Source organism: Capra hircus, chromosome 21 (assembly GCF_001704415.2).
Source record: "Capra hircus breed San Clemente chromosome 21, ASM170441v1, whole genome shotgun sequence".
Taxonomy (NCBI): Eukaryota; Metazoa; Chordata; class Mammalia; order Artiodactyla; family Bovidae; genus Capra; species Capra hircus.
Genome location: NC_030828.1, coordinates 27,350,229 through 27,422,317, shown reverse-complemented (window position 1 = coordinate 27,422,317; position 72,089 = coordinate 27,350,229). Strand labels below are relative to the sequence as shown.

The 72,089-nt window shown below is 44.8% G+C and overlaps 1 long non-coding RNA gene and 1 pseudogene across 4 annotated transcripts; both read right to left on the bottom strand.

The window, feature by feature from the left end:
- Positions 16,191-16,704, bottom strand: LOC106503357 (annotated as a pseudogene).
- On the bottom strand, positions 31,168-65,010 carry LOC102178490. 4 transcript variants are annotated; one of them, XR_001919926.1, is made up of 4 exons: positions 64,720-65,010; positions 34,695-34,894; positions 32,667-32,828; positions 31,168-32,088 (listed from the first exon to the last, which is right to left on the bottom strand). It is a non-coding gene; the product is annotated as an uncharacterized LOC102178490 (long non-coding RNA). The 4 variants fall into 4 exon arrangements; XR_001919925.1 differs by lacking the exon at positions 64,720-65,010 and adding an exon at positions 64,469-64,617; XR_001919927.1 differs by lacking the exon at positions 64,720-65,010 and adding an exon at positions 39,425-39,465.

Below are 72,089 nucleotides of genomic sequence, written 5' to 3'. Positions count from 1 at the left end.
AAGAGGCATGAGAATCAAGAGCACAGTGAGGGATCATTTTGCACCAGTGTGAAAGGCCATCTTGAACATTTTGCAGAAAGGAAACGGTGAAAATGCACAGAGAATAGGGAATCCATTTATGCTGCTCATAGCATGTAAAAGATAAAAACAGTATAGAGATGCAAATGGAACTGCCTTAAAGAAATAAGGGAGCTTTTCTGGTGGCTCAGACAGTAAAGAATCTACCTGCAATGCAGGAGACCTGGGTTCGATCCCTGGGTCAGGAAGATCCCCTGGAGAAGAAAATGGCAATCCACTCCAGTATTCTTACTGGAGAATTCCATGGACAGAGGAGCCTGGCTGGCTACAATCCATAGGTAGGGTCACAAAGAGTCAAACACAACTGAGTGACTAACACACTTAAAGATATAAGATTTTTCAGAAGTACTCCAAGGAATATTTGAGAAGACAACGTTTTGAAACACATGTGCAACCAAACATTCACTGGATGACACTTTGCAATAGCCCCGAAATGGAAATAAACATATTGTTTATGGGGAGATAAACGAATAAAGAAAAAGAGATCCGTGAACACAATGGAACATGACTCTACCAGAAGAAAAAGAAATAATGTGATTTTCAGGAGCACTGATAAAACTAGGGATGATCAAACAATGTGAAGAAAACCAGAAAAAGATATATATCTTTAGATATCATATATGCTGGAATTGATAAACACACAACAATTTATTCACTGAGAAACATGAAGACTTGGCAACCTAGAAAACAATCTTCTGATTATTAAGGAGAAAGCAAGTGGAAAGGGATGAAATAAAAGGTTCAGTTCAGTTTAGTCGCTCAGTTGTGTCCGACTCTTTGCGACCCCATGAATCTCAGCATGCCAGGCCTCCCTGTCCATCACCAACTCCGGGAGTTCACCCAAACTCATATTAGACTAAACAAATATAATCATTCCATGTAAAAAAGGTAATCATCAAAGACCTAGGTATAACAAAGGATCTCTGTGAACACATTGTAATGAACTCCACATGAAAAAATGCAAATCTGAATACATGTGTATATATATACACACATATATGTATATGTAAAACTGAAAACACATTTGGTTCACCTGCCACACACAGCACATTGTGTATCAGTGTTACTACAATATGGAATAAAGATTAATTTAATTTAATTAATTTAAAGATTAATTTAATTAGAAAGCTAGGGAAGAACACACAAGCTTTTGGGTGTTTGCTCAGGTACATTCCACATTAAATTACAGTCCTGAATGAAAACTCTCTTAAAGCTTTCATTTCCAGGGTAACCACAATTGGGCATTAGAAAATCATGCAGCTTCATGGCCATTCCCAGCAACAGCAACCTTAAGTTTTCCTTATGAGCACCTTGTTGTTGTTCAGTTGCTAACCTGTATTCAACTCATTGCAACCCCATAGCCAGGCATCCCTGTCCTTCACTATCTCCCAGAGTTTGCTCAGACTCATGTCCACTGAGTTGGTGATGCTGTCTAACCATCTCTTCCACTGTTGCCCCCTTCTCCTTTTGCCTTCAATTTTTCCCAGCATCGGGGTCTTTTAAATGACTCAGCTCTTCACATCAGGTGACCAAAGTAATGAAGCTTCAGCTTCAGCAACAGTCCTGTCAGCGAATATTCAGGGTTGATTTCCTTCAGGATTAACTGGTTTGATCTCCTTGCTGTCCAGGGGACTCTCAAGAGTCTTCTCCAGCACCACAGTTCGAAAGCATCAATTCTTCAGTGCTCTGCCTTCTTTACTGTCCAGCTCTCACATCCATACATGACTACTGGAAAGTTGTCAGAGCTTTTCTTCCAAGGAGCAAGTGTCTTTTCATTTCATGCCTGCAGTCACCATGATCTTAGTATTTTTTAATATTGAGTTCAAAGCCGGCTGTTTCACTTTCCTCCTTCACCCTCATCAAGAGGCTCTTTAATTCCTCTTCGCTTTATGCCATTAGAATGGTATCATCTGCACGTCTGTGGCTGTTGATATTTCTCCTGGCAATCTTGATTCTAGCTTGTAACTCATCCAGCTGGGCATTGCTCATGATTTGCTCAGCATATAGGTTAAAATAAACAGGGTAACAGCAGACATCCCTGTGTACTCCTTTCTCAATCCTGAACCAATCAGTTGTTCCATACAGGGTTCTAACTGTTGCTTCTTGACCCGCATACGGTTTCTCAGGAGACAGGTAAGGTGCTCTGGTATTCTCATCTCTTTAAGAATTTTCCATAGTTTGTTACGATGTACACAGTCAAAGGCTTTAGCATAGTCAATGAAACAAAAGTAGGTGTTTTTTTCTGGAATTCCCTTGCTTTCTCTCTGATCCAGCGAAGGTTGGCAATTTGATATCTTGTTCCTCTGCCTTTCCTAATTCCAGCTTGATTGTCTGGAAGTTCTTGGTTCACATACTGCTGAAGCCTAGCGGAGGATTTTGAACATAACCTTACTAGCATGGAAGGTGACTGCAATTGTCCAGTGGGTTTGAACATTCCTTAATACTACCCTTCTTGGGGACTGGGATGAGGATTGACCTTTTCCAGTCCTGTGGCCACTGCTGGATTTTCCAAATTTCCTGAAATTTTGAGTGCAGTACTTTAACAGCATCATCTATCAGGATTTTAGATAACTCTGCTGGAATTCCATCCCCTCCACTAGCTTTATTGGCAGCAGTGCTTCCTAAGGCCCACTTGACTTCACACTCCAGGATGTCTGGCTCTGAATGAGAGACTACACCATCCCATCATGGTTATCCAGGTCACTGAGATCTTTTTTGTACAGTTCTTCAGTGTATTCTATCTATCTCTTCTTGATCTCTTCTGCTTTTATTAGGTCATTATCAATTCTGTCCTTTATTGTGCCCATCTTTGGATGAAATGTTCCTTTGACATTTCTAATTTTCTATGTCTACCAACTTAAAAAAAATCACTTATCTGTGTACCCACTAGATTAGGCACCAACTTTGCCATGAAACTTCCTATTCATACTCCAGCACTAGCCCCCAACATAAGGAAATCATGAACATGCACCGCTGCAGAAGAACAGAAATTCTGAGGTCAAGACTCCTTATCCTTAAACAGTTTGCTCTAAAAAAAACTCTCCGTAACATCCTTAGGAAGCCCTTGGTCCCAGATACGTGGCCCTGAGGCTGTCAGCTGTCCTCTATGCCTTCATCCTGCCCCCACTTCCACATAGCAGACACACTGTACTCAACCACCCCATTTCAGAACAGGAGTAATTTATTTCTATGGATATGATTTTAATAATATTCAATAAGTATTCAGTAATCAAAGCTTTCTCTAAATCAGGAAAAAAGAATCCAAAGTAATCAGCAAATATTTTGTGTGTATATATATGTATATACACACATATAATTTTAAAAATCTCTTTCCATAATTTAGTTCTGACTTCTAAGTGATGCAAGCAGTGAAGGACTCGATGTTGAAGCACCCTGTGGTAAGGTTTTTTCAGGGCAATGAGATTCTTGTAGATTATTCATCATGCTTATTCCAATTCCACAAGGACTCCACCACAGTCACTGGGATGGAGAAAGATCAGTAGTTTTCTATGTGCTATTTTGGCCTCTTCACTTAGAATACGAATCTTCTTTTCTTTCAAATCCATCATAGCTTCATTTATATTATCTGCCTTCAGAAAAGGAAATAAACAAGAACACTTCTGAGATCACAAAATAACACCAAATTATGGTATCATAAGACTTAGAAAAAACTTTGCAAACTCATGTGTCTAACTCCTCTGCTTTTGGGCAGAACGAGTCTTTAACCATCACAAAAATCAGCTTAATACTTCTAGAGACCACATAAGAGGTTGCTAAATTTTCCTAGGTGAGAAACCACAATGCTGAAGAATTTTCTCCATTAGTAAACATTTCTCCTTAGGACCTAAATGATGTCTGCTCCACTCCATAGCATGTTCCTGTGGCAGCACTATTGATGATTCTTCACAAATTATTCTTTCTAAGAGCCCTGGGTTCCTCATTTACAAGAGGGAGATGAGGCCCGCCATATAAATGGCCAAGAGATCAAAATGAGATAACAGATAAGAAGTTCTTAGCACAATTTACAGAAGGTACTCAACAAATATGAGTGCGTCCCTAATCTCCAAACCTCCCTTCTGCTCAACTGTCTGATTATTACTTTTATTTTGGCTGTGCAGTGCAGCATGTGGGATCCTAGTTCCCTGACTAGGGAACTGTGAGAATTTCTAGGGAGTTACTGGACTGCAAGGAGATCCAACCAGTCCATTCTGAAGGAGATCAACCCTGGGATTTCTTTGGAAGGAATGATGCTAAAGCTAAAACTCCAGTACTTTGGCCACCTCATGCGAAGAGTTGACTCATTGGAAAAGACTCTGATGCTGGGAGGGATTGGGGGCAAGAGGAGAAGGGGACAACAGAGGATGAGATGGCTGGATGGCATCACTGACTCGATGGATGTGAGTCTGAGTGAACTGCGGGAGTTGGTGATGGACAGGGAGGCCTGGTGTGCTGCGATTCATGGGGTCACAAAGAGTCGGACATGACTGAGCGACTGAACTGAACTGAACTGAGCATGAGGGTGGGTTTGGAAAACCCTAAATTTGCAGATGGTATCGCAGGAGGATGGTCTTCTGGAGGACTGTGTGTCTTCTAAACCTGAATTTTGTTCTTGTTGTTCAACCACTCAGTCATGTCCAACTGTTTGCAACCCCATGAACTGGAGCATGCCAGACTTCTCTGTCCTTCACTATCTCCCAGTACTTGCTCTAACTCATGTCCTTTGAGTCAGTGATGCCATCCAGCCATCTCATCCTCTGTTGCCCCCTTCTCCTCCTGTCCTCAATCTTTCCCAGCATCAGGGTATTTTCCAATGAGCCAACTCTTCGCATGAGGTGGCCAAAGTACTGGAGCTTCAGCTTCAGCATGAGTCCTTCCAATGAATATTCAGGGTTGATTTCCTTTAAGATTGACTGGGATTGATCTCCTTTCAGTCCAATGGACTCTCCAGAGTCTTCTCCAGCACCATAATTTGAAAGCATCAATTCTTTATTGATGGCTGACTTTGCAGCCAGCCATCTGACTACAGTCTAACAGGCATCATATTAATTAAAGTTTACATATATATGCATGCATACTAAGTCACTTCAGTCACGTCTGACTCTTTTTGACCCTGTGGACTATAGCCTTCCAGGCTCCTCAGTCCATGGGATTCTCCAGACAAGAGTACTGGAGTAGGTTGCCACGTACACCTGTACATATATGTGTGTGTGTACACATATATACACACACATACATTGTGTGTATGTACAGGTGCACATGATGTCTACTGTATGCATTATTTGTGTTTCCTTTTATATTTAAGACATCTTAGCAATTTTTCCATGTCAGTATATACAGGTAAACAACTTTTAACCTACCACATAGTATCCTAAACAATTATTTTATAGAAATACAAAAGGTGACCTAGTCATTCCCATACTAATAATCCTTTGGGTTATAAGAAGGGAAATGGGCTCTTATCAATGATTAGGTGATAAACTATGCTTCCCTGGTATTGCCTGTTGAACAAGAGTTTGGTGCAAGTTTGTGGACAACATTCCACTGGCATCTGAGGCCACATGCACACAGCAGGGACTGGCGGAGACAGAAAAAATATACTAGAGTGAAATTAAGAGATCTGGTGTACAGCTTCAGATATTCTAACAAACCTGAGTTAAAGAAAAAGGGACCAGATGGAATAACAGTGGAAATATTTGAAGAGATACTCAATAATTCTATATAATCAAAGAGAGATATGAATTCTCAAAGTAAAAAATGCACTTTAGAATGAAGCAGAATAAAGACAAATCAATACCAATACACATAGTAGAGAAAGAGTAACATTAGTAATACAAAGAATATCTTAAGAGCTCTGCAAGGCAGGAACAGAGGCACAGACATAGAGAATGGGTTTGCGGACACAGGTGGGGGAGGGGAGGATGAGAAGAATTCAGAAAGTAGCATTGACATATACACACTACAATAGCCAGTGGGAAGCTGCTGTATAACACAACGAGCTCAGCTCTGTGCTCTGTGATGACCTAGAGGGGTGGGACAGGTGTGGAGGGTCACAGGGAGGCTCAAGAGGGAAGGGATATATATATGCCTACAACTGATTCACACTGTTGTACAGCAGAGATTAACACAGCACTGTAAAAGCAATTACATTCCAATAAAAAAGAGAAAAAACCTATATTTAAAGCAAACATTTTCCCAATTGCTGATGAAAAAATACAGCTTGAGCTTGTTGTTGTTCAGTCACTCAGTCATGTCCAATGTTTGCGACCCCATGGACTGCAGCACGCCCATCTTCCCCGTTCTTCACTATCTCCTGGAGTTTACTCACACTCATGTCCTTTGAGTCAGGGATGCCATCCAACCAACTCATCCTCTGTCACCCCCTTCTCCTCCTGCCTTCAATCTTTCCCAGCATCAGGGTCCTTTCCAATGAGTCAGTTCTTCACATCAGGTGGTCAAAGTATTGCAGCTTCAGCTTCAACATCAGTACTTCCAATGAATATTCAGGGTTGATTTCCTTTAGGACTGACTGGTTTGATCTCCTTGCAGTCCAAGGGACTCTCAAGAGTCTTCTCCAGCACCACAGTTTCAATTCTTCAGTGCTCAGCCTTCTTTATGGCCCAACACTCTCATCCGTATATGACTGAGGGATAGCTTGAGCAGGCCGAATCAAATCTTTGTGTATCCCTTCATGTTGTTCATATGTGTACCTGATCTCAAGACCATCTTCAATAAGCTTACTTGTATGTGCTGCATAACAGTTGTTGTTCATTCACTCAGTAGTGTTCGATTCTTTGCGACCCCATGGACTGGAGCACACCAGACTTCCCTGTCCTCACCATCTCCTGGAGTTTGCTCAAACTCATGCCTATTGAGTTGGTGATGCCGTCCAACCAACTCGTCCTCTGTCGTCCCCTTCTCCTCCTGCCTTCAATCTTTCCCAGCATCAGGGTCTTTTCCAATGAGTTCGATCTTCGCATTAGGTGGCCAAAGTATTGGAGATTTGGCTTCAGCTTCAGCATCAGTCTTTCCAAGGAATATTCAAGGTTGATTTCCTTTAGGATTGACTGGTTTGATATCCTTGATGTCCAAAGGACTCTCAAGAGCCTTCTCCAGGACCACAATTCAAAAGCATCAATTCTTCAGGGCTCAAACTTCTTTATGGTCCAACTCACATCCATGCATGACCACTGGTAAAACCATAGCTTTGACTATATGAGCCTTTGTAGGCAAAGTGATGTCTCTGCTTTTTAATATGCTGTCTAGGTTTATCACTGCTTTTCTTCCAAGGAGCTAGAAATTTCATGGCTGTGGTCACTGTTCTCAGTGATTTTGGAGCCCAAGAAAATAAAGTCTCTCACTGTTTCCATTATTTTCCCATCTATTTTCCATGAAGTGATGGAACCAGATGCCAAGATCTTCGTTTTCTGAATGTTGAGTTTTAAGCCAGCTTTTTCACTCTCCTCTTTCACTTTCATCAAGAGGCTCTTTAATTCCTCTTCACTTTCTGCCAGAAGGGTGGTGTCATCTGCATATGTGATGTTATTGATATTTCTCCTGGCAATCTTGATTCCAGCTTCTGCTTCATCCAGTCTGGCATTTCGCATGATGTACTCTGCATATAAGTTAAATAAGCAGGGTGACAATATATATCCTCAATGTACTCCTTCCCAATTTGGAACCAGTCCATTGTTACATGTCCGGTTCTAACTGTTGCCTCTTGACCTTCATACAGGTTTTTTAAGAGGCAGGTAAGGTGTTCCCATCTCTTTAAGAATTGTCCAGCTTGCTGTGATCCACACAGTCAAAGGCTTTAGTGTAGTCAATGGAGCAGAAGTAGATGTTTTTCTGGAATTCTTTTGCTTTTTCTATGATTCAACCAATGTTGGCAATTTGATATCTGGTTCCTCTGATTTTTCTGAATCCAGTGTGTACATCTGGAAGTTCTTGGTTGACATACTGTTGAAGCCTAGCTTGAAGGATTTTGAGCATTACCTTGCTAGTATGTGAAATGAGTACAATTGTATGGTAGTTTGAACATTCTTTGGCATTGCCCTCCTTTGGGATTGGAATGAAAACAGACCTTTTCCAGTCCTGTGGCCACTGCTGAGTTTTCCATATTTTCTAGCATATTGAGTGTAGCACTTTAATAGTATCATCTTTAGGATTTGAAATGGCTCAGCTGGAATTCTATCACCTCCACTAACTTTGTTTGTAGTGATGCTTTCTAAGGCCCACTTGACTTCACACTCTAGGATGTGTGGATCTAGGTGAGTGATCACATCATTGTGGTTAGCTGGGTTATGAAGATCTTTCGTGTATAATTCATCTATGTATTCTTGCCACTTCTCCTTAATATCTTCTACCATTTCTGTCCTTCTTTGTCCCTATCTTTGCACGAAGTGCTCCCTTGGTATCTCTAATTTTCTTGAAGAGATCTCTAGTCTTTCCCATTCTATTGTTTTCCTCTATTTCTTTGCATTGTTCACTTAAAAAGTTTTTCTTATCTCTCCTTGCTATTCTCTGGAACTCTAAATTCAGATAGATATATCTTTCCTTTTCTCCTTTGCCTTTTGCTTCTCTTCTTTTCTCAGCTATTTTTAAGACCTCCTCAGACAACCATTTTGTCTTTTTGCATTTCTTTTTCTTGGGGATGGTTTTGATACCTGCCTCCTGTACAACGTTATGAACCTCTGTCCATAGTTCTTCTGGCACTCTATCAGATCTAATCCCTTGATTCTATTTGTCACTTCCATTGTATAATCATAGGGGATTTGATTTTGGTCATACCTGAATGGCCCAGTGGTTTTCCTTACATTCGTCAATTTAAGCCTGAATTTTGCAATAAGAAGTTCATGATCTGAGCCACAGTCAGCTCCCAGTCTTATTTTTGCTGTCTGTTTTGAGTTTCTCCATCTTTGGCTACAAAGAATATAATCAATCTGATTTTGGGATTGACCATCTAGTGATGTCGACGTGTAGAGTCATCTCTTGTGTTGTTGGAAGAGGGTGTTTGTTACATACATATACATTATACTTACACTTACTTATAAATAAATAACATTATTTTTAAGATTTTTTTTTTAAGGAAGATGGCTGTTAAGGAAAGAGGTTCTCACCAGACACCTAATCTGCTTGCACCTTGACCTTGGACTTAACAGCCTCCAGACCTGAGAGAAATAAATGCATGCTGTTTCCAAGTCCCCTGGTTTATGATACTCTGGTTTAGCAGCCTGAAAGGACTAAGAACTCCTTTCACGAATGTTACTGCTCGGGCTGGAACCTAATTTTTCTGGCAGGAAGAGGACCATCACGTGCGGTAACTCTCATCAAGGTGCCAGATACACAGTGGAGAAACAGTACCTCCAGGACTGCCGCCTGCCTTGTGTTGGGTGCCTCTGAGAAATGGAAGAGATCCCCCTTCTGGGGGACGCAGTTTGGGCTTGGTCGGGGGAACCCAGGCTGGCTGGACATCAGTGCCTCACACTATCCCATCCCCACCCCAACACCTAAGCATGGGGCTGCAGCACGCAGTGACCACGGGCGACACAAGGCCTCAGGTCCATGTAAAAGGGCAGCTTCTCCCCAAAGCTTCCGCAGCCTCTGGAGCAACATTTCCTCTAAATCCCTTGGACCTCTCATCACCATGCAACCACATCTCATGATAAATAGCCAGGGTTGTTTCCAGAGACGCAGGGTGCGGCTTCTGCTGATTTTCCTTGGGAGAACCCATCTGGTGCTCACATTTTCATCTCACAGCTGGGGTGGGGGGGCTTGACAGCAGGTGACACAGTGTCCAAAATGGGCATGGTTGGAGGCCCACATGGATGTGGGGTCCTGGCATCTTAGAGGAAGATGCTATTCAACCCTTTGCGCCCTCTCCACGGCACAGCAGCCAGGCACACCTCAAAATAAAATGCCGGCAGGGTTACCTCTGACTTTCACAGCCAACACAGAGAGCCGGGACACATCTCTCATTAAGTAACTCCAGTGAGGGGGTTTTGGCGCCACCCACTGGAAATCCTGCCGGCCACCACTGGGTGGGGAGAAGCGAGTGAAATGTGTGAACTGAAATATGCTAATGTGGCAGGGACCCCCGAACCTGTCCTTCATGGAGCCCTGAGAGCAGAACCCTATCTGGTAGCCCAGGCTGGACACAAAACACCAGGAGCAGGGACCGCTGTTGAGGGCAAAGGCAACTTACCTGTGAGAAAAATACACTCATTTGAATAAATTTGTTAGGCCTTCCCAGGTGGTGCTAGAGGTAAAGAACCCACCTGCCAAAGCAAGAGACATAAGAGATGAGAGTTCAGTCCTTGGGTGGGGAAGATCCCCTGGAGGAGGACATGACAACTCACTCCTGTATTCTTGCTTAGAGAATCCCATGGACAAAGGAGCCTGGGGGCTACAGTCCCTGGGGTCCATGGTGTCCCAAAGTTGGACACAACTGAGCTGACAGACACACACAGGAGGAAGAAGTAGCTGCGGTGGCCAGAGAACCCCAGAAGCACTAGAGACCTGGCTCTGGTGGGAGTGGTCTGGGTCTGAGCCCTTCTGAGGAAGACACTGGGATGGGTGAGTCTTCAGCAGAGCATAACCATTCACAGTCAGAGATCCAGAGGCTCTTGGAGTCAAGGTCAGGGACATGGGTCTCCTAGCCGGCACCTGGGGCTGCTTTGAGGGGAAGCTTGAGACCCAAAGACTAAGAGGGAGGGGTCGGGGTGGGGCAGGGCTGCACCAGCGGTCAAAATGGGCAACGGAGGCAGAATCTGAGGTCATCTGCAAGTGTTCGGGCTGATGAAGAAGAGGACTGACCAAGGAGGGTAAACAGGCAACGCCCCCATCAGCAACCTCCCTACAAGCTGATGTGGTGCCGCCCCGCCCAGCACTGTCCTGAGCCACAGACCCTCGTCCAAACTCTAGCTCAGGCTCTCTGACCTATCCAGCCTGGCTGCACCCAGCACAGGGCAAGTGGCCAGCAGAGGGGCAGACCCGACATTTGCATCAGTACCAAGGACAGCGCATGGCCAGCTCAGTCACCATTCCTGAAGAGGACCGTCTGTTTGCTGCTGGAACCAACCAGAGGGACCCAACAAGCCCAGATCCAGGCATCCGTGCACTCCAGCAGTCTGGGCCTGGGCTTGGTCTCAAGTGGAGAGACCAGCTTCTCTGCTGTGAAGGCTGACGGTGGTCCTGGCAGGGTCTGGAGTCCACTCTCGGTCCTGGGGCACCCTCCTGTGCCACACCCCTTTCTCAGCCTTTCTGAGCTGTGCTGAGTTCTCCTGAGTTGTCCATGGCATGCGCTAATGCAGGGCTGGGAGCTATTCTTGGTTAGCTTCCTATCACCACAGGGCTGTGTCTTTTTCAGTCACTGATTAGCACTGACCACGATCTGAGTGCTTTGGTGTACAAACCCCGTGACTGCCTCTGCCATGCTGTTCCATTTCTAAATCTCATGCTCGGCAATGTGGTCTTTCTCCCTGAACAGAAGCTGTTGCAATATATTCTCCTATGGAGCCCTGCACTTCCTGGGGAATGTCATGAGAATAACGGATCCTCTGGGATGTGTCTCAAGTTCCTGGAATATGTAGGGGATGGTGATGGTGTTCAGGGATGCAAGATGCAGGGGGGCCAGCACCGTGCCCCAGTCCCCCACCCACCTCTCTGTTCCCTGAAATCTGCCCTGGACACACACTGCTGACACATCCGTGCTGTTTGAGCCAAAGCAGTGCAATTCCAGCTCCACACACGGCAGGCACCCTCTTCCTTGGCACCTGTTCTTATAGACGCTGCCCACTCACCCCCTGGTGCTCCCACTCAGGAGCCTCTGCCCTGGCCATCCACCTGAGATGCTCAGGGCCTTCCCGATGTCCTGCCCTTCAGCCCCCTCTAGGCTCCGAGCCCCCTGATGGCCCAGCTCTGTCCTTCTCTCGTCACTATCCTCAAGTCAGGTCCTTCACTTCTACCTGTTCTCCTGGCCCTGTCACAACCACAGACCCTGCTGCACACTGAGGACACCCACAACCTCTATGTTCAGCCTGCCTGATTGGTGGATTCCCCAAAGCCCCCCTCCAAGTCCCAGGCCTCCCCGTTTATCACTCACAAGGTGCCGGGGTCCAGCCCCAGTGGATCCAGGGAATTCGAAGCAGGGACGGCATTGGCAAGGAGAGACTTATATATTTATTAATATAGAAATATAAGAGTAGATTAGGAAGAAATAGTATAGTAGGAAATTTAGGTGGAGAAAAAGAGGCTGAATAACTTGGTTTACGGGGAAAACCAATAAAGTTCCAGACAAGGAGCTTGCACCATCTACGTTAGGCCACAGTGCCCACTTGAATATCGAAGTGTGCCCCACCTTAGGCTCCCTTTCGCATGGGTCTTAGCAGCCAGGGCAAGTAAGTAGACATGGTGAGCCTCCCCGCTCCAGATGGGAATTCAGCCGAAAAAGGGGAGAAAAGAATGACATGGGGAAGCCCAGCATCAGTGCAAGACTCCAAAAACTTTATTTTTCAAAATCAGCTTTGTTATGCCCAAGGTCCCAATCCCCAGAACTGAGAGAACAAGACATCCACAGCAATGCAAACGCAAAAAGGGAATTTATTGCTAGCTCAAGCCAGGGCCCAAGTTGCCCCGAGCCCTGAATTGCAGCAGTATTTATAGGGTTAAGACAAAGACAGGGAGTTGGCAGGGGCGGATTGGTTGCAAGGCTTCCTTAGCATCTGCTAATTGGCTAGATTTTCGCGCGCGCCGGCTTTCTGGGCGGGAGGGGAGGGGGGTGTTTCGTCCTTGTCCTGATAAGCTTGAACCAGGCTACAGGGAGTATACTGATTGGTCGAGTCCTGGCGCCAGCGGAGGATGATCTCATCTCCTCCTTGGCAATAACTCAGCCCCTCTGTAAAGGAGACTTAGGCCTACTTTGGCCCCCTGAAGCCTGTCATGGCGCCTGTTTGGTCCTAACAAGCTTATATACCCCAAGTTGTACAAAAAGAAATAGTGGAATATGCAGAGTTATGCAGGGGCAGCAGTCCTGACCCTCATTGAGACAAACAAGGCTTTCTTTTTGCATACCCTCCCGTATACAAAAGGTCTCAGGTGGTTTACATTATCTTCTGGCCAAGAGGCCTATTAACATTTTTATGGCTCTCTTCCTGGATAATTGTCCAGAAAACTCCTTTTCCCTAGAAGTGTTTTTTCTTTACTCTGCATCACCCTCAAAGTACAAAATAAAGTTACATTCCTGTAGAACAAAGGTGCAGTGTGTTATAACAAAGAAAGTACTTAACTCAAAGATCTATTGCTGCTAATACCAGGTCTACTACCTGTTTTTCTATATACCAACTATATCTAAAAATAAAAGATATGAAAATTTGGCAGCAAGTATTAGCTCAACAAATGAAACCTTTAATCAGTCCTATTCTAATGATTTTGACTCCTCGGAAGCCCCTACATTCCTAGGATGTTTTAAGCTTCCTGTGCCTCCCGCAGTCGGGAGGCCTCAAACAATCACATGCGCAGCTGTACAAGTCCTGCAGGCAGGCTAGAAAGCCATCAGAGGGGTTTTTGGATTGAAACACTTGTATTATGCCCAGGAGACTTATAATCTAAAAGCTCTAATTTTTTCCAGAAAAAGGTGGGGGAGGGGAGACAGCCCCCTGTTAATGTCAGAAGAGTAGGTGGAAAGCATAACACAGTAAAGCAGGCAGATTCTGGTCTTGGAGGGTGGACGCTCAGGAAATTCCAGGGGGAACCCCTGAAGCCGATCACGTCCTTGCGTTTTGTCAGGCTTCCTTCCACATGACCTTGTCATGGGCGGGATTCCTCACTCCGGCCCCCGGCAACAAGGGAACCTGTCCCCAGGAAGCCTGCCTGGGACTCATGGGCTGGGCAGGGGCCTCCACTAAGCACCCAGCCCTACCCAGATGGACGGGGAGTTTCTCCCTCTAGAATGAGGTTCTCCATGCAAGCTCAAGTCACTTTCATCTCTGCACCCCAGGGCTTAGCATGTGACAAGGCCAACTTTCTTGGGCCACATGGAGGGCTTGCAGATGCAGCCAGGCCAGGAGATTGGGGTGGTGTTAGTGGGAGAGTGAGCTCTGAAGGAAGGCAAGTTACATTTGGAAACTCCGGAGCCACCATCCTCGTAAGGAGCGGGGTTCCCCCACACCTGCTAATGCAACAGCAGTTTTTTACAGCCCGAAGCCCCTAGTGCACACATAACTGCCTTGAATCACAGGAACACCCCGAAAGTGAAGTCAACTTATGCTTAACAATCTTTTGAAAAACCAAAAGACATCAAAGGGAACTTCCAGAAATCTAACAGTGAGTCAATAGGACTTACTGCCCAAACACAAGCCTCTCACAAACTAAACTTCTCAAATTTATGAACTCTTCTGGGGAAAAAAATAATATTCATGAAGGCTTTAAAAAATACGAAAGCACATATATGAAATGGAATATTACTCAGCCATAAAAAGTGATGGAATTGGGTCATTTGTAGAGATGTGGATGGACTTACAGTCTTTCATACAGAGTGAAGTCAGAAAGAGAAAAATAAATATTGTATATTAATGCATATGTATGGAACCTAGAAAAATGGTACAGATGAACCTATTTGCAGGGCAGGAGTAGAGACACAGATGTAGAGAACAGACATGTGGGCACAGTGGGAAGGGGAAGGTGGGACAAATTGAGAGAGTAGCATTGAGGCACGTATGCTACCCTGGGAAGGTGCTGTATAGCACGGGGAGCTCAGCTCCATGGTCTGTGAAGACCTAGAGGGGTGGGATGGTGGGATGGGAGGTTCAAGACTGAGGGGGATACATGTATACATACAGCAGATTCACTTTATTGTTCAGCAGAAACTAAGACAACATTGTAAAGCAACTATACCCCAATAAAAAAAATATGAAAGCAGTTCATTCTCATTTGTCCACAGAATTAGTCAAATAGAAGTTCCTTCAGACACATACAATAATCATATCTTCTTTTTATACACATGTAAGTTTTATTTTGAAAAGCAGCTTTTCAAAAGTGGTTTATTACAATACACACTTACTTTGCTATAATTAAGAAAAAGTACACTTACACTTAAATCTACTGGCCTCATTAGCATGCATTTCCTCTCTAAGACTGTCAAACTTCCAAATAATTATTTGCAAACTGGTTTACAGCGAACTGCCAATCACACCAAGGCCCCCAGGCTTTCAGAGAAGTGTTATCAGATTCAACCGCCCCTGTGTGTTATGCCCAGAGTCCGAGTCCCCAAAACTGAGAGAATAAGACGTCCACAGCAATGCAAAAGCATAAAGGGGTTTATTACTAGCTCGAGCCAGAGCCCAGGTTTCATCCAGCACAGTGGAATCCGACAAAGGCCCCGAGCTCTGAATCACATATACTTTTATACAGACGGTTCTTCGTTTCTGTAACAGCATACCTGATTGGTTAAACCTTACGCGCACGGGACTTTTAAACCCAGCATCCCTATCTGGATTGGCTCAGGTCTGGCGTGGGCGGGGGGGCTACGGGGATTTTTTTGATTGGTCTAGCTACACTGCCTGCGGGCCTGCCCCTTAGAGCCTGTCATGGCTTCAGTTTGGTCCTAACACTGTGAAATGCACTCAGTCGCTGCCCCTTGCTGCTGGGCTGCCCCAACCACTGGCTGCAGCTGTCTGCACTTGCCAGCAGTACCAGATCCCTGTGACTCACTGAAACCACCTGGGGAGGGACAACAGTCTCAGGTACCACCCCTACCCGAGCAAATCCAGAGCAAGCAGGGAAAGGACCCAAGCTCTGCTGGGGAGCTGGGTGTCTGCTGGGAGCCCTGGCTGCCAATCAGCCTCAACAAGATTGCCTCAGCATTTACTACAAGCATCCAATGGGTGAACAGGAGTGGCCAGGAAGTCCGTGCATAATTGAACACGTGGAGCGCTGGCTCGAGTTCTGATCTGTGAGCTGCAGAGACACCTTTGCTCTCGTCCCCTCCCTCCGCTTCCCCAGGGCCAACCAGAATCTTACCTCCTCTTGGGGCCACTTAGGCCTCTCCTCCAGGGTCCTGCTCTTGGTCTTGAAGCTCCTCTGGGCATTGGCAGGGTGCTTGGCCTCAGGAGGGAGGTTCAGCAACTTGGGACTGCCTTTGTGTCTGCTGGGGCTGTGGCCAAACTTGGCAAGTAGGCAGACCTCTGGGGAGTCACTGGCCCTGGCTCCGTCCACTCCTCTACCACCTCCTGGCACTCATCCATCTCCAGGTGGCGTGTGTCGTGAGCCAGGTAGCCCTGCCTATTGCAGTCCGTCCCCTGCAGGTAGCCGTTGTCCTTGGGGCAGTAGCGGATGTAACAGGTGATGCCCTCCTCCTCTTCGGGCAGCCCCTCGTCATAGTCCTCCTCCTCCGAGGTGTTGTTTACTCTAGTTGGCACTGAAGTACCCATCAGGGCCGCTCTTCTGGGCAGGCAACGGCCTCTCAGGCCACAGGGCCGCTAGCTCCAGTCCAGTGGGCGCGTACTCTCCCAGGGCTAGATCCTCTGCGTCCTTGCTCTTGGGCTCTGGGCCTGGCCTCGCCCTGTGGTCCAGCAGGCTGCTCACTGTGCTCTGACGCTTCCGGTGGGGCCATGGTGGGGCTCATACGGCCATCGTCACCAGGCGGCAGCCACTGCAGGGAGGAAGGACGACAGGAGAGTCAGAACCTGGCCCAAGGAGCATGCCCAGGAGATGTGACTCGTGTTCACTCAGATGACAGGACACCCCACCTCAGCTGACTCTGGTGTCAGGACCATTGCAAGCCCTGCCAAAGAGACATGAGGGCACCAGGGCTGGAGGAGGAAAAGGGGATCCTGGCGACTCCCCAGGACACCTGCTGCTTCCCCTCAATTCCCTGCTCATTCATGACTTCTCTTTTATTTAATTGGCATACAGTTAATTAATCATGCTGTGTTAGTTTCTGGTATATAGCAGAGTGATTCAGTTATATACGTATATGTGTGTATATATATTCTTTTTCAGACCCTTTTCCATCATATATTACTACAAGATATTTAATATGTTTCCCCATCTTGTACCACAGGCCTTTGTTGATTGTCTAGTTTATATATGGTAGTGTGTATCTGTTAATTCCAAGCTCCCTATTTATTTCTCTCCCCACCCTTTCCTCTTTGGTAATCATAGTTTATTTTCTATATCTGTGAACCTGTTTCTGGTTTGTAAATAAGTTCATTTATGTCATTTTTAGATAGGATGATATTATGTGATATTTGTCTTTATCTACTTCACTCAATATGATCATCTCTAGGTCCATCCATACTGGTGCAAGTGGCATTCTTTCATTTTTTATGGCGGAGTAATATTCCGCAGGATTTATGTACCACATCATCTTTATTCATTCATCTGCGGATAGACATTGAGGTTGTTTCTACATTTTGGCTACTGTAAAGAGTGCTGTACTAAACAACAGGGTACATGTGTTTTTTTTGGATATAAGCCCAGGAGTGGGGTTGCTGGATCATATAATAGCTCTATTTTTAGTATTTTAAGGAATCTCCATACTGTTCTCCATAGTGGCTGCACCAATTGACATTCCCAGCATCAGTGTAGGAAGGTTCCCTTTTCACCACACTCTCTCCAGCATTTATTATTTGTAGACTGTCTAACAATGGGCTCTCTGGCCAGTGTGAGATGGTACCCTACTGTAGTTCTGATTTTCATTTCCCTCATGATCAGTGATGCTGAGCATCTTTTCATGTGCTTGCTGGCCATCTCACTAATGGCTTCATGAAGATGGTTTCTAGGTGGAAGAGCCCAGGTGACCAAGGCAATGGTCATAAGATCAGGTTATTTACTCTCAAAGAGAAAAGGAGAAGCCTTCGTTCCAAAAACATGATGAAGCCAGGGAGGAGGTTTCCTGCCCTTACAAGTCTAATCTGCTGCCCCTGGAGCCCATCTCCAGTCTCCCTACCACTCCCCTCTGACTCACAGCACACACAAGCCTCTGCTTCCTCTTTGCTCCAAACAACACCACTGACGGGATTTGCCAGGAACCGTCCAGGCTGAGTGCCACACAGACACTGGATGTGAGCCCCAGCCTCACAGGCTTGATGTGGCCGGGGTCCAGGATTGGGGGACACCAGAGAGAGGACAGCACTGTGAGCCACCAGAAGAGGGAACCCAGGAGGGTGCAATGGATGCGGCTGCCACTTCAGGGGTACTGGTTATGGTACTGCAGGGCATTGCAAAGATCCCATGGGCCCAAACCAGGGAGGTCCTGAACCTCACCATCCAGAACCCTACATTTCATCCCACAAACCATAGAATCCCTGGGCAATTCTCAGCAGGCACAAGACTTACAGGATTTCTCTTTCAGCCCCTTGGGGAGACAGTAGAGGATGGGTGCCTGGGGGAAGGGAGGTCAGTGGAAACCCTCTTCCCGTCCTCTAGGGAATGTGAGCAGCTCATGTGTGGTCTTGTCTCTACAGCATCGCTAGATGCTGGCGGATCCACAGTGCTTCCCCAGAGCAGCTCACACACCAGATGTGGTCCCACAGCAGGAAAACTGTCACTGAGATGGACCCTGCAGGGTCTGAGCATCCTCCTCAATCACCCCATCCCCAAACCTGAAACTGATGGGAACATTTAAGAGACCTGCTCCCAGGGAGAGGCAAGGTGTCCAGTGTTTCCTAGAACACAGGTGACTGTGAGGATGCACCAAGAGTACAGAGCATCACTTTACAGCAGACTTCCCACGTTCACTTTGCTGCACAGCAGAAACTAACACAACATCGTAAAGCGATTACGGTTCAATAAAAAGATGACAGAGGAGAAAAATGAAAACGGTTATAATTTTTAAAAAGCGTAAACTTTCTGGAAAGTAATTTGCAAATGGAAATTAAAAGCCTTTCAAAAGATGTATGCCCTCTGGTCTGGCAATTCCAAATCTAGGAATGTACACTAGATAAACAATCATGTATATGCACAAAGATATAGCCTAAAAAGGATGTCCATCTCACCATTACACTGTTTAAAATACGGAGAAGCAAAATTATTTAATGTCCAATAACATGCAATTTGTACATTACAATAAAATAGTTTGATGAGTATTACAGTCATTAAAAATATTACAACTATTTCATGAAAAATACAATAAGTAAAATACACAGGTTGTAAAATACTATACTCATCTATGAAAATACATATCTATATTAAATAAATGCATTTATGTAAAAAACAAAACGAATCAAGGTTACAGATGGTGGCCAGACCTACCCACTCCAAGGGTACATGTCCAGTCCCTCTCATGGGGAGTTTGCATTCCTGGCAACTGGGGCGGTGGCACAGCTCACAGGCCAGGGAACTTCTGAGTGAACACTTCCAGCCTCCCAAGTGGCGTGCACGTTGTCCCCTGAAGCAAAGAGATGTGGCCTAGAATAGCCCACCTCTGTCCACATTTATAAAATAGAAGCTTCTTCCTTCTCCTGCCTCAACAAAGAAATCCAAGTGGCCAAGTCACTGCAGCCAGTCTGCTGAAAAATCATCTCGCACCCTACTTCATACTGCCCAACAGTGAGGGTATTTTCTACACACGACATCAGGTCTTTTCACCCAAGATATGTCTCCCTGTTTATTCAAGCCTTAAATGTCAACAGCACTGTGGATTTCTACATAGCTGTAGACACAGGAAGCTTATGCTAAGACATTTGTTTTTGTAGCCATGGGGAACAGATTTTTCTCTTATATACCTGTTGCTGGTACATTAAAAAAAAAAAAGAAAGAAAAACTCTGATCTTGTATCAGTCTTTTTATTTGTTTATTTTTGACCGTGCTGATCTTACTGCGAGGGCTTTTCTCTAGTTACGAGTAGGGGCTACTCTCCAGTTGCAGTGCACGGGCTTCTCACTGCATTGCAGTGGCTTCGTTTGTTGGGGAGCACGTGCTCGTTTGTTGGGGAGCACGTGCTTTAGGGTGCATGGGCTTCACTAGCTGAGGCATGTGGGCTCATTAGTTTTGATTTCCAGGCTCTAGAGCACAGGCTCAATAATTGAAGAACATGGGCCTAGTTCCTCCATAGCACATGGGATATTCCTCGATCAGGGAACAAACCCATGTCTCCTGCAATAGCAGGCAGATTCTTTACCACTGGATCACCAGGGAAGCCCTAAAAGCCCATTTTGAAATTCTAATACTTATAGTTGACCATTTCTCTTTTCCAGCATTCTGTCTGGCTGCCCTGACCTTTCAGTTATATGATGGAGGTACTGGGGCATCCCTGACTTTTTCCCAATTGTAATGAAAATGCCTTTACTTTTAAAAAATTTTCATTGTAGTTGCTTCACAGTGTTGTTAGTATCTGCTGTACAGCAAAATAAATCAGCTACACGTTTACATATACCCCCTCTTTTTGGATTTCCATTTAGGTCACCACAGAGCATGGGACTGTCATACAGGCTTCCCAGTTGGTCCTAGTGGTAAAGAACTCATCTCCCGGTGCAGGAGACATAAGAGATGGGGGTTCGATTCCTGGGTCAGGAAGATCCCTGCAGGAAGGCATAGCAACCCACTCCAGTATTCTTGCCTGGATAATCCCATGGACAAAAGAGCCTGGCTGGCTGCAGTTCACACAGTCAGAGAGTCAGATATGACTGAAATGACTGAGTACTCACACAGAGTGAAGTGAGTCAGAAGAAAAAAACAAATATCTATTAAGGAAAATGCCTTTATTTTTTTAACCAGGGCTGGTCCATGGTAAGGTAGGCATGACCCTCACCTTGGGTGCAAGATTTAACAGGGTGTCAAAAAACTCAGGAATCAAAACAGATACAATTTTAATGCAAAACTTAAAAAAAAACTAAAAATTAATTCAAAAACATCCACTATGAACAAGATATTAAAATGTTCAAGACAAGATTGATTATTACTGATTTGTTTCTTTGGGCTCCAGGCTCCAATAGGGTTTGGCTGGCCTCTGTGAATGAACCTTTTTTTTTTTTTTTTTTAAGTTTTCCCCATTACAGACTTCCCTGGTGGTTCAGTGGTAAAGAATCCAGCTGCACAATGCAGGAGACACAGGTTCGACCCCTGATCTGGGAAGATCCCACCTGCTGTGGAACAACTAAGCCCAGGAACTGCAGCTACTGAAGCGTAAGTGTCCTAGAGCCAGTGCTCCGCAACAGGAGAAGCACTTGCAATAAGAAGCCTCACACCATACTGGAGAGCAGCTCTTGCTCACTACAACTAGAGAAAAGTCTGTGCAGCAGTGAATACCCAATGTAGCCATAAATAAATAACTAAATAAATAAAATTATATACAAAAAAAAGAACCCACCTTCCAATGCAGGGGACGAGGGTTCAATGCCTGGTTTGGGAACTATTAATAAGATCCCATATGCCAAGGGGCAACTAAGCCCGTGCCCCACAACTAGAGAAAGCCCACAAGCTGCAATAAAGACCTGTCATGGCCAAAATTAAAAGAAAAGTTTTCCCCCATTAAATACAGTGCTGTTGTCAGCTTTTCCAGTGCTTGATGGTGCAAACCATTCTCTCGTCCATGGATACGAATGGAAGGACCCCGGCTGGCTGCCCAGGACGGAGGTCGTGTTGTTGAAGGTCTGCAGAATTAACCTATGGCACACTTGCGGTGTAAGAGAAAGTCTCCTATTAAAGATGAAGACAGGAGGTCTTCAACTGTTTCAATTCAGACTTCCATTTACTGTCAGACCCTGAGCATTATATTTAATGAACAGATGGATGGCCCTCCCATCCTGGGAAACTGGAAATGACGGTCCTGACTGCTGGGCTTGAACAGGAGTGAACAGGAGAGCAACCCACACAAGCTTCAATCCCATGAACGCTTTTTTTCCTACTGTATACAAGGAGCGGGGAAACATTTTTTTTTTAATCTCTCAGCCGCACCACACGGCATATGGGATCTTAGTTCCTTGACCAAGGATTGAACTCAAGCCCCCTGCATTGGCAGTGCTGTCTTAACTGCTGGACTGCCAGGGAAGTCCTGAGAAACATTTTAAGTGAAATACAAAGAAAGAGAATGCAGTAGAAATCCTCTATTATTTAATGGCTATATAATATTTCCTGTCCCAATAAACGTCGTCTGACTCTTCCCCTATGAAATACACAAACTGTGTCTTATTTTTGTATAATAAATAGTGTCTTGGTGTTTCCGTAAGGGTATGCTCCAGGCCTTTTGCTGCCCTCCAGGATTTTAACCAGGACCTTTAAAAAACTTTTTTTTTTTCAATGTGAGGTCCAGTCCTCAGAAAAGGCCTAGGAAGTGTGGGGCCAGAAAAGTGTTCACCACCTCTGAGGTGGGGTCTGTAGGCAAACATGTTGACGGTCTCTGCTTATATATATAATTGAAATATACTTGATTTACAATGTTGTATTAGTTTCTGCTGCACAGTAAAGTGATTTAAGGTCTCTATATATTTTTTTCATATTCTTTTCCATCATAGTTTATCACAGGATATTGAATACAGTTCCCTGGGCTATACTGTAGGACCTTGTTGTTTATCCATCCTAGATATCATAGTTTATATCTGCTAACCGCAATCTCCCAACCCTTCTTCCCCCACCCTCCTTGGCCACCACAACTCTGTTCTCCGGATCTGTGAGTCCATTTCTGTACTGTAGATAGGTTCTTTGTATCACATTTAAGATTTCACATATAAGTGATATCATATGGTATCTGTCTTTCTGTCTGACTTACTTCACTTAGTATGATAATCTCTAGGTCCATCCTTATTGCTATATGCCCATGGGCCCTGCGTGGGCACATTCAGGCAGCTCTGCCTTCCTTATTGTTGTTGTTCAGTCGCTCAGTCGTGTCCAACTCTTTGCAACCCTATGGACTGCAGCATGCCAGGCTTCCCTATCCTTCACTATCTCCCAGACTTTGCTCAGACTCGTGTCCATTGAGTCAGTGATGCCGTCCAGCCATCTCAGCCTCTGCCTTCCTTGGGTTGTAACTGACACCTCCTCCCTCCCCCTCCCTCCCTTCTGACACTCCCTCTCCCCAGTTTCCTTGCAGGGTGCTCCCTCAAAAATATCCACACATATTTATTCCTGTCTTGGATCTGCTTCTCAGAGGACCTGACCTAACACAGTTCCTTACAGGAAACAAAAAAGAATAAAAGTCACATACACAAAAAAACAAACTCCAATACCCTTTAGAAAGCACAGAACCAAAGACACAAGTATATTTGTGGGTAAATTTACAATAAAAATTCTAAGAAAATATGAGAGGCAGCGACTACTGTCGCAGGAAGGGGAGAAGCTTACACCCCTAGGATCAGCTGACTGCTCAACCTCAAGACTTTCTGAACCTCTTTTTTTTTTGTCAAAATAATCCTCAAGCCAAAAAAAAAAAAAAAAAAACAGCATAAGGAAAATAGTTTAGCCTACTATGCTACATCACTTCAGTTGTGTCCGACTCTTTTGCGACCCCATAGAATGTAGCCCACCAGGCTCCTCTGTCCAGGGGATGGAGTGGGTTGCCATGCCCTTCTCCAAGGTATCTTCCCAACCCAAGGATTGAACTCATGTCTCTTTATGTCTCCAGGCAGGTTCTTTACCAGTAGCACCACCTAGGAGTCCTGATACATCACTATTAAACACCTGGCAACCCCAGCCAGGTAAAGAGATAGACCTTGCCGGCCACCCGAGTCCTCCCCAATGCTGCTCAGACACCAAGACCCCACCGTGTGTGCCCTGACCACATTGACTGTGTGGTCATCACTGCCTCACTTCTCCTTAATCATTTTCCACTGAGCACCCAGCCCTCAACATTGATTACATCACCTTCAATCCATTGGCTTCTATTTACCCTTGCAATTTATTCACTGCAGACACTGAATCATTTGTCGGGAGGGCATTTCCCTTGATTGAGATTTTGATGACTGTCCCTACTGCTGAGAACACCATCCCCTGACCTCTGCACTCCAACAGACTGGTGGTAGGAAATGGAGGCTGAGTCGGGTTCAGATTAGAATCCAGAGGCAAACGACTTTCCTGGCAATGTGGTGCCCTTCCTCAAGAGGCAGGAGCTCCGGATACCACTCTCTGCTACATCCTCTGGCATCAGCACCACCACCCAGGGTGTCCGTTCATGCATCCACATGCTGGACCCCTTCTGAACACAGAAACTCTCTCACCTGCCACCGGGCTGCCGAGTGCTGCAGCTCATACAGGGAAGCAAGACAAACAATTCAATCTTTTCTGTTATTTACCAAAGTTCAAAAAAATCATTCTCCAAAGGTGACCAATTAGGTTGTTTTTTTTTCCTCAGGATCATTCAGAAGTTACAGAAAACTCTAATTTGAAGATACATGCACCCCAGTGCTCACTGTAGCACTAGTTACAAAAGCCACAACAAAGAAGCAACGTAAATGTCCACCAACAGAGAGATGGGTGAAAAAGATGCGGTACATATACACAACAGAATAGTACTCAGCCATAAAAAGGATGAACTAATGCCACCTGCAGCCACACGGGTGGACCTAGAGATGATCGTACTAACTGAAGTGAAGTGAGACAGACAGTAACAGAAAGACAAATACCGTATGATATCACTTATACAGGGCTTCCCAGGTAGCACTAGTGGTAAATGACCTGCCTGCCAATGTAGGAGACATAGGAGACAAGGGTTTGATCTGAGTCAGGAAGATTCTCTGGACGAGGAAATAGCAGCCCACTCCAATCCACCTGCAATGCAGGAGACCTGGGTTCAATCCCTGGGTTGGGAAGATCCCCTGGAGAAGGGAACAGCTACCCACTCCAATATTCTGGCCTGGAGAATTCCATGGACAGAGAAGCTTGGCAGGCTACAGTCCATGGGGTTTCAAAGAGTCAAATACAACTGAGAGACTTTCACTTTTCACATTTTTCTAATATTCTTGCCTGGAGAATCCCATAAACACAGAAGCCTGGCAGGCAACTGTCCGTAGGATTACAGAGTCAGACACGACTGAAGCAACGTAGCATGTGTGAACACATGACTTATATGTGGAATCTAAAAAAAGTTACAAACTTATTTACAAAACAGAAACAGACTCACATACATAGAAAACAAGCTTATGCTTACTAAAGGGGAAAGGGAAGAGAGATAAATTAGGAGTTTGGAATTGCCATATACACACTACTATATATAAAATGGATAATCAACAAGGGCCTCCTATATAGCACAGGGAACTCTACTCAATATTGTTAATAACCTACAATGGAAAAGAATCTGAAAAAAAATAGACACATGTATAAATGAATCACAGTGCTGTATACCTGAAACTAAAACAGCATTGTAAATGACCTATACTTCAATTTTTAAAAAAAACAAACTCCAGATTTAAACTTAGATGCATTTCAATCTGCTGAAGTTTTTCCTCTTGCTGATGTTCAAAGTGTCCCATCTTTGGTCTCTTCAAGACCCAGATCCTTTTAATACCATTCCAGTGGGTCTGAAGGTTCCTGTGCTCTGACAAAATATTCCAGGTACAACTTGAACAGTTCCTATTCTTGACTCAGAATCTGCCATTTGTCGGAGGAGTCCTAGTTTCCTTTAGCAGAAAATTGAATTTCAAACCCACCATCAAGGGGTCTGGGTATCTTTCTACTGTTGGCGAGGCCACCATTTCCAGGCCTCTCTGGGTAACAGAGCTGATTAGGGGAGTTAATATTTAACGGAGAGAAAGTCTCAGTTTCACAAGATTAAAGAGTTCTGAACATGGATGGTGGTGATGGCTGCAAACAATGTGAATGTACTTAATGCCACAGAACTGAACACTTAACAACAGTGAAGAGAGTCACTTTCATGTTGTATTTTACCACAGGTTTTAAAAAGAGCACTGAATATATCTGTTTTATACAATTTTCACACAACAGTAGGATACAAATTTTATTCCAGTTCCCACAGGCTATAAACTAGGAACACTGGAACATATCTAGGGACATACAACAAAGTGCCAAAAAAATTATGTTGAATTGGTTCATAGTGCTTTTCAGGTATATTATATCCTTCTGCTCTGTATGTTTATTCTATTAATTATTGAGAGTTTGATATTGAAACTCCAGCTAAAAATCTTAATTTAGATACTTAAAAATTGTAATATACAGTGGAACTATAAATAACTTTGTTCTGTATTTTCTAAGTCTCCTGTAAATGTGTTATTATACTTTCAAAATTTTAAAAATAAAAGAGAAATAAATAAATACAAAGCATTGAAAATTTTTTCCAATAAGCGAGTCCCACACAAAAGTTAACACTGACCAGGAAATGAGGGTGGTACCCAAACACTTCTAACAAGACTCTCCTTCACTAGTGAGCAACTGTGGGTGAGGATGAACGAGAGACTTTCACTTTTCACATTTTTCTAATATTCTTGCCTGGAGAATCCCATGAACACAGAAGCCTGGCAGGCAACTGTCCATAGGATTAGAGTCAGACACGACTGAAGCAACGTAGCATGCATGAACACATGACTTATATGTTTGTTTCAATGTTACTTTACAATCAGCTTCAAAGTTTTTAGGACAAATACTAAACCATTCAGCCTAACTATTTAATAAGCAGAGCTGTTAGGTATTTCTTTTGTCCTGGAGACTATGTGAAATTAAGGCAAAATGAAAGGTGCTGTGATCGGAGAAAGTTTAGGATCCTAAGGAAGGTTCTGGTTTCATCTTAACTAATTCCATTACCATACGATCCAGCAACCCCACTCCTGGACATATACCTGGTCATAACAGCACTATTCTCAATAACCAAGACCTGTATGGTACAGGGAACTACATTCAACATCCTGTGATAAACCATAATGGAAAAGAACACGAAGAGAATGTATACATGTGTATAACTGAGTTACTCTGCTCTACAGCAGAAATTAACACAGCATTTGTAAGTCAACTACACATCAATAAAATGGAAAAAACCCCAACTCCATATCCTATGTGGCTTCAGAAGAGCAGCTTAGTTCTACTGAGATTTATGTGTAGGACCCAGGACAGTACAGCTCCAGGACTTAGTGTAGTGCCCTCTGGGGAGCAGCCCTCCTGGGGCCCCCACACTCCAGCCAGCCAGCCAGCAGTGGGCAAAGCCAGGCAGCAAACCCACTGTGTGATGTGTGAGTCCAGCCATGGTGGTCACCTGGAGGGGCTGCCATCCTGCAGAGGCCAGTGCACCTGAACTTGACGATCTGGACGCAGCCTCAGACCCCAGCCCACACAGCTGGGGAAGGAGACAGAATGTGCCAGACAGATAGATCCCAGCCCAGGTCCCCCACGTTGACCACACCCCTTGTGACATCCCTGCAGGCAGGACCCAGCTGTCCCCTTGGCCAGGCACACTGGGCACAGGCTCAGATGGCCTCGAGGCCAGCACCCAGCACACGCAGGTGTGTCCTGTGCGCACCGGAGCCTGCTCTCCTGCAGGCACAGCCAGGAGGAGCTGAACAGGACTTGGCGGTTGATCAACTGCTTCCTCTTTCTGCATAAACATCCCTGTCTGTCAGATGCACACTGCCATCATGCCCATTTCAGACAGGAAGGAGGGGAGACTGAGGCTCAGAAAGGCGGGGGCTCCCAGGGGGTGCCAGAGTGAGCGGGAAGACAAGTCAGGATCTGTCTCTGCCTCGGGCCCCCCTTGTCCTCGCTCTGTCACCAGCCCTCAACCCCTGCTGCTACCTGCCCTTGCTCATCATCACCAGATCGCCAACCTGCCCCCGCCCAGGTCCCTCTTGGCTTCCCTTTCACTCCCCTGTGTCCAACAGCCCACCTGCCCAAGGGCTCTGTGAATGAAGTTTACTAAATAGAAACGTGCTCACAGAAACAGAAACAGGCTTTCCTAACAGGAAAAATGATGGGGGAGCAGGGAGAAATTAGCTGGTTCTGATTAACATACACACTCTACTATTTATAAAAATATAATAAAAAAGGACCCACTCTATAGCACAAGGGGTCCTATGAGTAAACTTCACTCCCGCCCTCTCTTTGCATCCTGACTCTCATCCCCGGGGGCTGAGCCATGAAGAGGAATTCACGGGCACCTGACATGCTGGGCCATGGGTGTGATTACCTTGTGCAGGGAGCTGCCTGGGACACCAAGGGATGAGGTGGCCTGTGTGCTGACCCGGCCACCCACCACGTCCACACAATCCCAGGACTGGCCGGGGTGCTCTGCTCCATGCATGTGTGCATGCAAAGACACCTCAGTCATGTACTGTTCTTTGTAACCCCATGGACTGTAGCCTACCAGGTCCCTCTGTCTGCAGGTTTCTCCAGGCAAGAATACTGAAGTAGGTTGCCATTCCCTCCTCCAAGAGATCTTCCTGATCCAAGGATCAAACCTGAGTCTCTTGCATCTCCTGCACTGGCAGGCGGATTCTTTACCTAAACGAGTCATCTAGGAAGTATTCACTTAAATATGGATGTACATGTGTTTTTTTCAGGTTCTTTTCACATTCAGTTTATTACGGAGGGCTGCATAGGACCCCTTGTGCTATAGAGTGGGTCCTTTTTTATTATATTTTTATAAATAGTAGAGTGTGTATGTTAATCAGAACCAGCTAATTTCTCCCTGCTCCCCCATCATTTTTCCTGTTAGGAAAGCCTGTTTCTGTTTCTGTGAGCACGTTTCTATTTAGTAAACTTCATTTATATCTATTTCAAGATTCTATCTAGAGGTGACATCATGATACTTGCCTCTCCCTCTCTTACTTCACTTAGTATCATCTCTTTAATACTTTCCTGTGGCTGGAAACAGCATACTTTCGTCTTATTCATGGCTGAGTAACACTGTATTGTGTATGGTACCCCATTTTCTTTATCCACTCATCAGTCCTTCTACTGTTAGGCTGCTTCCGTATCTTAGTGTACGTAGTGCTGCCATGATTGTTGGGGTGCAGGTGTCTTAAAATTTTGGTTTTCTCTGAATCTATGCCCAGGTGTGAGATTGCTGGGTCACATGGCACTTCGTGTTTAGTTTTTCAAAGAACCTTGGCATTGTTCTCCCTAGTGGATGTAAGTTCCCACCAACAGTGTAGGATTCACTTCTCTTCACACCATTTCCAGCATTCATTGTTGTAGATTTTTTGAGACGGCCATTCTGACGGGTGTGAGGTGACACCTCATTGTACTTTTGACTTACCTTTCTCTAAGAATTAGTGTTGCCGAGTATCTTTTCATGTTTTATGGCCTTTTATGCCTTCTTTGGAGAAATCTTTGACACATTTTTTAAATTGGGTTACTCTATGGACGTGAGTCTGAGTGAGCTCTGGGAGTTGGTGATGGACAGGGAGGCCTGGCGTGCTGCGATTCATGGGGTTGCAAAGAGTCGGACACGACTGAGCGACTGAACTGAACTGAACTGAACTGAAAGAAAAAATATATTGACCTGCACTAGCTGTTCACGTGTTTTGGAGATAATTCCCTGTGGGTATCTTTGTTTGCAAATGTTTTTTCCCATTAGGAGGGTTGTCTTTTTCTTTCATTTATGATCTTTCTGTGCCAATGGTTTTAAGGTTAATTGGGTCCCACGTTTATTGCATTCAGAATTTGCTATTTTTATCAAAGCATGTTCTGCTTGTTTTCGAGTTTCATGGCATCCATTTTTCCATTTAGATCTTTAATCTATTTGGAGTATATTTTTGTGTATTGTGTTATGACATAGTCTAATTTTATTCTCATTTTCCTCCTAGGAAGAACCTGCACACTATCCTCCACAGTGAGTTGTAAGTCACTCAGTCGTGTCCAACTCTTTGCGACCCTATTGATTATACAGTCCATGGAATTCTCCAGGCAGAATAGAGTGTGTAGCCTTTCCCTTCTCCAGGGGATTGTCCCAACCCAGGGATCGAACCCAGGTCTCCCACATTGCAGGCGGATTCTTTACCAACTGAGTTATCAGGGAAGTCCTCCACAGTAGCTGTTCCCAATTTCCACTCCCAGCATCAGTGTAGGAGGGTTCCCTTTACTTCTTCCCCTCTCCACCATTTATTGTTTGTAGCCATTCTGACCCATGTGAAGTGATACTTTGTTGCAATCTTGAGTTGTATTTCTCTAATATTTAATAACATTGACATCTTTTCATGTGATGTTTTTTAAAAAGATGTGAGCTAAATCTACCTCTTGACATTGACTCCTTGACCATCTGCCTTGTTTTGAACTCTTTTCTGCTGACCCCCACTAGGATATTTCCCGCACAGGTGTTTTTTTACCACAGCTCCAAAGGCCTTTTAAGTATTAAGTGCCCATCAGCACAGGCTTGTTGTTTTGGAAAGTGCCCACAAGGTGGCAGCATTTCTTCATGTCCCTTTTCTCTTCTTGTAATTTGTTATTTTATATTGGAGTAGAGTTGATTTCTGATGTTGTCAGTTTTAGGTGTACAGAAACTTGATTCAGTAATCTATAAACATCTATTCTTGTTCGGGTTTTTTTTCCCATATAGATGATTACAGTGTGTTCAGTAGAGTTTACAGGGCTATTCTTTAGGCACTTTTTGATCATCTATTTGATATATACACACTAATTCATATCAAATAGATGATCAAAAAGGGCCTAAAGAATAGCCCTGTGAACTCTACTGAACACACTGTAATCAATCGGAGAAGGCAATGGCACCCCACTCCAGCACTCTTGCCTGGAGAATCCCAGGGACGGAGGAGCCTGGTAGGCTGCAGTCCATGGGGTCATGAAGAGTCGGAAACGACTGAGTGACTTCACCTTCTCTTTTCACTTTCATGCATTGGAGGAAGAAACGGCAATCCACTCCAGTGTTCTTGCCTGGAGAATCCCAGGGATGGAGGAGCCTGATGGGCTGCCGTCTACGGGGTCACACAGAGTCGGACACGACTGAAGCGACTTAGCAGCAGCAGCAGTGTGTATATATGTCAATTTCAAACTCTAAATTGATGCCTCCCCACTAACATTTTCTTATAAATTGGTTTCCTACATGTGAGCCTATTTTGTAAATTAGTTCATCTGTATGAATATACAGCTTCCACCTGTAAGTAATACAATATTTGTCTTTCTCTGACTGACCTCCTTCTGTTGCTGGCCAACACCTTGGTCTTCTCTGCCCACCGAAGCCGAATGAAAACCAGAGAGGCAGAATTTGGAAGAAATAGAATGGTACCTTTTATTCTCAGGTAGTGGAGAGGGGAACGCAGCATGCTCCTGCCTCAAGAACTGTGTCCCTAAGGCAGGTGCTCACAGTCAGGAGCAGTCAGGAGTCAGTGATGAGGAAACAAAGGTGATAGGATCGTGATTTCTTCCTCTTGCATCATGTCAAAGACAGTCATAAACCGGCATCAGTAACCCATAACTGCATCTGGCAGTCTGGTGGCTCTGAGGCCTTCTTTCTGACATGTAACTACAAGGGGAAGGCTGTTGTAAAGGTAAACATCAGATAGAGGATGTATTTAGTATAGAGTCAAGTGAAGCGTAGCTCCTGCAGAGCTAGGGAGCAGAAAAGCAAGCTTAGTTACAGACATATGGAATCAGGAGCAGTTAAAGTAAAATAAACTAGGAATGTTCAGGCCTGCTCACTGTTCTTCTTTATCTTCTTTGCTCTCAGAGAAGTAAAAAAGAAAAACTCATTCCTCTTTTTCCCTTTTTACTGCAACAACTCCCCCATCAGTTTATTCCCTCCTAACAATGGAGGAAGGGAAATACGTCATTCTTGTCTGGCTGAGGACAAACTTCAGTTTTGCTCCGTTTGAAAATCACCAGCTATTCAGCCCAGGGACCATCTATCTCCTACTTTAAATTTTCCTTGAGATGTGAACCCCAAGAAATCTTTATTGAGGTGATGAGGGACAGATGGTCAGTCTTCTATAACTTCTTTAATGCTGACACAGAACTCATAGACCGTACCTAGTTGGGGTCATGGAGCTCTCACCCTGTTCTATTAAGGGGCCCCAGCGTGACTTTTGTGGTTATTCCCACTGGATGTTTGGAGGAGTGGCTGTAATCTCTTTGGGGGCATGGGTTTTCTTCGCACATCATCTTTATCTTGATGTGAATCTGTGTCATCTGGAGAGACAAAACGAAACAGGTATTTAGAAAAGAAAAAAGAAAAACACAACAGAGGCATAGATGAGTAAAACTGTTACTGCAGCTAGGGAATCAAAGCAGGAGTAAGAACCAAGTCTTGTTTGATGACAATTTTGATTGTGGTCTAGGCAGAGTCAGTGCTTGGGTCATCCTGTCCAAAGGAATGGAGCCATTTGGACTCGGAAGTAGTTGGAGGAATGACAACCTCAACATTAACAGACAAAATAGAAAAAATTAAGCCTGAATCCTAATTTAGATTTAACACTTCAAGGAGACTTGTAGCCAGGTAGCTGGTTGTCTAGGTTTATTTAAGTAGGTCTTAACCTTGTATTGATCATTACACATGCATTTTTTTTTTCTGTGCAACATACAGTCCAGAGCAATTTCTCATTCTACACATGTAAGAGTTAAAAGAAGAGACCTTTAAAAAGTGGAGTGCTTCCCTGGTGGCTCAGACGGTAAAAGCATCTGCCTGCAATGCAGGAGACCCGGGTTGGCTCCCTAGGTCAGGAAGATCCCCTGGAGAAGGAAATGGCAATCAACTCCAGTACTCTTACCTGGAAAATTCCCTGGACGGAGGAGTCTGCTGGGCTGCAGTCCATGGGGTTGCAAAGAGTTGGACATGACTGAGTGACTTCACTTTCTTTTTCTTTCTTTAAAAAGTAAGGCTGTAGTTATCTGCTACTTTTATTTTTCGAATGGCTGACGGTATTCTAAGTCTAACACAGGTCAGAAAACTCAAGTTGTTAACAATACAAGGACTTGTCTGAAATCACACCATAGTGTCACCTAGTCAGTTCCATAGCTACTCTATGTTGACTTTAACTATAATTTTTCCTTAAATAGCCACAGCGACTGTCCCTGTCAATGATGTTAATGTTTCTCTAGGTACAAGAAGATGCAAGACTCAGGGCTTACAAAATATCTACTCCTGAAAGTGTTTAACTATCTGAAGGGCTCTTTTGACAATTTTTCCAGAGCACAGAGTGCCTCATTCCTAATTTCCACCCTGACTTCCTTTCAGGGGGTATTGAAGGTCAGCAGCTTCAGTGGCCATGATTTAATTTCTGTAGAGACAGATGGCAAGTGCCAACTGGCTGAGCCCCTTCAGGTTCATGAAGCTGACTATGGTTTGAGGGCATTACATGACCATTTTGTCCCATGGTGCTAGGAATGCTCATTCCAAGTCTTATGAAGATTTTGTTGATAGGCCACTAAATGTGCTGTCACTGGACTAGGCCATAAAACAGTATTCAAAACTGTCTGGACTACCTGTGCTTCTGAATCTCTTGCGGTCCAGGAAAATATTCCCTTTGGTTCTTTTTTCCCATATCTAGAGTTACACTGTTGCAATTACTGACCTTATATGGGACTGTATACTATCATTTTATCAGTGACTCAGTCAAATACTTAGTAATGTAAGGGACAACACTTATGAAACAGGCAATATACAAAACAATATAAAACAAAATAGCTAGCAGTTAATAGCAAGGCCATAAATAAGAACTTAAGAACTTCCATTAGGTGTAGCCCAGTATATACCAAAGTCATCTGACTTAGCTTGTTCTGTACCAATCCTTATTTCTTAGGGAAACTATATATTGTCCATAAGGCACCCAGCCTGTTTTCTAGTATTACTAGACTGATTATCCTTAGTATGATTTAACTGTTTCCAGCACAGAGGAGGCTTTAAAATGTAAATTAGCATAGCCTGATGTTAACAGCCTCATGGCTTCATTTAAATGCTTAGTTATGAACCAGGTATTACAATATAAACTTACTAGTTTATAAGCAGTTGGTATGCATTAAGGTTTCTTGTTCAGATGGCCAAGGCTTGTTATGTGTAAGTCTGGCTGATAGACCTTTACAGCGTTTAGATTTAAGAGCCTCAGACAGCCTTCTGTGTCCAAGCTAGCTAGCTATGCTCACTGCATGACAGGCCAATGAATCTGAGAGACGAGGTGTTGAGGCAAGGAAGAGAAATTAAAATCGGGGAGCCAGCTGCGAAGATAACAGGCTAGCACCTCAAAATAACCACCTCCTCAGGGCCTGGTTGCTAGGTTTTTTTAATTGGATGGGGGGAGGTAAGGAAACATAGTAAAGTAAAAAAGACTATTCAGTGCTTGCAAATGTCCCCTAGAATCGGAAGGCAGGGGAATGTGTTAAGTTTCACTTCTTTACAGTGCTTCATAGGTGGGTGGCTCAGGCTGCAGGCCATACATAATGCTTACAATAACAAAAAGGGTTAAAGTCACAGAAGCAGACCCAGTATAAATGTAAGATTAACCCTTTCAGGATACAATTCCCCTTCTCAATGTCCATCTCATAATCTTGTAGGAGAAGGGGGGCCATTTTGCTCGCCAGATGGATCTTCCTGGGAGTGCCTGCCATTAGTGCTGGTGTTTTTAAATGTCAAGACTAGTCTTCCTTTGTTCCTCTTGGAAAAGGAAGAGCAGTTTACACCTGCAAATTTAGAAATAGTGAACTTCAAACAGAAAGGTAGCATCTCAAACTAAGAAATTTAGCATCTTTCTATGCATGGGAAGATGCAAGATTCTAGGCTCATTAAATCATATTTTATATACCTTAGGTAACTGGGGCCTGTAATCCTGCATTCTCAGTTTCCTCTAGGTTCACCATAGGGAGTGGTTGGAGTGGCTCTAGTCGAATGAAGGCCAGGTGGCAGGCATTCCCCTTTCTCAGGGCCCACTGACTGGCACTGAAGGGCTGCAATCGCTCATTCCATGTCTCAGGTCTTTCCTTCCTGGTCACGAATGACCATTATCTGGAAAACATTTCATGATCAACTTTTGTCCCAAGGCGCTGGAAGGTTCATCCCAATTCAGTCAAAAAATTCTTGATGTCACACCAGATGTTAAGTTTTGGACCAGGCCCAATCAATAATTAAAATTTTCTGGATTCTAACTGTAATTCAGGAGACATTATCCCTTGTTGTTTCTTCCCATACCTAGAATCACACTATTACAATTATTTTCTCAAAGTGTTTGGTCATTTTAGTTTTGTTGGAGGCCTGATTTACACACTAGTTACTGTTAAGAGACAACAATCTAAACTAAAGAGGATATAAGTCATACAGACAATGACATAGTACAGCACAGACACACAAAGCACAACCTGAAAACAAAGAACAAATTTCGCGAATGATTGGTATTACCAGTTATAATTACTGAGTGACCAAAGGAGTTGTAGCTGATTTAATGAGCTATCTGCAATTTCACTGTATTGGCCATGCACACTTATCTATGACTTAATCTCTGAGACAAGCATATGTTACTAGCACAATCAGCCAGGTACAGAGAAAAAGACAGATGCTCCAAAAGGTATAATCTACCAAACTACTGCAAGTTATAATTAATTGAAGGAGTTTTACATACACCTGGAAAACACAGATTTAAACCAATAATTCTTTAAGATAGATACCATATACAACTGTATATAGTAATTTACTCAGTTCTATGTAACTAATCCTTTCTGTTAACAGCTTTATGAAATCATCAGTTTTCTCAATACAATTCTTCAATTATTTTTACTCAGTTCATTAGTATGTTCTAAAAGTCAGAAACTTGTAAAGTCCTTTTTATATGAAGAGGAAACATTTTGCAAAGACATTAGAGTAAAACCATAACTGTGTATGTTAACAAAACTTAAGGAAGCAAGTTTAAATCTGATTATTGTTGTGACATACAACACCTTTATAACAAAAATTATGACTAATAATATTTTATTAGGAACTCTATACAATCTCTAGAATATCTGTACCACTTACCATAAAACTTATTTATTTATTGGAAAACACTTCCTTTATAGTTTAACATACCAAATGACCTTGATTAGTTTAGTATCTCCCTTTGGGGTCCCTCAGGGGCCCTTTGAAGCACCTCAAATTTAGTTAGAGGTCAAAGGAACTTTATTATTATTTGATCTTGGAAGCCCTGTCAAAGGAACACACAAACATTATAAAACACAGCAAGGCCATAGGTCACTGTGAAACAGCCAAAGTGACAATAAAAGATCCCAGAGGCAAATACAGATTGTTTAAAAGGTAAATAAATTGAAATCTGTTATTAAAGGCAGTTTAGCATCTTCAGAAAACTTGTCTGTTTTAACAGAGAAAAACCGAATTTCCATTTTACACCAGCTTAAAGGTTCATTTACTGAATTAATAACTTATTTTAGACTTAGTCAATCCTGACTGATCACCTACAAAACCCCTTCTGGGGTCCATTTTCTACAAACCTTTCATCACTTATTTCAGCACTTTAAGTTTTAAGTTTTAGAATATCTGGAAAGATCCTAAAACATATTTCTAAAAGTTTTTTCACATTTAAATTGGGCCTCCACCCACTTGTGGGTGTATCAGTTAGCTTCCTGATATGTTACAAAGAGTGTACTGAGGCTCAAGGTCTATTGGAAACTGTCTAGTCCACCATCCTGAAATTATTTGACTATATTCAGCCTGTGTAATGTCCTTAGATTACGTCATTCTTTAAAAGATTGTGCCCTGCTCCTTTTCTTCTGTTTCATTTCCCCTGTCAGATTGTATTCCCATATTCTCATGGGAAGCAGAGGGGTGAAGGGCTACCTTCTGTAATTGCTTTAAAGCTGACTGACCCGCAGAACTCTTCTCTAATGGGGGCCCGCCCTCATGTCCATGGTGACGGCCTGTAAGACCTGTTAAGACCAGTGAATCAGAGGAAGAGGATGGTGAAGAGGCTCCCCAGGAGGAATGTATTGAAGGGGAAGGTACTATCCCTTCCAACCCTTCTAAGGAGGCACTCTCAAAGGCTGGCTATAATGCATTTAGGAATGGAGTTCCTTTCTCCATCGTACCCAAGAAAATTCCAAAGAAAATCATAACCCCATCTGAGTCAGATGATTCAGAAGGTGGGAGAAGAAAGAGAGGGCCAAAACACAGGTAACCGTCCCCTTGATCCTCTCACTTGCCCGTCTCCAGAGGGTAACCCTCTGCCCTTCAGCAGCTGGGCTGGGATTCAAAGTCTTCCCTTTAGCCGGGGAAAGAGGACAGGAAACAGAGATCATTAGCCTTTTGGTACAACAAAATCCAGAACCATTTGGGCTGGCTTGGTTTAGTATTTCAGCATATTTACATTATCCTGGTCTTTCCCAGGTGGTGCTAGTGGTAAAGAACCAGCCTGCCAATTCAGTAAACACAGGTTAGATCCCTAAGTCGGGAAGATCCAGCAGAGGACAACATGGCAACCCACTCTAGTATTCTTGCCTGCAGAATCCCATGGACAGAGATGAGCCTGGCAGTCTACAGGGTTGCAAAGAAACACAACTGAAGCCACTTAGCATGCAAGGTCTTTCCTTTCAGTGGCTTCCAGAGAACATAAATTGCACTGTTCATCTGTGTGTGATCTCTTCATCTGGGTGCCTGGCACCCCAGGGTCCTTTTCTCCCTCTGCCTGATTTCTGCTCTTCCTCCATTCCACATAGCTGGCCATGAATCAGAATAACTGCAAGTATGAAAGTGGTAAGCATCTAGCTCATCACTCACACCACTGGGCATCAGAGGATATTTTGGGCTGCAGCTTTCACTCAGAAGATGTCCCACGATTTGCTCCCAGCCCCTAGATCTCGTTAGGCTGACTTATGACCTGGATTGAGCCTCCTGGCCCAGCTACCGACAGCTGAAACATCACTGTTCCAATTACTCTCAGTGCTAGAGTGGGAACCTCCAGTTAGCTGACAAGGAAAAATAACAAAATCACCATCGCTCCCACCTCCTTCATAGGTTTTTATCAGCGATGCAACGAGACCAGGTTAAAACTGTGTTTCCAAGGCAGGTTTTGTGGGGGCTTCAGCAATTAAAAAAAGAAGAAAAATCACCAGCTAGTTTAGTCATGTCCTCCTCTGTTTATCTCCAATGGCATCTGTGCAAGGAGTCCCCAAAGTACTAGGCTACCAGTGTGACCCCTTCAAAATGTCAGTTCCCCAGGCCAGAAACCCTCCTACTTGAGAGAACTGACAGAATAGAGAGCCAGGCTCTAGTTTTCAGAACAGATTTTGGAAGGGCCCCAACAGCCTCACGAACTTGGAATTGTCACAGTGGTAACTAAACTGCAGAACTGAGGTTAAGAACTGCCTGCCCTGTTCATCCTGCTCTCCAGTCAGGTCTGTGCCTTCCCTGAGCCAGCTGCAGTCCCATGGCTTGCTTCCAGCACCCAGGCTGACTCCACTAACCTCCCTCTCTCCATAGTGCGCTAGGCAGTCCAAATGTGTGGCCTCAAGGAGGTGGGGAAGGACGAAGGGTGGCCTGTGTACTCAACAGACTGCTCTGTCTCAGTGGAACGATTCATGGACATGAGGAGGTTTCAGGTTCAACCTCCCTAATCAGTACTTTGAATCTGACCTTTTGGAGCAGGAAATGCGAAAGTAGACAGCAAAGGGAACCTTCCACAAAGGTCAGGGACAGGACAGAGGCAGAGGGGGCAGGATCCTTGCAGATGACAGGGGACTCATCTGTGGAGATCCGGCATCCATCTTTCATGTACCTTGTAGCTGCTACCAGTACGCCTGGATGCTATGGAGTTGAAAGAAACTGAGGGAGAGGAGGAGCTGGAGCACAGGAAGGCCCTGCTTCAAAGGGAAACTCTCATCCAAAGTCTGGGGAGTGTAAAGCAGCTCGCCTGCATGCTGCACCTTAGGCAACAGGGCCAGAACCCCCCCCCCCCCCCCGCCGAGTGTCAGGCGAGGGTCCCTGGACAGGGTCTCACAGGACAAGGGAACAAAGGCTGTAGCGGCACATGGTGGTGGCCACAGCCGAGGAAGCTAATGGGGTGGTCTGGCAGTGGAGTCCGGGAAAAGCCGTGTATCCTGGGCCTTGGGAAAGGGTCTCTTGGCTCCTTTTGCATCTGTTCCAAAGCGCGCTTGTTTCTAGTAATGACATCCAGCCAAGGGCTGTCTCACTTACAAGACATGAGCTCTCTATCTTGACTGACAACTAGTATGTTCAAACTACCGCACAACTGCCCTATTTCACACACTAGCAATGTAAAGCTCAAAATTCCACATCACTCCAGGTGCCATCTGCAGAATGTCACCTGGCTAAGAGATCCAGCAGCCATCGACCCCTGCTCACTGTCAGTGAAGACATCTGGACATCTGAAAGCCAAAGTCAGGCTCCTGAGCCTTAAGTATGCCAAACTAGCCTTGGTCACTCTGACCTGGGTTAAGTCCCACTAGCAAACATTACAGCTGGGGTGTTCCCCAAATACTCTATGATGCTGCCAACAGTATGGGAACAGGGGAGGGAGTGGAACCATTTATTTACCTCCTTCTATGTACTAGACCAGAGAAGGCAATGGGAACCCACTCCAGTACTCTTGCCTGGAAAATCCCATGGACGGAGGAGTCTGGTAGGCTGCAGTCCATGGGGTCGCTGAGGGTCGGACACAACTGAGCAACTTCACTTTCACTTTTCACTTTCATGCATTGGAGAAGGAAATGGCAACCCACTCCGGTGTTCTTGCCTGGAGAATCCCAGGGACGGCGGAGCCTGGTGAGCTGCCGTCTATGGGGTCGCACAGAGTCGGACACGACTGAAGCAACTTAGCAGCAGCAGCAGCAGCAGCATGTACTAGATCCTGGTGATACAAATTGCAGAAAGAGTCCTAGCAGTCAATACATGTAATGGGCACATGGACAAGTAAACACACCAGTTACAATACCAAACAGTAAAGACGCTGGAGGAATGCATGTGATGCCATTCCCCTGTGTTGGTAATTGGGAAAAAGGTTGGGAAAGAGGTGATTGTGTCTCCTCGGCGAATACCAACTCAGGGGGGACCCATGTTTCCACTGCAGAAAGCCAAGCCAGCAAGGCCAAAGCCAAAATCCTGGCAGGATCTGTGCTACCCTCTTTAACCCTGAGCCAGGCTATCTCCGCAACAGGAAAGAGTTGTTAAGTGGCTCGTGGACTGAATACACTTTGCCCTCCATGCTGGACTCTGGACACAGAGCAGCCGAGGTCCGAGCCCTCACTCTCTGCCCTGCCTCTGCACGCCTGCTGCAGCAAACCCCTGTACTCCTTGCATCAGGCAGCAGGAGTGAATGCAGGAAGGGAGGCCAACACTCAAGCTCTCCTGGAGGACCACCCCACCTCGGGTTTCCAAAGGGGCAAAGGTGTTAACTGAGTCCAAGCTCTCTCTGCTCGCCTAGTGACAGGCCAGTGAATCTGAGAGACAAGGTGTTGAGGCAAGGCAAGGAAGAGACTTTAATCGGGGAGCTAGCAGACCCAGAAGATGGCAGGCTGGTGCCTCAAAATAATTGTCTTATTTAATACGTTGATGATAAGACCTGTCTATATTATTATAATTAGATCAACAAATTTATACCAGGTACTAATTTAAGATTAAGTACTTCCCGGTTCATGTGAACCTGGAACTCCTTCATCTTGTATTTAGAATTGTTTGGTTTATAAGCGTTTATTACTATTACTTAAGCCAATTAAATAGAGCTCTTTTTACACGCCAATGAACCACGCCAATGTTATTCAAATATATATACATACACACATACATATACACACACAAACGCGAGGCCTCCAAACTGGCTTGTCCTGTAAAGGAAAAGCCCAGATGGAAGGGGAAAAATGTTCCCGGTGTGTACACGGGGGCAATTTGCCCTCCAAAATGGAGCCCCTCGGCTCTAACACAAAAGGACACAAAACAAGCAGACTGGCTGAACCAGCTATTGAATTGGGCAGACTCACCCTACAAAATAAATTGAGTCCATCGACTCCAGAAGTTTGTCCTTTCCTCGTCTCAACTGCTAAGCACTAGGGGCAGCCAGTGCTGCTTCAGGGAACTTTGAAGCAGAGAACCTCAGGACAACAATTGGTCCCAACAACTGCTAGAGTCTTGCCCTAATATTCCCTGATCGAGGCTGGCTAGCCAGGAGCAGCAAGGTTCCTGGCTGGCTAAGCCAAACTGTTACCAAGTCCAAGCTCCTTTTGTTCGATGCATCACACGCCAGTGAATTCCAGAGACGAGTTGCTGAGGCAAGGAAGGAACTTTAATCGGGGAGCCAGCTGGCCAAGAAGATGGCAGGCTATCGCCTCAAAATTACCATCTTGTCAGGGCCTGGTTGCCAGGTTCTTTTATGGATCTGAGATGGAAGGGTGGTGGAGGTGGGTGAGGAAATAAAAGTAAAGAGACTATTCAATCCTTGCAAATGTCCCCTAAAATGGACAGTCTTTCACAGGTGGGTGGCTCAGGTTGCAGGCCATTATGAATGTTTACCATAACAAAAAGTGTTAAAGTCATAGAAACAGACCCCAGTGTAAATTTAAAAATTAGTCCTTCCAGGTTACACTTATTCTCCCTGGGGAACATTCTCACAGTCCTTCCTTGACTCATTCCACAGGTGAGAACAAATCCACTCGATGAAGCTGTACCAACAACACCATGAGGATTCCCACCTGGGGTGATACCAGGGCTTACATGGGGAAGTACCGCCCTTCTTTAAGCACGTTGGCTTCCTCTTCCAGAAAAGCTGCTTCCAAGGCCAGAGGAGTGTGCCAGGTACTGTGCCCGACCTTCTCTGTCTGCCTTGTGGGGGCAGATCCCAAATCTGAATTGCTCCTCAGCAGGGTAGAGGGGGAGCCCAACACTTGAGGAAAGAGGAAATGGGGTTATCAATTCTACCAGACTCTTTTCTTTCCATCTTGAAAAAATAGAAAGTTTTTTTTTTTTTATTAAAGTATAGTAAATTATAAAGCTGAGACACCACACCCCACCCCCCCAGCAAATGTCACAGCACCAAATGTCAGGATGGTTTATTTCTCTTCCTCGGTTCTTGTCTAGTCGCCACAAAAATTGAGAGTTATGAACCAAAAGGTGTAGAACAACAAACAAATCACAGCTCAGTTCAGCTCAAGCAGACAGATCTTTTATTAGCCCAACACAACCGAAGAAGTCCTCCTCATTCTTCCTATTGATCCCGCTTGGCTTCCCCCTTTAACACGTCCAGTCTCCTCCTGCTTGTGCCCAGTGCCAATTACAAGTTATATAACAGCAAGTAATGTTGTTTATATCTTCCCATAATTCCATCTGTTATAATTAGATGTAGAATATTCATGAGCTCTTAATGCCTAAGGTTACTTGGAGAGTCCCACTTCTATCCATTATGTGCTTAGGGAGCCTGTGGAAGAGTTGAAAAGTCCCTGCGGTTATTTTGCAGCATATCTGTGAGCTCTCCTGGGTGTGTCTGGGATGGGAGTTTAGAGATGGGTTTGCATCCCTTTCAGCCAAGCCTCTCCTTGTTGCTTCTACCTAACTTCCTACCTAAGAGTTCTCTCCCCAGTGCCCTGAAACAACAGAAAAAAGCCATCCAGTTCCAGAAAATTCACAGATAAATGGAGGTGCCAGGTGCCCTGCCCAGGACCCAGTCATGGGAAGCCATGGAGCAGCTCCAAGACAGACTAAGTTTTTTGTTTTGAATACATAATACACTATATATGGCTCAAAACTGAAACAATATAATGGGGCATATGCTTTGAGAAGTGTTAACCCTCCTCGTGTTCTATGGATCCTCTTTTTAATAATTTTTTTGTGTCACTTTCTAGGTTTCCTTCTGAAAATACAAGCAAGCTCATAATATAGAATGTTTTCACTTCCGTAGTCTGAAACAGGATCTATAAATACTTTTCTATACTATGCTTTATTCCCTCAATACATTCCATTCCACTTCTCAAAAGAGTGCTCCTCATTCTCTTTTGTAGATGCTTAACAAACTGTAGTTAATTTTACTGGTCTTTTACGGTGGGCACTTGAATTGTTTTCACTCACTCACTATTACAAATAGTGCTCTAGTACATAAATTTGTGTGCACATCAATCTACATATCTGCCAGAAGTATCTGTTATTCACATTCCCAGAAGTAGGGTTGCTGAAGCCAAAGGTAAATGGATTTGCATTTTGATAAATATTGCTAAATAGTCTTCTTTAAGTCATGTTCCACTTTTCATTCTCATCAGAGTAACTTTGGGGTTGAGATTTAGAATAAAGGGTGTTTTATAAAGATGATCATAATTTTATGAGCCTGTAACACCTCTCTTCTGTCAGCTTCCTCTTGTGTATTGAATACCAGCCTTTTCAACTCTTCCAAATTCTTACCTGTCAACTCCCCTTTGGGGATCAGTAAATCACTTTTTTTTTGGAGAAAAGTCAGGCCATTAGGTAAAAAAAGGCTATTAAGGCTCTGGGCCTCCTCCTTACCTCACTCTCAGTCTTGTACTCTATTCACATCACTGGGGAAGTGGCTGTCCTTCACTTATCTAGGACCTGTCCTTTGGGTGCTCTAGGTCAAATTACTACCTAATTCCTCACAGACCTCCATCTGTCAACTTAATGTTGTCGGTGTTGTGGGTTTGACTCAGTCTATCAATAACCAGTGCTGTGGCTGGACCAGCCCTTGCGGGTCTTAAGATTACAAGATTCCCTTCAATAACCATCAAGAAACTATGGTGGTGGGTGAGGAAAGTTTAACACTTACAGGACCTGGAAATTACATGGCAAACCTGAGGCCACACCGCACGGTCATGGGTAGAGAGAACAAGGGCCTGGAGTTCTGTTTTTATTGGGGTCGACTGCTGGGGCCTGGAGGTTTTTATTTTGGGGAGTGGATCCTATGGTTTTGAGGCCTCACTCTTTAGTGGTGAATTTAACAGGAATTTAAGGCACAGGAAGAGAAAAAGCAAGTGGCCCAAGTAGTTAGCGGTTATTGTAGTCAACCATAAATCTCTCAGAGAAGGCAATGGCACCCCACTCCAGTACTCTTGCCTGGGGTCGCTAAGAGTCGGACACGACTAAGCAACTTCACTTTCACTTTTCACTTTCATGCATTGGAGAAGGAAATGGCAACCACTCCAGTGTTCTTGCCTGGAGAATCCCAGGGACAGGGGAGCCTGGTAGGCTGCCATCTATGGGGTCGCAGAGAGTCGAACACGACTGAAGCGACTTAGCAGCAGCAGCATAAATCTCTAAAACAAAGGTGCCTCAGTGTGTGTGTTGGGGGGCGGGAGGTGGGGGTGGGGGGTGGTGGGCGGCGCAGCACCCAGTCTTTTATCTGTTGTATGCCTGGCAGTGTATTTACTGAAGACAGCCATCTTTGAAGAGCAGGCAAAGCCTGCAAGCAAAGCTTCAGTCAGTCACTTGGATTACAAAAAAAAAAATGAAACCCAGCTGTCAAGGCTACACCACACTCCCTCCTTAGTTCCCTCCTGGCTGCCTGCTCTTAATGAAACTGCTCACAAATATATCAGTGACTTCCTCAGTGCTAGGAATAACTGACTCTCAAAACTTGAGCTTGCCTAACATTTCTCAGCATTTGACCTTGTCTGCATTCTTGAAGTCTCTCTTGACCCAGGGGACCACTCACCTATTGGTAGGACTGGTTTTCTGTTTCCTCCCTGGGCTTCCCTTCTTCCTCCTGTGCCTGAAGTTTTTTAAGCTGTGTTCTGGGTTGTTTTATCTCACTCTGCCTGATGCCAGGTGGCTTCAACCACCTCTGCTGTTGGTTTCCAGATCCGTTGTGTCCGGGCCAAGTTGTCGTTCTGAATCTATAGTCAGCTGTGCACTAGACATCGCTGTATGGCTGTCACACAAGTTCCTCAAACTCAACATGTACAAAATAGAATCACTCTTGTTTCCTGACAGTTTCACTCTGCTCCTGTTTTTGCTATATCCCTGAATGGTCCCACCAATCGCCCACTCTAAAAATACTGACTCTCAGCCTATTTCTTAACCCAATATTTAGTTCCTTACCAAGTACAACCATTTGGTCTTCTTAAAATATATCTCAAGTCTCTTTTCTCCTCTGCTCTCGTCCCCGCCTCAGTTCAGACTGCCTGAATTACTGACAGCCTCTTGCCTGATCTTTCCACCTCTGGTCTTCAACAAAAAGAAACACTGTTACTGAACCAGGTAACTGAACCACATCTGTTTGCCTGATGCAGGGCAAACCAGTGCTGAGACCCTGAGGTCTGCAGCAGAGAAAGCAATTATTTACAGGCAGCCAAGCAGGGAGACGGGAGAACAAATCTCAAATTGGCCTCCCTGAAGGGATAGGCTTAGGATATTTATGGGGTAAAGAAACAGCGTGGCGGGACTTCCTGGTGGTCCAGTGGCTAAGACTTCATGATCCCAATGCAGAGGACCAAGGTGCAATTCCTGGTTGGGGAACTAGATTCTGCATGCCACAGCTAAGACCCAGGGCAGTCAAATAAATAGACATTAAAAAAGAGAAGCAGGGTGATTTGAAGCTTCAGGAAAGGTTACTGACATTGATAGGTCATTCAATGGACACTTGTGCAGGCCCAGGTGAATGTTCAGTGGTCTCAACTAGTTTGAGCTGGGCAAAACTAGCCCCGTGTCCTGAGTAACAAGCAACTATTACTACATCGACCCCTTAGCTGAAGTGCTGACTATAGGGGGCAGTTAGAGGAGTTGTATGATATATTTTCTAGGCTGTGAAGCTGGGAGGGTATGCAGTTTGCAGGAACAATTAAAGCACTCTTGGTCAGTGAAAGCAAGTTACAGGTTATTATTACTCATTAATATACAGATTATAGTTCAAGGAATCTAACTAATGACTGCCCCCTATTTGACTTCACTGGGTTGAGCTTCAAAATGAAAATTTGCTCATGGCATTCTGCTGCTTTAAATTCTTCCTTTTTTCACTGTTGCTCTGAGATAAACTCCAGAATGCCTGAGCGAGGCACGGTCTTCCTGCAGCTCCCACTGTCACACAGATTGAGCTCCTTCCAACAAAGGTGATGTGCTTCCTTGTATTTCACCTGCTGCCTGCTCTACCATCAGTTACTTTGACCCCTTGTTCCTCTCCTCCCCTCTGCCAGCTTTTTACAACTGCTGGTTTTCAGACCAGCTCTAGCGTGGACTTCCTGAAGCAATTCCTGGGCCACCACACAGGTGCGGTGCTAGCCTGTCCCTGCTTTTCCTTCCCCAGTTCTCTCCTAGCATCCTCTGCTGGGATTCTTCTCATAAGTGTTGCCATGTGTTAATACATATGTCTCTACCACCAGATTACATGTGTTTTTTTGGAATGTCTACTTAGGGATAGGCCCTGGGCTGGATATTTATTAAACATTGTATCATTCAATCAACACAGCAGTCTTTTTTGTTTTGTTTTTGGGTGCTTAGTGGGGCAGACAGGATCTTAGTTCCCCAACCAGGGATCAAACTCACCTGCACTGGATCTTCCAGCTCCCTGCATTGGAAGCACAGAGTTTTCATTACTGGACTGTCAGGGATGTCTGAATCATATGTTCTTTGAAGGGACAGACTTGCCTGTTCTTCTTGCATCCCCAGGATCTAACTGGAACCTGCCATGCAGTGAGAGGAATCCAACTGATATGAAATGAAATGACTAGGAGCAATTGGGTGCTGCTGTCAGCAAAGAAGAATGGACTGTAGCCATTTAGTGGCGCAAGACAGAGACTGCATTTGCAGTTTTTCGAAGAGTTCTTCTTTTCATGTATTTATCACGAGTGTCACATTATTCATTAACTGTTCTGATAGGAGATATCTTCACAGATGGAAAACCTGCTTCTTTTTTTTCATAGGTATTTACACAGGGAATATGCAGTCTTGGTCAGTTCCCAGATTGGGTGAAAGCTGTGATATCAGCACCATAGTGATCCAAAGGGTTTTAAAAAGCAAGTTTGTACCCACATTTGAATAGAAACTGATGCAGGTTCAAAAAGTCCTCAAGAAAATAGGGCTTGCCCGCCTGCTCCGGTAGTTCCCAGGCCCTAGGGATTGCTCCAAACTACTTTCTGCAAGCCAGTCTATACTGGGGCTCTTTACTGATGCCCAGGGATGAAGCCTCATCCAAAGGCCATGGTCACAGCACAGCTTTGAAAGCTATACAACTGAACACTCAATGATCAAGGAGACAGAAGGAAATGAATAAAGGAGTCCAGGGCCTGGAGGAGGGGAGAAGAGCTTTATGCCTGTTGCTGTTGCTCTAGGTCACCCCACCAGCGGCTGTGGGGGCGCCAGAGGTTGGAAGAGCTAAAGACAGGGGACCAGATCTTCAGCAACAGTTGTGCAGAGGAGACGAGAGTTCTTCAACAGCAACAGCAACGGGAACTTCCAGTACAGAATCTGAGTCAGAGACGTGCCATGTGACACACAATCAGGCAAGTATATTTGGTATGCCTGGGTTTCTGTGTATGGATTATCCACCTGGGAAGCAGGGGAAACGATGAGCATGAAATGTTGGATGAAAGGTTTGAATCTGACAAAAGGCAGAGGACTTCACAGAGCAGATGTGCCTGGGAGTGGGGCAGTGACCAGCCAGGTAGAGTCTAGCCTACTGGAGCACAGCCCCTGCTCTGATCCACATGGATCCTCAGGACTCACCCTTCTCCCTTGCCCTGTGTGTTGAAACCAACCCATACTGCACGTGTTGTTACATGTTTCCATGATACCTGCAATATCTTTGGGAGGAGATCACCTCTTCTTGTTTTACCATCTGAGCCACCAGGGAAGCATTCTTTTTGATTAATGAACACACAGTTCTGGAACTGCTTAGTCAATCAGTTATCTTCATTATGTGCAAAATGAAGCAAAATGTAATATAGCAGTCTGTGTTAATTTGTACTCTGTGGGACTGGGAGAGTTTACCTGGGAAGGGAAGGGAAGAGGCACAGAGTCCCTAAATGTAGGGAGAGAGATGTGGCCAGAGGAATCACCAAAAAAGGGCTCTGTACTTATCAGACCTGCTCAGTGAAGGACTTTGACACCTAAAAACTGGATATTAGGCCTCCCCTAAATCCCAAAGAAAGGCAATGCCAAAGAATGCTCAAACTACTTCACAACTGCACTCATCTCACACACTAGTAAAGTAATGCTCAAAATTCTCCAAGCCAGGCTTCAGTAATATGTGAACTGTGAACTTCCTGATGTTCAAGCTGGCTTTAGAAAAGGCAGAGGAACCAGAGACCAAATTGCCAACATCCACTGGATCATCAAAAAAGCAAGAGAGTTCCAGAAAAACATCTATTTCTGCTTTATTGACTATGCCAAAGCCTTTGAATGTATGGATCACAATAAACTGTGGGAAATTCTGAAAGAGATGGGAATACCAGACCACCTGACCTGCCTCTTGAGAAACCTACATGCAGGTCAGGAAGCAACAGTTAGAACTGGACATGGAACAACAGACTGGTTCCAAATAGGAAAAGGAGTACGTCAAGGCTGTATATTGTCATCCTGCTTATTTCACTTATATGCAGAGTACATCATGAGACACGCTGGGCTGGAAGAAACACAAGCTGGAATCAAGATTGCCGGGAGAAATATCAATAACCTCAGATATGCAGATGACACCACCCTTATGGCAGAAAGTGAAGAGGAACTAAAAAGCCTCTTGATGAAAGTGAAAGAGGACAGTGAAAAAGTTGGCTTAAAGCTCAACATTCAGAAAACTAAGATCATAGCATCTGTTCCCATCACTTCATGGCAAATAGATGGGGAAACAGTGGAAACAGTGTCAGACTTTCTTTTCGGGGGCTCCAAAATCACTGCAGATGGTGATTGCAGCCATGAAATTAAAAGACGCTTACTCCTTGGAAGAAAAGTTACGACCAACCTAGATAGCATATTCAAAAGCAGAGACATTACTTTGCCAACAAAGGTCCATCTAGTCATGGCTATGGTTTTTCCAGTGGTCATGGATGTGAGAGTTGGACTGTGAAGAAGGCTGAGTGCCGAAGAATTGATGCTTTTGAACTGTGGTGTTGGCGAAGACTCTTGAGAGTCCCTTTAACTGCAAGGAGATCCAACCAGTCCATTCTAAGGGAGATCAGTCCTGGGTGTTCATTGGAAGGACTGATGCTGAAGCTGAAACTCCAATACTTTGGCTACCTCATGCGAAGAGTTGACTCATTGGAAAAGACCCTAATGCTGGGAGGGATTGGGGACAGGAGGAGAAGGGGACAACAGAGGATAGGATGGCTGGATGGCATCACTGACTTGATGGACATGAGTTTGAGTGAACTCCGGGAGTTGGTGATGAACAGGGAGGCCTGGCGTGCTGCGATTCATGGGGTCTCAAAGAGTAGGACACGACTGAGTGACTGACCTGAACTGAACTGAAACACCCAGTATCAGAGAAGGCAATGGCAACCCACTCCACTACTCTTGCCTGGAAAATCCCAATGATGGAGGAGCCTGGTAGGCTGCAGTCTATGGGTTCGCTAAGAGTCAGACACGACTGAGCGACTTCACTTTCACTTTTCACTTTCATGCACTGGAGAAGGAAATGGCCACCCACTCCGGTGTTCTTGCCTGGAGAATCCCAGGGATGGAGGAGCCTGGTGGGCTGCCATCGATGGGGCTGCACAGAGTCTGACACGACTAAAGCAACTTAGCAGCAGCAAACACCCAGTATAAAGCTGATCCTCTTTTAATTGCTGGGGCTCTGAAAAAGATTGGGGTGTGGGGGTCTGTCCAAACACAAAAAGTACAGGGCAGGCACAAGCTTTACAGGCTCTCCGCATAACCTCCTGCCACTTCCAAAAGCTTAAGCAGAATCATATTTTACAGTTTTTATCAGATTTTTACAAGGCTCTAGGCAGAACAGATAATAGATTACTTTTACAAATTCAGTCTCAAGGGTTTTTGGATATACCCACAGCCATGCAACTCTGAGTGCATGACAGCACTGAGACTTGAACCCAGGTCTCACTCTTAATTTAAGGCTTCTAAAATTCCAGGAATCCTGGCATAATTTCTGTTAATTTACTGTTTCTTTTAGAAATACTTAATGAATATAATCACCAGAAAGTGATCTATCAAAAGACAAACAGAGGCATATTCAGGCAACATAAGAGTCCAATGACAGTTCTCAACAATGTCTCATTTTAACAATTTACCAGCAAAAATGGGCTAGTCAGAATTTAATATATATGCATTAGATATATACAGAATGCTTTTCTAATGAAAACACTGGTATCCCAAACCTGTCACTGATAGTCTGTTCATGTATCTTGTTGCTATTTCAAATGTCATTAATAGCAATTATACTATCACTGACTGCTGTTAACTGGAGCATTTGCTCAATATAAGTTGGCAAGGCCCTGTAACATGCCAGTCAAAGGAATTCAGGTTCTGGTAACAGAGCAGTAGCCACACATGGCCTGTGTTCTCACCACTCTGTCACTTTCATGTAACTTACAATAAAAACAATGGTATTTTTACGATGTTAGAACGTAATCTGCCATTAGAACCTTAGAGCAGCAAGATGCTATTTGACTGCTTAAATAGGCATTTCTAATTCCTGCACATCATTTGACTTGCCCTTTCCTAGGGGACTACAAAGAAATAGAAGCATTTACTCCTACCTTGGATGTTTTCCATTTATCTCATCCCCTACCATCCTAATGCTCACTAGCTTAAATCTTTTGTTCTCCAGCTTCCCTGGTGGCTTAGAGGGTAAAGTGTCCGCCTGCAATGCGGGAGACCTGGGTTCAATCCCTGAGTCAGGAAGATCCCCTGGAGAAGGCAATGGCACCCCACTCCAGTACTCTTGCCTGGAAAATCCCATGGATGGAGGAGCCTGGGAGGCTGCAGTCCATGGGGTCGCACAGAGTCGGACACGACTGAGCAACTTCACTTTCACTTTCTTATAAATGCTGATCTCAGGCTTTTCTACTTACTAGTTTGTTGTCCCCAAATTTTCACTTGGCTGCATCCTTACCACTCAGGTCTCAGATCAAATGTTACTTTCATAGGCCTTCCCTAATCACCCTAGTCTAAAACAGCTCCCTTCATGGTCTTAACTATCACCACACCTAGATTAGTTTTTCCCAGTATTTGAAATATACTAGTAATGCATAATTCATCATCACCTTCCTTGCCCCATTAGAAAGTAGATCCCAAAAGGGCAGGAGACCTGTTTCATTGCTGTAGTTCCACCCCCAACATAGTTGTGTTTGATTTTTTTTCCCATTTTTAAGAATTTTTTTTTTTTAGCTGAATGGCAAGCGGGATCTTACTTCCCTGACCAGGGATTTAACCCATGTCCCCTGCAATGGAAGCATGGAGTCCTAACCACTGGACCTCCAGGGAATTCCCCCAACATAGATTTCAATATTGGTTGAGTGAATGAAGAAATGGCTGGGAAACCTGATGTGTGTGCTCAGTCACTTCAGTCGTGTCCTATTCTTTGCGACCCTATGGACTGTAGCCCACCAGGCTCCTCTGTCCATGGCAATTCTCCAGGCAAGAATACCGGAGCGAGTTGCAATGCCCTCCTCCAGTGATCTTCCCAACACAGGGATCCATCCCATGTCTCTTATGTCTCCTGCACTGGCAGGCAGGTTCTTTTCCACTAACTATACCTGGGAAGCCCAACCTACCAGTCAATCCACAATGGCAGAAAGCCCTGCCTTTTATCTTTGCCATTAAGGTGGCCTACACTTCATGCAGGTTGACCGGTCCCTACTCTATACGGTCAGAGTCTCAGATCCTGATCCACTGGCACTGAGGTGTTGGGGATACTGTCATTCTCTCCTCCCTGGTCCCCCACTGCCCCAGCCCAAGCTGGGAGGTTGGACAGGGGAATAGGGATTTGTTGGGCAGGGGTCAGAGGACTCCCTGGTGCCCTATCCCCAGTCAGTCCTAGTTCCTGACACCATGAAGGACTTTCGCATCATACTGGATGAGGGTGAGCTGCATTAGAGGGCACAGGGGTGGCATCTGCTGGAGGAGGCAACAGATGACAAGATCACCGAAGCTGGAGTGAAAGTTACTCTGGATGGAATGGGCAACTCACAGCAACCTAGGGGCCAGACTCAAGAGGCTAGCAAACTTACGATAGAAGGGACTCAAGTCCCTGTGATCTGGAGGATGTATGTGTCACTCATCTGCGAATCGCAGCTTCTTCCTTTCTGTGCAGCTGAGATTTGATCTAACTAAAGGGGAGGGAGTGAGAGGAAGCTCAGTGAAAAATACTCGAGCAAAGGTTTGTTGTTTTTGTTTTTGGTTAATCTATTATAGAAGTTTCCAAACAATCAAAAGCAGACTATCGGAATGCAATGAATCCCTGTGTACCCAACACCCAGCTTCAGTATTTAACAAACGGCCAATCTTTCTTTGTTAACATGAATCCCAATCAACTCCCATATTTCCCAAAGGTGACTCAGGGCTTTCTGGAGACATACCATAGACTCCTCTGCCAGGACCTCACTAAAAAGCAAAAGAGAAGTCAGCTACAGAAGCCACTGTCTGCAGTCTAAAAGCAGTATTTACAGAAACCAAAACTAGTTTCTCAGTGTGGTCAAGCATAAAAAAAATTGGAAACAGCATTCAACTTAACTCATCTTTAACTACTTCCCTATCCTTCCCCCTCCAACAAAACAACACTGGCAAAGCAAAGTATCATGTTATACTGTGGAAATTCAATATTTTGAATAACACTCAGAATCTGAACTTCAATGATTCGACCTACAGCAGTATAATACAGAATTTTAAATGCTTTTCTTAAAGAAAACAATGACAAAAATGTCAGCGCCTATGAAACAGCAGGGAGTTTATTATGAATTTGATATTCTTTTTTTTCCCTTCCAGTTTTATTACACTATAATTGATATACGGCACTGTGTAAGTTTAAGGTATATAGCACAATGATTTGATTTATATACATCATGAAGTGTATCACATGTTTAGTAAACATCCATCATCTCATATAGGTAAAAAAATATTAAAGAAACAAAAAATTACTTTTCTTATGACGAGAACTCAGTATTAATCTCTTAACAATTTTCATAAATAACATACAGTCATGCTATGTTTATCATGTTGTATGCCACTGCTACTGCTAAGTCACTTCAGTCGTGTCCGACTCTGTGCGGCCCCATAGACGGCAGCCTACCAGGGTCCCCCGTCCCTGGGATTCTCCAGGCAAGAACACTGGAGTGGGTTGCCATTGCCTTCTCCAATGCATGAAAGTGAAAAGTGAAAGTGAAGTCACTCAGTCGTGTCCGATTTTGAGACCCCATGGACTGCAGCCTACCAGGCTCCTCCATCCATGGGATTTTCCAGGCAAGAGTACTGGAGTGGGTTGCCGTTGCCTTCTCCATCATGTTGTATGTTATATTCTTATTACTTATTTATCTTAAAACTAATTAATCTGGACTTCCCTGGTGGTCCAGTGGTTAAGAATCTGGCTGCCAATACAGGGGACATGGGGTCAGTCCCTGCTCTGGGAGGACTGCACATGCCATGGGGCAACTAAGTCTGTCCACCACAACTACTGAGCCCATGCGCCCTGGAGTCCATGCTTTGCAAGAGCCCGTGCTTTTCAAGAGAAGCCACTGCAGTGAGAAGTCTGTACACTGCAACTAGAGAGTAGCTCCCACCCACTGCAACTAGAGAAACCCCGCAAAGCAACGAAGACCAAGGGCAGCCAAAAATAAATTAAGAATCAAATTAAACAACTTCCAAAACTGACATAATACCTTTTGACTGCCTTCATCCAATTCTCCTTTCTCCCCACCCCAGACTCTGGTAAGCTAAAACCCTAATCTGTTTTCCTATGAGTTTGTTTTTGAAATATAATTGACTCATAACACTATGTTAATTCTTGCTACAGAACATAGTGAATATTTGTGAACATATTTCTATATATTTCAAACTGATCACCAGAATAAGTCTAGCTACAATATTTCACCATACAAAGGTATTACATAATTATTGACATTCTATACACTGTCCCTTTCATACCTGTAACTCATTTATTTTGTAACTGGAAGTTTGTGTTTTTCTTTTTTTAAATTTGGCTGCGCTGGGTCTTAGTGCTGTGGGATCTTCATTGCAGCATGCAGGATCTTTCAGTTGTGGCATATGGGATCTCAGTTCCCCGACCAGGGATCAAACCCACATCCTCTGAATTGCAAGGCAGATTCTTAACCCCTGGAAGACCAGGGAAGTCCTTCGTTGTTCTATTTTTAATATTCTGAGGGATCCTCAACTTTTCCATGGTGGTTACTCCAATTTATATCCCCACCAACAATGCACAAGACTTCCCTTTTCCCAGTATCCTCACCAATACCTGTTATCTCTTGTCTTTAACAACAGCCATTCTGACAGTTGTGAGGTGATTATCTCATTGTGGTTTTGATTTTCATTTCCCATTTGATTGTGATGTTAAATAAGCATCTTTTCATGCGCCTGTTGACAATCTGTATGTCTTCCTCGGAAAAGTGTCTATTCAGGTCCTCTGTCCATTTTTCAGTCAGGTTGTTTTCTTAACATTGAGTTCTGTAAGTTCTTTGTATATTTTGGATATTAACCCCTGATCAGTGTTGGTGATATAGAAAAGCCAGGACCATCATATACTACTGGTTGGAGTGAATTAGTACACCACCTTGAGACTGTTGGCGGTATCTGCTAAAGTTAAACTCCGAATGTGTTTTGCTACCAGTCAGCCAGGAGGCCCAGAACAAGTTACTGAAGCTCTTCGTGTGCAATAGATGAGGCTAGAGGATCTCACTGGCCCCCTCTCTATTGCAGCATTTTCAGGGGTTCTGAATCACCAGCCTAGATCTACAGGATCATCAGTTTCTCCATAGTTTTAATATATTCATTTCCAAGACATTTTTTCCTAGCTAAGAAATCCCAACGTAAAGGCTGCCTGTCCTAGTCGAAGAAAAGCTTTTACACAAATACTAGCTGCTACCTATACCAGATGGCAATATCAATGTCCACATAATCAAGAGTGTTTAAAAGAATTTACTGAGATTTCCCTGGTGGCTCAGTGGCTAAGAATGTGCCTGCTGACCCAGAGCACATGGGTTCAATCCCTGCTCTGGGAAGATTTCACATGCTGTGGGGCAACTAGGCCGTGCGCCACTACCACTGAGCCCATGCTCTAGAGTCTGTGCTCCACAGAAAGAGAAATCATTGCAATGAGAAGCCCATGCATCACAACAAAGAGTAGCCCCCACTTACCACAAAAGAAAGTCTGTGTGAAGGAATAAGACCCAGGGCAGCCAAATATAAATAAATAAAACCGTATGGTTCTCATGATGCCTAAGTGCAATCATTATGCCAGAGAGTTAAGCAAGGGGCATTAACTCTCCCAGACTTCAAACAATACTGCAAAGCTACAGTAATCAAAACAGCATGGTACTGGCACAAAATTAGACATTGGGATAAATGAAACAGAATAGAGAGACCCAAAATAAACCCATACATCTATGGACAATTAATCTTCAACAAAGGAGGAAAAGTCAGTCTTCTTCAGTAAGTGGTGTTCAGAAACACCTCCTAGATATGTCACTGGGCAGTGTGCGTCACCCCACCTGTTCTGTCCCAATCACACCAAGATGCCCTCACATCTCCAAGGATGCTCGAGCCCCTGACAGTCAGGACCCACCATCTCTGGCTCTGGCCTGCCCAAACCACATTATCCCACCACCAGACATTTGGCCCCCACCCCCATACCGGGTACCCCCACTTCAGCCTGACCCCTCTGCCTGGAGGCTCTTCTGGCCCGAGCTCTAGACAGGTAAATCCACCCGCTCTTCCAAAGGGGTACCAAGCCCCCCTGCCCCATGCTAGGTGCTCACACCTTCCAGCCTGGGCTCCTCTGGGGCCAGAGTCACACTCAGGGTCTGATCCCCCCACACCCCCCATCAGCCCCCCTCCACTCCTCTCCTGACTCCACCCAGCTCTAGACAGGGATCAGAATGATGGAACAGAGCAGGCACTTGGGAAATACCTGTTGGATGGACTGCTGGATGGATGGATGGTTGGGTAGATGGACAGGTGCTAGACTGATGGATGGATGGATGGAAGGGTGGATAGATGGTTGGATGGATGGTTGAATGGATGTGTGGATGAGTGGATGGCTAGATGGATGAATGGCTGAGTGAGTAGAGGGGTGGATTGATGGACAGATGGATGGATGGTTGGATGGACAGACAGCTGGATGGATGGATAAGTGGATGGGTGGGTGGACAGATGGATGGATGAATGGATAGGTAGGTAGGTGGATGGATGGATGAGTGGATGGATAGATGAATGAATGGATGGTTGGATGGAGCCCCTGGCAAAGGGGCTCTGGGGTAACTAAAGAGAAGGCACCCACCCCAGCACTAGCACTGCAGAGACCTCACAGATGAGAGGGCTGGGAGGGAATGCTAGGGGCTGCCATTAAAGTGCCTGGCACCCCTTTTTTCATTATCAGACAAGTCATCTCATAATGGATGAAAGAGCAACACATGCAGAGTTAAGGCAGGGTCCCCAAAGCTGGGAGTAGGGTGAACATTGCCATATCCAGGAGCCCCCAGGGCAGCTCCCTCATTAAGTCAACGCAAGCGAGAGATGTCTCTGCCTCTTAAGAGGGGGTGGGAGTGGGAGGGGGCGGGGGGGGGGCGTGTCACAACCATTGAAGCTGCACCTTTCTCACTGCTGATTAAGCACTGACCAGCTTGTGATCAAGAAGAAAACTATTCCTTGAGGAAACACAATTAACTGACAAGCCAAAACTGTGAAAGTCCAAAGGAGACACACAATCAAGAGCTCTGTCTGGAGGGGCTCCTGCTCTGAAGAGTTGCAGCGCAGGGACATTCCCTCAAGAGCAGACGGCACCATCCACCCTGCCACACACCAGCTCCCTCCTGTCCGCCCCCTGAAGAGCAGGGAAAGGTCACAGGTAGAATCTTTGCTGCACACGGACACGGAAAAAGGCTCGTCCAGGCGGGGCTGAGGTCAGGACTGCCTCAGGGACTCACAATCGAGCAGTCAGGCCAGGTGGGCAGCATCAGAACTCACTCTCTAGCTAGAGATCCAAGGTAGCTCCTGGTGTGTAGGCCTGGCAGGCAAGCTGGGACACACACACACACAACACACGACTGACACTTAGCAGGCACTCTACTGTAACAGACCTTCATGCACATTATTTCTGGTCTTGCTCCATCCTCGCCATAGCGGCTGGCTGGCAAGAAGCAAAGAGCAGGCCTCAATGTGCCCCTCTCAGGAGGAGGCCCTTGCTGGCCAGCAGCTGCTGGGGGCTTCCTGGACCTCCTAATTCCCTACCCCATAGCTGTCACCGGCTCTGGGTGACAGGCACAGATATCAGAACACACAGCCCATCATCATGCTGGAAGACCCAAGAACACAAACGTTTCATTGGAGCAACGTGCACCCTTGCTGCCCAGCGGGGGTGGGGTGGGTGGGTTGAGAAATCCATCACTGCTAAACACAGGCATTGGCTCAGCAAACAGGTTTCCTAGTTTCCAAATAATTTCCAAAAATTTTTCCAAGACTTTGACAGACCAACCCGGGGAAAACTACACAACATTTCTTTTTCCAACTTTAAACTTTTCTTTTGTATTGGGGTATAGCTGATTAACAATGCTGTGATAGTTTCAGGTGAACAGCAGAGGACTCAGCCATACATATACATAAAAATCTCTCACAGTAAATGTTACAGGCTATTCAATTACAAACGCCAAAAATGAGTAAATTATCAGATGTGTTATTTGTGGGCCCCAAGAAGAAAGACCCATCACGAACAAAGAGCTACACAAGCTGAATATTGTAGAATACGTCCAGTCTACAACCACTGTCGACACCCAGCAACATCGATACACCACTGCTTTCTTTTAAAAATAGCTCTTTTGAGTGGAAAATTAGGTCTGGGATTAAATTTCTGTACCTGTGTTAAACCATATGCTAAGAGTCAACCATGTGAATTCACTTTGTTAGTATTTAATTATGCTTCCAGAGTTCAAAACCTGAGTTGGTCAATATGTCTGTCAAACAAATTAGGCAATTTTAAAATCTTTCCCCCCTTTCTTGGTAGAAAAACCCATTGAGGTTTGAGTATAAACTGCTTGAAATACCATTTTTAGTCACTAAAGTTTGTATTAAGGCAAAAAACTCCAGCTGTCATAAAATGTATCAAAACCAGAAAATGGCTGGGCTAACTTATTGGAGAAGGCGATGGCACCCCACTCCAGTACTCTTGCCTGGAAAGTCCCATGGATGGAGGAGCCTGGTGGGCTACAGTCCATGGGGTTGCTAAGAGTCTGATAAGACTGAGCAACTTCACTTTCACTTTTCACTTTCATGCACTGGAGAAGGAAATAGCAATCCACTCCAGTGTTCTTGCCTGGAAAATCCCAGAACGGAGGAGCCTGGTGGGCTGCCGTCTATGGGGCCGCACAGAGTCAGACACGACTGAAGTGACTTAGCAGCAACAACTTAGTAGTCATGAGTCTGAGCAAGCTCCGGGAGTTGGTGATAGACAGGGAAACCTGACATGGTACAGTCCATGGGGTCGCAAAGGGTCGGACACAACTGAGCAACTGAACTGAAAACTATTACATATTATACCAGAACACAAGAAATATGCCAAAGAATGTAAAACAAAACAGCTGTATACCCTAGTTTCTATAATATTTTCATCAAACTACAAATGGTTTAGCTTTGCTCCAATATATATTTACATTACAACTGTGCAAGAACTAAGAAGCATATGCTTCTATCATTTTATAACACAAAGCCTCCTTGTAAATTATAAATAAAAATTGCTTTAAAAAATCTAGTAATTTTTATTCCAACCACTGAAATGTAAAAAGTATTTCACTTGTTTATCCTTTATGGCAACCTTTACAAACTGAAATAAAAAAGAAAAAATTAACTTAGAAATACTGAAGAAAAAAAAAAAAAAGACTACCTGAGTACAGTTATCTTTCAAAGACAAGCTCTACACGGAAAGTCTTTAGTGGCCAAAATGAGCCTAATGAGCCTCTTGAAAAGAACATCATTTAAGCCTTTACACCACTTAAGTATTCAAAGTTATACTGCCGAACAGTCATAAAGTCACTTGTTGGGAGTTAGTCCAACAAATCTGAAGCACCATAAGCACAGAAGCTCACCCTAAACCTTGAAATCAATGGGCTAGATAAGCTTTCCAAGAATAGCTAACAAAGTTGTAGTTGTGCTTTCTCAAAGTCCAACTAGTTAAAAAGCTACAATGCAAAAACAAATTCAGTTAAAGAAAAATACTTATACCACGTTATTTTAAAAGTTCATTAGTTTACACAAGTCCGTAAGCTATTCTGCTGCAGATTATCAGCAACCAGCAAAGTGACAGATGAAAAACATGTTGTGTTCTTGTGGGCTGTCGTTTCAGTCGTGTCCGACTCTTTGTGACCCTATGGATCATAGCCGGGTAGGCTCCTCGGTCCATGGAATTCTCCAGACAAGAATACTGGAGTGGGTTGTCATGCAGTTCTCCAGGGGGTCTTCCCAACCCAGGGGTCGAACCACGTCTCTTATATCTCCTGCACTGGCAGGCAGGCTCTTTACCACTAGCACCACCTGGGAAGCTCCATGTTCTTAAAAGCAGCCAAACAAATTAAACTAAATTAATAGAGGAAGTCATTAACCATGAAAAAGTGATGACCATCTGGTTTGGGATTTTAAAAGTTTTTATCAGAGGCAAACCAAGAGAACCACATAGTTTAAGTTATTCCAATCCCTATTTAAAATTGTTACCCAGTATGTTTCTGCCACCAGAGCAGAAAAAGTTACCAGTTTAGTAGAGCCTGCCAGGAGCTGGCAACAACAGAAACAACTTTTAACGTCATAAACGATTGATAGGACTTAAAATGCATTTATAAACTGTATTGGTATTATACCATTAAGATATATGTACACACACATAAAGTTCTTGACTATCTCCATGAATCCAATTTCAGTCATTTTAGAACTTTAAAAACATACATCTATTATGTATTCAAAATAAGTAAAATGGTTAGCAACATTGACACTTTACAATTAAGGCTGTTTTTCACAGACAAAAACTATTCACCAAGAACACACATAGAAATTGCCTTTAACTCAATATTACACTGTTTATTATACCGCTTATTTTTTAAAAAAAAACTACAACTGTCAAATATAGTTGACATGTCTCAAATATCTGTGCTAAACGCTGACAGAAACAAAATACTAAGAATATTAAAGCATCATCCCATTTATCTCTGGCTAAATGTAAAATCAGTTTTTATTACCTAAACATAACATCAATACACAGAAAAGGAACCTTCCAAGATTCAAACTTTGTCAGATAATCCAACAAATAAAAGTTAAATGTACTCATTTTAAATGTTAGTTTTATCTTTAATGTAACTACTCAGTGCTTACTCAGCAAATTATCAGTCAGTCAGTTCAGTTGCTCAGTCCTGTCCGACTCCTTGTGACCCCATGGACTATAGCACACCAGGCTTTCCAGTCCATCACCAACTCCCAGAGCTTGCTCAAACTCATGTCCATCGAGTCTGTAAGGCCATCCAACCAACTCATCCTCTGTCGTCCCCTTCTCCTCCTGCCTTCAATCTTTCCCAGAATCAGGGTCTTTTTCAATGAGTCAGTTTTTTGCATCAGGTGACCAAAGTATTGGCGCTTCAGCATCAGTCCTTCCAATGAATGTTCAGGACTGATTTCCTTTAGGACTGACTGGTTTGATCTTGCAGTCCAAGGGAGTCTTCAGCAACACCGCAGTTTGAAAGCATGAATTATTCGGCACTCAGTTTTCTTTATAGTCCAACTCTTACATCCATACATGACTACTAGGAAAAACCATAGCTTGGACTAGATGGACCTTTGTTGACAAAGTAATGTCTCTGCTTTTGAATATGCTGTCTAGATTGGTCATAGCTTTTCTTCCAAGGAGCAAGCATCTTTTAATTTCATGGCTGCAGTCACCATCTGCAGTGATTTTGCAGCCCCTCAGAATAAAGTCTGTCACTGTTTCCATTGTTTCCCCATCTATTTGCCATGAAGTGATGGGCCTGGATGCCATGATCTTAGTTTTTTGAATGCTGAGTTTTAAGCCAACTTCTTCACTCTCCTCTTTCACTTTCATCAAGAGGCTCTTTAGCTCTTCTTCGTTTTCTGCCAGAAGGCTGGTGTCATCTGCGTATCTGAGGTTATTGAGATTTCTCCCGGCAATCTTGATTCCATGCTTAAATATGTTGTACCATTGTTTAACAAGAGAAACTTTGAAGTTTAAAAAAGAATCATGAAAAAAGCTTTCAGTTCAGTTCAGTCGCTCAGTCGTGTCAGACTCTTTGCAACCCCTTGAATCGCAGCACACCAGGCCTCCCTGTCCATCACCAACTCCCAGAGTTCAATCAGATTCATGTCCATCGAGTCAGTGATGCCATCCAGCCATCTCATCCTGGGTCATCCCCTTCTCCTCCTGCCCCCAATCCCTCCCAGCATCAGAGTCTTTTCCAATGAGTCAACTCTTCACATGAGGTGGCCAAAGTACTGGAGCTTCAGCTCCAGCATCATTCCTTCCGAAGAAATCCCAGGGCTGATCGCCTTCAGAATGGACTGGCTGGATCTCCTTGCAGTCCAAGGGGACTCTCAAGAGTCTTCTCCAACACCACAGTTCAAAAGCATCAATTCTTCGGTGCTCAGCCTTCTTTACAGTCTAACTCTCACATCCATACATGACCACAGGAAAAACCATAGCCTTGACTAGACGGACCTTAGTCAGCAAAGTAATGTCTCTGCTTTTGAATATGCTATCTAGGTTGGTCATAACTTTTCTTCCAAGGAGTAAGCGTCTTTTAATTTCATGGCTGCAGTCACCATCTGCAGTGATTTTGGAGCCCCAAAAAATAAAGTCTGACACTGTTTCCACTGGTTCCCCATCTATTGCCCATGAAGTAATGGGACCGGATGCCATGATCTTCGTTCTCTGAATGTTGAGCTTTAAGCCAACTTTTTCCGCTCTCCTCTTTCACTTTCATCAAGAGGCTTTTTAGTTCCTCTTCACTTTCTGCCATAAGGGTATCATCTGCATATCTGAGGTTATTGATATTTCTCCCGGCAATCTTGATTCCAGCTTGTGCTTCTTGCAGCCCAGCGTTTCTCACTGCTGCACTCAATACGCCAGCAAATTTGGAAAACTCAGCAGTGGCCACAGGACTGGAAAAGGTCAGTTTTCATTCCAATCCCAAAGAAAGGCAATGCCAAAGAATGCTCAAACTACCGCACAATTGCACTCCTCTCACATGCTAGTAAAGTAATGCTCAAAATTCTCCAAGCCAGGCTTCAGCAATACGTGAACTGTGAACTTGCTGATGTTCAAGCTGGTTTTCGAAAAGGCAGAGGAACCAGAGACCAAATTGCCAACATCCACTGGATCATCAAAAAAGCAAGAGAGTTCCAGAAAAACATCCTATTTCTGCTTTATTGACTATGCCAAAGCCTTTGACTGTGTGGATCACAAGAAACTGTGGAAAATTCTGAGAGAGATGGGAATACCAGACCACCTGACCTGCCTCTTGAGAAACCTATATGCAAGTCAGGAAGCAACAGTTAGAATTGGACATGGAACAACAGACTGGTTCCAAATAGGAAAAGGAGTACATCAAGGCTGTATATTGTCACCCTGCTTATTTAACTTATATGCATATTTTCACCATTACAGAAGCTCAATTCTTCTTCAGTGTTTTCATAAAATTGTTAGTTCCAAAAGAATATTCCTTTCTCCTTACGAGAAAGGAACTAACTTTGTGACCCCATGGGTTGCAGCACCGCCAGGCTTCCCTGTTCTTCACTGTTTCCTAGACTTTGCTCAAATTCATGTCCACTGAAGTCTGTGATGCTATCTAATCATCTCATCCTCTGCAGCCCTCGTCTCTAATTCACTGCTGCAGTAAGGATACCCCTTTACTCTATCTCCTCTCCCACTATCATTCCGCCAGTTTAGAGGTAAAGCATTTCCTCCAGAAAGCCATCCTTAACTATCCCAAATCTGCGTCATTTTCCTTTGATGTCCTACAGTGAGGATTAATTTTTTGTGCCATGGATCCTTCACAGTCTGGTTGTCTTTGGGCATTAACCCAGAATTTTTGTACAAACATGTAAAACAGTACTACAAAAGAAACCAACTGTATTGAAAGAGTTATAAAGGCATTTAGAATATCATGTGTTGTGGTATTCTATGAGCTCCTTAATTGCTACAACAAACATTTAGCTGCTGATCCAGGAACTACCACAATTCTGAAACAAGGAACAGCATACATTACACCTGAATGTATCTCCCACAGCTTTATGCTGGGATGTGAAAACATACAGCTAATACTGCTGTGGGAGGGTTGTTTTGCTTTTTTGTGGGGGAGGAAACCTAGTCATAACTGAACTACAAATTTTAGTTAGAAAAAAGAAAAAAAACTTTCTCCCGTCAAAGTTCAAGGGGTGTTCTGAATCATAAACACCCTACATCAAGAATCCTTGCTCTAAAACATCTGGTTTTAAAAAAGCTATCCACCGAAGTAGTCACATAGCTTCTCCGAGTGGGAGAAAGCAGGTATTAAGAGTCAGTTACAGGGAAAACAAACTTGGCAACCTCTTAAATATTCCATAGTTACAATACACTTGGGTTTTGTGTATACGACTAAAAGTAATTCTAACGCACACCAAAGTTTGAAAATCCCTACAATTTTTTGCAGACATCTTGACATCCATGGTAACTAACAATAATAATGAAGAATTTTAAAGTTGCTAGCCTTACAAAACTTTACTTCCACTCAAGTTTACTGTTAAGTCTCCATTTCAACGTAAATTAATAGATGGCAGTAATTGTGAAAATCACAGCGCTTGTCTTCCCCTGGAAATCAAGCTCTCTACAGTCAGCCTACACGTTGACCGGAGACAGTAAAACCTCAACTTTCAAATCACTGTTGATCAAATATTACCGCAATTAGCCAAACCACTACCGTACTTAAAAGGCTGACATCAAGGCAACGGGACTTCAAAATGAAAACATATTAAGGCAGTTTTCAGTTATTGTTTTACAATCCACAGCGCGCTGAGAGCGCGCTCACGTTCCCATAGGACCTTGGCACTCGGGTTTTCGGACGGCAAAAGGAAACCTTCGGGCGACACAAAGCCGAGTCGGACGCTCGCGCTTTTTTCTCCTGTCCCCACCCACCTCCCCGCCGGCCACTGCGGAAGAACGAGTTCCCGCTCCGAGGCGGGGGAAGAAGGAAGCACTCCTCTGCCCTAAAGCCGCGTGTGCGGCCGCGAGCCGGGAACCCAGGCGCCGGCGCCTGTGATGGGGCGGCCATCTTAAAACACAGTTCTCCCACCCCGAGGCGCAAAGCTCCTGCTCTCCGCGAGGTACCCCACCTCCCGGCTCCGGCTGCCCCGGAGCGCCAACCTTCGAACGCCCGCGCGGACGGGGGAGACGCGGACGGGGGAGCCCCGCACGGCGCCCGAAACAGCCGCCGCCGCCGCCACCCTGCAATAGGTTACCTTCTCCGCGCCCTCTTCCTCTCAACGGCAGTCACGGTACCAAGGCTGTGCCACGGAGCAAGGGCTCCCTCTACCACTGTAACGCCTGCCTAACGCGTCCGCCTCCCCAAATATTTTTAGCCTCACGACGCACAGAAATACCCCGCCGCGATGCGCTTCCTCCGCACAAAGTCCTGCCCACCGGGTCCCCAGGTCGCGACCCCCGCCATCCCGGCGCCGTTAGATGCCTTTCCCCAGGGGTTCAGACTCACCCTCCTGGAATTTAGTCTCCAGGTCCTGCTTCGGAGTCATTTGTAAGTGATTCGCTGCCGCCTCCCTCCTTCTCCCACCTGCCTCAACTACAGCCCTCTACTTTCTACCCCACCCAGCTTCGTGTCAGAGGCGCCATCAGGCACCGCCAACTTTACATATTAGGCTGGATTCGCCAACTTTACATACTAGGCTGGGTTTGCCACCGCCCGCAGAGCCCATCTCCGCAACCCAGGCAACTGCTGGTCCAGCCAACGGCTGCCCACCGCGCACGGGCCCTGCGCCCGCGCCAACCGGGGCAATCAGGCTTTGGTAGTTCCCACGCCCTTGAGGCGTACGGCGGGCGCGGCAGGGTCGGAGGCCTCCCCACTTCTCCACCCTTAATGCCAATGCCCAACCCCCACCCCCGCCCCCCCCCCAGGCGCCTGCGTTTTTCAGTTCAATTCCCTTCAGTCGCTCAGTCCTGTCCGACTCTGTGACCCCCACGGACTGCAGCACACCAGGCTTCCCAGTCCATCATCAACTCCCAGAGCTTGCTCAGACTCACGTCCATGGAGTCAGTGATGCCATCCAACCATCTCATCCTCTGTAGTCCCCTTCTCGTCCTGTCTTCAATGTTTCCCAGCATCGGGGTCTTTTCCAATGAGTCAGTTCTTTGCATCAGGTGGCAAAATCAGTCCTTCCATTGAATATTCAGGACTGATTTCCTTTAGGATGGACTGGTTGGATCTCCTTGCAGTCAAAGGGACTCTCAAGAGTCTTCTCCAACACCACAGTTCAAAAGCATCAGTTCTTCATTGCTCAGCTTTCTTTATATAGTCCAACTCTCACATCCATACATGTCTACTGGACAAACCACAGCTTTGACTATAAGGACTATTGTTGACAAAATAACATCTCTGCTTTTTAATATGCCGTCTAGGTTGGTCATAACTTTTCTTCCAAGGAGCAAGCGTCTTTTAATTTCATCTGCAGTGATTTTGAAGCCCAAGAAAAGAAAGTCTGTAACTGTTTCCATTGTCTCCCCATCTAGTTGCCATGAAGTGATGGGACTGGATGCCTTGATCTTCATGTTTTGAATGTTGAGTTTTAAGCCAGCTTTTCCACTCTCCTCTTTCACTTTCATTAGAGGCTCTTTAGTTCCTCTTCACTTTCTGCCAAAAGGGTGATATCAACTGGATATCTGAGGTTATTGATATTTCTCCCAGCAGTATCAATAACCTCAGATATGTGCAGATGACACCACCCTTATGGCAGAAAGTGAAGAGGAACTGAAAAGTCTCTTAATGAAAGTGAAAGAGGAGAATGAAAAACTTGACTTAAAGCTCAACATTCAGAAAACTAAGATCATGGCATCTTGTCCCATCACTTCATGGGAAATAGATTGGGAAACAGTGGAAACAGTGCCAGACTTTTTTTTTTTTTTTGGCTCCAAAATCACTGCAGATGGTGATTGCAGCCATGAAATTAAAAGACGCTTACTCCTTGGAAGGAAAGTTATGACCAACCTAGATAGCATATTCAAATGCAGAGATAGTACTTTGCCGAAAAAGGTCCATCTAGTCAAGGCTATGGTTTTTCCAGTGGTCATGTATGGATGTGAGAGTTGGACTGTGAAGAAAGCTGAGCACCGAAGAATTGATGCTTTTGAACTGTGGTGTTGGAGAAGACTCTTGAGAGTCCCTTGGACTGCAAGGAGATCCAACCAGTCCATCCTAAAGGAGATCAGTCCTGGGTGTTCATTGGAAGGACTGATGCTGAGGCTGAAACTCCACCTCATGCGAAGAGTTGACTCATTGGAAAAGACTCTGATGCTGGGAGGGATTTGGGACAGGAGGAGAAGGGGACGACAGAGGATGAGATGTCTGGATGGCATCACTGACTTGATGGACATGAGTTTGAGTGAACTCTGGGAGTTGGTGATGGACAGGGAGGCCTGGTGTGCTGCAATTCACGGGGTTGCAAAGAGTTGGACACGACTGAGCAACTAAACTGAACTGAATCTTAATTCCAGCTTGTGCTTCATCCAGCCCAGCATTTCACATGATGTACTCTGCATATAAGCCAAATAAGCAGGGTGACAATATACAGCCTTGACATACTCCTTTCCCAGTTTGGAACCAGTCCATTGTTCCATGTCTGGTTCTAACTGTTGCTTCTTAACCTGCATACAGATCTCAGGAGGCAGATAAGGTGGTCTGGTATTCCCATCTCTTGAAGAATTTTCCAGAGTATGTTATGATGTACACAGTCAAAGGCTTTGGCGTAATCAGTAAAACAGAAGTAGATGTTTTTTCTGGAATTATCTTGCTTTTTCGATGATCCAGCAGATGTTGGCAATTTGATCTCTGGTTCCTCTGCCTTTCCTAAATCCAGCTTGAACATCTGGAAATTCACGGTTCATGTACTGTTGAAGCCTAGCTTAGAGAATTTTGAGAATTACTTTGCTAGCTGTGAGATGAGTGCAATTGTTTGAACATTCTTTGGCATTGCCCTTCTTTGAGATTGAAATGAAAACTGACCTTTTCCAGTCCTGTGGCCACTGCTGAGTTTTCCAAGTTTTCTGGCATATTGAGTGCAGCATTTTCACAGCATCATCTTTTAGGATTTGAAATAGCTCAACTGGAATTCCATCACCTCCACTAACTTTGTTCATAATGATGCTTCCTAAGGCCCATTGACTTTGCATTCCAGGATGTCTGGCTCTAGGTGAGTTATCACACCATTGTGGTTATCTGTGTCATAAAGATCTTTTTAATGTAGCTCTTCTGTGTATTCTTGCCACCTTTGCTTAATATCTTTTGCTTCTGTTAGGTGCATACCATTTCTGTCCTTTATTGTGCCCATCTTTGCATGAAATGTTCCCTTGGTATCTCTAATTACAGCCTAGATTTGATTTTACATTATTGTCAGGGCGAGGGAAAGTGAGGCTTTGCCTAACCCAAACAAAAGTAGGGGAAAAGCCCAGTTGCAGAAGTCTATAGGCAATTTAGGACTGCAACGATGTGGGCTTGAGAATGGCCAGAGAGAAACAGCAGCTTCTGAAGCCCCTTGTCAATAGCATTTTGAACAGCTTCTGCACAGGTAAGCCTCAGGGCCAGCAATCTGGCCAGAAAGGGGGTAGGTCATGGAGTCTGCCTCTGCATGTGTCATCATTCAGCAAGCTCACTGCCATTTTATTTGGTGGGACTGATGGCCATCTGTGGGGTCCTGCGCCTCCCTTCACCAGGGTCCTGCGGAAATGGGATGAAGTGGGTGACACTGGGCAGGCTGAGAGGTCGACCTCTGGCTTTTTGAGATAATGGAGCTCTGCCCGCCACTGAAAGAGGCAACTGTGAATAACACTACATGATACCGATGTTGGGGTTCTGTACCTGTCTTACTTGTACAATTTTTTGTCACTTAATTGTTATTAGGTGACAGTTAGGTGCTGTTATTGAATATACATGAGTCCACCTGCAATGCAGGACAAGCGCCACCCACAGGTTCGCTCCTTGGGTGGGGAATATCCCCTGGAGAAGGAAATGGCAACCCACTCCAGTATCCTTGCCTGGAGAATTCCATGGACAGAGGAGCCTGATGGGCTGCAGACCATGGGGTCACAAAGAGTCAGACACGACTGAGAGACTGAGCACAGAATTTAAGGGATTTTCTCCTGTCGTTCACCTGTTCAAAAAATCCTTAGTTTGCTCAGCTGCAAAATGGGAAGAATAAGACTACCTTCCCATCGATTTCCTGTGAGAATTGTATAGACAGGCTGAATGATGAACTGATGCTCAAAAAACGGTTAAAGAGAACACATCTCAAAGTCCTTACCTTGGTGTTTGAAGTCCAAACAGCTGCCAACTGTCCCTCCAGGCTTTATTCTTGTCCTCACAGCTTTCTAAACCCTCTTGTGAACAGGCTATGCACCCCATGAATTCCAGACCCCTCTTCATTTATCTGACTACAGTTTTTCCTTCAACTTTCCCTTAATACAACCCCTTCTCTGACCACAGAAACCCACAAAGAACCCTCACTCCCTTTTTCTGCATAGCATCTATACAAAGAAAGAGGCAGGGGCCTCCTGGCGACCCTACCACCACAGCAAAACTCTGAGGTACATGTCTTGTTTTAACATTTTGAATACAAAATATTTTAAAATCATTGAAAAAATGAAAGTTGCTCAGTCATGTCCAGCTTTTTGCGAACCCATGGATTATACATTTCATGGATTTCTCCAGGCCAGAATATTGGAGTGGGTAGCTGTTCCCTTCTCCAGGGCATCTTCCCAACCCAGGGAAGAACCCAGGTCTCCTGCATTTCAGGTGGATTCGTAAACATTAAACACCTCCCTATTCCCCTTCTGCCCCTGGTAACCACCATTCTACTTTTTAAATATTTATTTATTTGGCTGTACCTGGGGCTTCCCTGGTGGTTCAGTGGTAAAGAACCCGCCTGCAATGCAGGAGACCTGAATTCAATCCCTGGGTTGGGAAGAGCCCCTGGAGAAGTAAATGGCAACGCACTCCAGGATTCTTGCCTGGAGAATTCCATGGATAGAGGAGTCTGGCAGGCTACAGTCCATAGGGTCACAAAGAGTTGGACATGACTGAGCGACTAAAACCATCACAACCTATCTGGCTGTGCCAGGTCTTAGTCGAGGAACACAAGATCTTCCATCTTTGTTTTGGCGTGTCAGATCTAGTTCCCTGACCGGGGGTTGAACCCAGGCCCCCTGCATTGTCAGCATGTAGTCTTAGCCACTGGACCACCAGGGAAGTCCCCCTGCTTCCATCTTTTGATTCCTGTGAATCATGCTGCTCTGAATGTGGTGTACAGATATCCAGTCAATTCTCTACTTTCAGTTCCTTTGGGTGTCTTTGCAGAAACGGAATTGCTGGATCACATGGTAATTCTATGTGTAATCTTTGGAGGAAGTTCCTTTGGAACTTTAGCCTCTATTGTAAGTCACCTCCATAGTGCTGGCCTCTGTTTCTTCTTCTACAAAATATGAGACGGAGGGGAAAGATGAAATGAGAGGGGAGGCTGAGATAAGGCAGGGCTTAAGGAGGTCTAAGAAGCTCAGAAATTCGTGAACACCTGGGAAAGTGAAGTGAAAGTGCTAGTCGTTCAGTCATGTCCAATTCTTTGTGGATTGTATCCCACCAGGACCCTCTGTCCATGGGATTTTCCAGACAAGAATAATGGAGTGGGTTGCCATTTCCTCCTCCAGTGGATCTTACTGATCCAGGGATTGAATCCAGGTTTCCTGTATTGCGGGCAGATTCTTTACCGTCTAAGCTACCACAAACGTGCTGGTTGCCCTTGCTTGAGTCTCACTGAGTGTAAGGAGGAAAGCTTTCTTTATTACAAAAAGGAAATGCACAACTTGATTTTCACTGGATGTTGGGCCTGGGGACCCCTAGAGTTAGAGGGTGGAGGATGGGTGGCCAAGGTTGCACCAGTTGGCCTGGTGGCATGGTTGGGACCCCTCTGCTTCACTGCGTCCCAGTCCAGCATTTCCTCCTCTCTTCCCTCCAATTCTCAGTTTGCCTGTCTGTATTCAGAAGAAGAAGGTGAAGCCAGGGTTGAAGTGTGTCTGCAATCCAAACACTCTCTAAATTGAAATAAGAAAATTGCCTTGAGGGGAACTGTAGCATCTTCCAGTGTCACCATGGACATGGCTGAGATGAGCACTCTGAAGACCCTGGTACTCCTGTCTTCTTTTCTCCTCCCTCTGGGTGTACTAGCCGAAGCTAAACCCCACTCCTTAGTGGTCTGGGGAGATCTTTGTAGCCAACACTTTCTTTCTTCTATTTCCCTTAAAACTCTCCAAGGTCATCCACTGCCTCAGGATCAAGCCCCAGGTGCAAACACCTTAACAAGACCTGTGTGGTCCTGGCCTGCTCTTGCTTCAGTCTACCTCTCTGGTCTTGATTACCCATCCCCTCCTGCACTAGATGCTCCAGCCACATTGGGCTAGAAAGAGCAAAGCCCAGTGGACTTTCAAGCTTCCAGGATGCCACATGCACTTTTTGTTTTTCTTCTTTTTTCCTTGGCCATGCTGCTCAGCATGCAGGATCTTAGTTCCCCAACCAGGGATCAAACCCACAGCCCGTGAATTTGGGAGTGCAGAATCTTAACCACTGGACTGCCTGGGAAGTCCCTCACACTTAACGTTTAAAGACACTGTGAGAGATGGGAGGTCCAGAGATGATGGCCCAGCATTGTCCTCAGTCTTGGTTGGCTGAAAAGGAATTAAGTATCATTAGAAGGGCTTGGTGCTCCAGGGCCAGGCAGACATGTGAAGGGACCAGGGCTGCCTGAGAGACTAGAGGTCTGACCTCAGGGGAGCCACTGCCAGGCAGGCAGGCCCAGCACCACCAGCTCTTCTGACTTTATGTAAAAAGGAACCAGAAATCTGGATTTTAAGCAGAAAGGCCTGATTAACAAATGTTGACAACTCTTTTAAAATGCCTGTATGTGTTGGCTGAACAAAACCCACCTGTGGGTCACTTGTAACCTGCAGACTGCCAGTCTTCACCTCTGGAGTAGACTGAGTCAGTCCCTGAACCTTGCAGGATGGGTTCAGTGGGTGGGGACAGGCCTCCATGCCCTCCTGCTGTCTCAGATCTGGTGGGAAGAGTCGTGCCACCAAGAGTGAAAGCAGGTGCCCCATGCCTGTCACCAAAGACACTGCTCCCTGGCAGCCAGCACCTCCCACCCTGAGTCCCCCAGTCCTCAAGGAATTAGCACCTGATCTGGTGGGTCAGACCAGGATGCCAGGCTAGGACATAAAGGGAGTGGCAGCTCAGGCAGTGATGGGAGGGGAGCAGGTGGCAATAGTGAATGGAGTCAAGTCTAGAGTCCAGCCTCATGTGCCCGTGTCCCTGGGGGTTGTTCTGAACCCCTCACCCTTTGTCTCTGTGGCCAATGTTTCTCATAATACTGTCAATTTGATCTCTTGTGTCTGAAATGCGTAGTGTATGTACTATTGACACTTTTATCTTTCTGTTTTCTTTTTTACAGTATGAAAGTGAAAGTGATAGTCACTCAGTTGTGTCTGACTCTTTGATACCCCATGGACCCACCAGGCTCCTCTGTCCATGGGATTCTCCAGGCAAGAACATTGGAGTGAATAGCCATTCCCTTTAGGGATCTTCCCGACCCAGGAATTGAACCTGGGTCTTCTCATTGTAGGCAGATTCTTTACCATCTGAGCCACTAGAGAAGCGTCTTTTACCGTATAGAGCTTCTCATTTAGTTTTCCAAGTGAACATTAAAATCAGCTTGTCTGACTGCAAGAAGAAAAAAAAGTGCTTCTATTTCTTATGGGATCATGTTAAATCTACAAATGAGCTTAGGAAGAAACAATAAGTACAGTCTTCCA